Source organism: Cervus canadensis, chromosome 14 (genome assembly GCF_019320065.1).
Source record: "Cervus canadensis isolate Bull #8, Minnesota chromosome 14, ASM1932006v1, whole genome shotgun sequence".
Lineage (NCBI taxonomy): Eukaryota > Metazoa > Chordata > Mammalia > Artiodactyla > Cervidae > Cervus > Cervus canadensis.
Genome location: NC_057399.1, coordinates 63,936,008 through 64,007,038, shown reverse-complemented (window position 1 = coordinate 64,007,038; position 71,031 = coordinate 63,936,008). Strand labels below are relative to the sequence as shown.

The window sequence follows — 71,031 nt, the reverse complement described above, 5'->3', positions numbered from 1 at the left end:
TCTGTTCCTGCCCGTTGCACTGTCAACGAACTCGGGCGAGCCAGAGTCTGTCTCCAGTCTGCAAGGGCCTGGAGGGCAGAGGGCTTCCTAAGAGAGATGTGGCGAGGAAGTGGGTGGATGCCCTAGACCTCTTTGGCCCAACATCCTCAGGGCGCAGGAAGTGCAAGAAGCCCACTGTGCTGCTATGTCGGCTCTGTTCAGTGGCCCCACAGGCCAGAGCCAAAACCCAGCATTGCCCCTGACCTTAGCCAGCCTTGCCCAGAGCTTCCTGGCCTCCACGGTTACTGCCCCATGCAGAGTCAGGCTGCGGGGAGTGTGCCAGAAATGCCCGGGTGCCTCCGCAAGCTCATTCCCCCTAACGCCTTTTCCCTGGGCCTAGGCCTTATTTGAGGCCTACTTGAAGGGGTGGTGCTGGCAGGGACTGTTTCCACACTGCAAGGGCCTGGGGTGCAGAGGGCCTCGTCAGAGGGAAGGAAGGGTAGAACAAAGGGCTGGAAGCCCAAGACCTCTTTGCCCCGCAGCCTCAGGGCAGCAGGGAGAGCAAGAGGCCCACTGTGCCCGTAGGTCGGCTGTGCCCCTTCACACGCAGGCGGTGCTTCTGGGATTGCCGAGGAACTGCCTGACAGACTCTGGCTCACCTAAGCTGTCTCTAGTTGCAGGTAGCAGGAACAGACCTGTGTGCATGTGGTTCTGCCTTGGCCTGGGAGTGTGGAGCCCCTCGCTGGCCCCCAGGCTCAGGGGCAAGGGCCCGGAGAGAGGACCACCCCGAAGCGCTTTTCTCCCGGGCTTGGGAGCATTGTTTGCGGCTTGCGGGAACAGCGGGCGAGAGTCCTTGCAAAGCGGCCTTTGGAAGCAGCTGAGGAAGTCTTCCAGCGGGAGAGGGCTGGTTCTGCTCAGAAGCCCCACAGGCAAGAGGCAGAGCCCAGCATGGCCCCTGCCCTTGGCCAGACTTGCCCAGACCTTCCCTTGTTTGTTTCACTGTCGTCTAATTCATCGCCTTTCCTCTCTGGCTAACAGGCCTCCAGCCATCACTCTTTCTTTACTGGTACCCAGTGCCTGCCTGGCACTGGCTCTAGAAAATAAAGAGATACATAGCTTGTTCAAATCCGCTCTTTAACAAAAGTAAATAAACACACCCAAAGGAGCTCTCATACTAAGAAGTGTTTGTACAAGATAACTCAAAGATCTTCTTTAGAATCTCATTAGACAATTCCAAAGCAAGATACTGAATGACACAAACATCACTTTATTCTTCAAAATTGAGAAGAAAAAAAAAAAACTGAGCACAGACTTCCCAGTTAATGGGAATGAATTCACTCCCTATTGAAAGGAAACAGATACAGAAAGGTAATTTTTTTTTGTATTGTAAAAGAAATAAATGTTCACTGTAAAAACTCTTGGAATAGTTTTTATTTTTTAATAAAGAATAAATAACAAAGATTCTTATACATAAATCTTTGAACAAATGTTTTATTTCCCAAGGACAATTTTCTGGAAATAAAATTTCTGAGAAAAAGGGCATATGTCATGAGATTTTTCAATATATTGCCTCATTGCCCTCCAGGAAGGGAACCTTCCTGGATGATATTATTATCATTCGAATAATGGCAATCTAAGTTACCTTTTCTCAGTACCTCTTCTCAGTTTGGACATAATTTTCTAAAATTTTTTCTCATCATAAGTGTTAAATAGAGTTTCAGGTTTTTTTTAATGTCAATGTTTTAATTTGAATTTCTTTCTTAGGTTTAATATCATTTCATGTAATTTTTTTTTTTTGCATTTAAGTCTTCAAAATTTTGTTTTCTGCCCTTCATTTATTTATTGGAATGTTTGTGCTTTTATCATTTTAACAGGTAAAGCTATTACATTTCATACATTTCATAGTGAAGTTATCAATTCTTTGTCATCTGTACTGGAAATATTTTCCCCATTTAATTCTTGTTTTTGGTGCTTTGTGAAGTCAAGAAGTATTACATTTTTATGTAGTCAGTTCATTTTAAGCTTTCTTTACTAATGAGATATGCTTTTCCCACCCTGACCTGAAAACTGATAAATACTTAAATATATTTTTCTAGTTGGTTTTTTTTTTATAGTTTAGATTAAGTGTAACTCTTTATTCCATTTGGAATTTATTTTGATCTATGGGGTAAGGTAGAACTCAAACTATTTTTCTGCAAATAGTTATTAACACATTACCAGCCAGAATTTTAAAATATAATTTCTTTTATTTATCCCCTTTTCCTACTGGATTTTTGTATTTTACAGTGTTTATGCTTTGGGCCTGCATAAAGTACCTCAAATTCGTTTTGAATGTAGGTAGGGAATAAATAAAATATAATTAATAAACTTTCCCCTGGAAAATTAGTTGTATTACTTTCTTGTGAATCAATCTAAAATCTCATATTGTGTCCACATTTTTCTTTGTTTTAGCAAGATTAACCCTTTACCAAGGTCACACCTATGGAAGAAATAATCAAATTAAAGAGGATTAAAATTGGATGACATTTTTCTCTTGGCTTTGTCTTCCATTTAGCCATAGAGAAGATTATCAGTAATAAAATTATCTCACCTCCACTTTTCTCAACCATGGCCAATTTTCTTGATATCTGATTCTTTGAAATCCCAACCAGAGGATTATAAGAGAGCAGGGTAAAAATCACTTCTCCTGCATCAGGTTCACTTACCATCCTAAGTATGCTCCAGGAACTTCAAGTGCTAGCTGTCTGACTCTTGAACATCTCAAACCCCCCAAACCAATCAAGCTTTACAAAATCAGCTATGTTTAATTAACAGAAAGCATCTAGGAAGGAACTTACATGCAGAGTACATCATGAGAAATGCCAGGCTGGGTGAAGCACAAGTTGCAATCAATATATTTGGAGAAATATCAAGAACCTCAGATATGCAGATGACACCACCTTTATGGCAGAAAGTGAAGAACAACTGAAGAGCCTCTTGATGAAACTGAAAGAGGAGAGTGAAAAAGTTGGCTTAAAACTGATTCAGAAAACTAAGATCATGGCATCCAGTCCCATCACTTCACGGCAAATAGATGGGGAAACAATGGAAACAGCGACAGACTTTAATTTAGGGGGCTCCAAAATTACTGCAGATGGTGACTGTGGCCATGACATTAAAAGATGTTTGCTCCTTGGAAGAAAAGCTATGACCAACCTAGACAGCATATTAAAAAGCAGAAACATCACTTTTCCAACAAAGGTCCATCTAGTTAAAGCCATGGTTTTTCCAGTCGTCATGTATAGATGTGTGAGTTGGATCATAAAGAAGGCTGAGTGCTGAAGAATTGATGCTTTTGAGCTGTGGTCCTGGAGAAGACTCTTGAGAGTCCCTTGGACTGCAAGGAAATCCAACCATTCCATCCTAAAGGAAATCAGTCCTAAATATTCATTGGAAGGACGGATGCTGAAGCTGAAACTCCTATACTTTGGCCACCTGATGCAAAGAACTGACTCACTGGAAAAGACCCTGATGCTGGGAAAGATTGAAGGTGGAAGGAGAAGGGGACAACAGAGGATGAGATGGTTGGATGGCATCACTGACTCGATGGACATGAATTTGAGTAAGCTCCGGGAGTTGCTGATGGACAGGAAAGCCTGGTGTGCTGCAGTCCATGGGGTGGCAAAGAGTTGGACACGACTGAAAGACTGAACTGAACTGACAAAAAGAATAAGTGAAAACTAATAATGTGCCAAGAAGTATAAAGGAGGAAAATCTATCATTAAAAAATCCCATCATCAAGACTTTTACCTTTAATATTTTACCATTTCCTCTTCCAGTGTTTCTGCCACGATTTATTTACATATTTATTTATAGCCCATTCAACTTGGTATTCAGTTTAATCTAAAATTATAACCACATTCCCATTTTATTAATAATTTCTTGGAAAAAATTGCTTAATGACTTCACAATAATCCATTATAAATATATAATATCTGTCTTACAGTTTTGAATTTTCTTAAACTGTGGTAAAATACATATCACATAAACTTTACCATCCTAACCAATTTTAAGTATACTATGCAAGACTGTAAGTATTTTCACATTGTTGTACAGACACTAGGCTTCCCTGGTGGCTCAGATGGTAAAGAATCTGCTTGCAATGCAGGACACCCAGGTTTGATCCCTGGGTGGGGAGGATCCCCTGGAGTAGGAAATGGCAACGCACTCTTGTATTCTTGCCTGGAGAAGCCCATGGACAGAGGAGCCTGGCAGGCTACAGTCCATGAGATTGCAAAGAGTCAGCACGACTGAGCAACTAACACACACACACATACACAGGCATTAATTTTTGTGGGCACCTGTGCTATCTCTTCATTTTCTCTACCTTTAAAATTTACATACAGTAAAATTTGGTGGGGGGGGGGATGCTCAATTCCATGATATTTAACAAACCCATACAGTTGTGTAAGCACTACCACAATTAACATGTGAAACAGATCCATCATCCCATAAATGCCCTCAGGTTGCCCCTTGTAGCCAACTTCTCTCCACCCTCAGACCTTGGCAACTACTGACTTGTTTTCTGCGCCCATTAATATTGCCTTGTCCTGTAAATGGAATCATACAGTTCATAGTTGCCAGGCCAGCCGGAAGATTTCAGCGAGCAACACGACGCGTTCCTTTAGGCTAAGAAATAAAGACACAGAACAGATGGGGTCGAGAGGATCGCTGCAGTCAATGATGATTCTTTATTTCTCAGGGTTACATATATACTAAACCAAGAAGAGAGGCATCCCAAAGAAAATTCTTCCCCATGTACATCATCTTTAAGATAACAATCACCAGAGCTCTCTCATGGCGCCAAGGGATAAGAAAAGGCATCCTACTTATCTTAAGGGCAGTCGTGCAAAGCGATCTATCTGCGTCTTGTGTGCACTCAAGGCTTACTAATGTTCTGTTAGGAGTTAACTTGGATCGTAAATTCCAGAGAGGTGGCGGGACAGAGAGCTATGTCTGCAAACAGACCCTTGATAATCAATCAAGGCAGCTCCCAGAGTCAGCTCTTTCAAGCCGCTCCCCGCAGCTCCCCCTCTTTTATTTAGTAAAATGGCACGCCTGATTCTTTTGGCATAAGTAATTACTGTGTAGGACAGCCTTGATGTCCCACAGCTCTTTGACAAATTTCTTTATGATACAAGGAGCAATGCACACAAAAAGCGCTAATACCAGAAGCATGGCCACGACCCCTGAAAAAAGATGCCAAAGTGAGGTTATCGAGGGAAAATTGGAAAACAAACTGTTAACAAACTCTTCAGCATTTTCTGCCAAATCCATACTAGCCCGAGGAGCATTTTCTATATCAAGAATTTCCTGATGAAGTTGTATTAGATCTAAGGAAATGTTTTCATTATGCCAAATACCATCTAAATGTGATTTCACTCTGTCCCAAGGAGTTTCAGTACCATTATAAATTTTTGCTGTAACACAAATCCAACGATAGTTAGCATGACATCTAATTTTTGTTCTTAGCTTTAACCCTTGCACTTCTTCTCCCAAAAAGCTTACTGCATCATAAAGCGCATTTAATCTATCCTCTAATTTTCTATCTATATCTTCTTGAATCCCTAAAGCTTTGGAAGTATTTTTTGCCAAATCGTCTACAATGCTAGCAGTATGCACAGATTGAGCTAAAGATACAGAAGCAGTAACAGCAGAAGCAATTAAAGTTATAAGCGTTACTACTCCTAGAATTATTAATCCTATCCCCCTTCGTGGCCTAGCAAGAGCCATGCGCACTCTTTGCCATAGTTCAAGCCCAGACTCTTCATACCAGGGCTCAGTAAGATTTACAGGCAACATAACAAAGGGTGGTTGTTTAACTATTAAGACTCCAGAATTATTTCTTATTCCTCGAATGCAATTGGTTAGGGTACAATTAAAACAATGAATATAATATTGACTATTATTCTTAGTAAGATTTACAGAACCAGCAATAATCATAAATGGATAAGGTACACAAGCCCGAGGATATCTCCAGGTTGCATTCCCAAAAAATCCACCTTTAACCTTTTCTCCAGTCTACATGAAGGATCGGCTTGTTTCAAAAGTGGCCAGCAACTTCCAGACCTCAGTTTGATAAACAAGGGTGCTGCCAAGATTCCAAATTCTCGCTGCAAACTGTCTGTTACTTTCCTTTCCGGGGTTTCTCTCTGAGTCTGGCGACCAGTCCCACAGTGAATGCGTGCTGTTAGGAATAGAATACACCATAGCAGTCTCATTCCAGCAGTTTCCATGGCACCGCTATATGTTTCCCTTTATGCCCCAGGCCACAGAATGGGATATCCTGGGGTCCCATTCCGTTGCGTCGCTGTGCATGCCCTGTGAGCTTGGTCACACCAGGAGTATCCACACTCCAGCCAGTGCTGTAATCAGAATACCCAACATCTGTAACAGTGAGACAACCTGAAACATTATGATTTCGGAAAAAGCACATTGGTAATTGTGAAGAAAACCCTGTATAAGAAATACTGGCATAAGGAAGCTGTGGTACATATACACCATGGAATATTACTCAGCCGTTAAAAAGAATTCATTTGAATCAGTCCTAATGAGATGGATGAAACTGGAGCCCATTATACAGAGTGAAGTAAGCCAGAAAGATAAAGAACATTACAGCATACTAACACATATATATGGAATTTAGAAAGATGGTAACGATAACCCTATATGCAAAACAGAAAAAGAGACACAGAAATACAGAACAGACTTTTGAACTCTGTGGGAGAAGGTGAGGGTGGGATATTTCAAAAGAACAGCAGGTATACTATCTATGGTGAAACAGATCACCAGCCCAGGTGGGATGCATGAGACAAGTGCTCGGGCCTCGTGCACTGGGAAGACCCAGAGGAATCGGGTGTAGAGGGAGGTGGGAGAGGGGATCGGGATGGGGAATATGTGTAAATCTATGGCTGATTCATATCAATGTATGACAAAACCCACTGAAATGTTGTGAAGTAATTAGCCTCCAACTAATAAAAAAAAAAAAAACAACTAAATTTAAAATGAGATTTGCCCTAAAAAAAAAAAAGAAGAAGAAGAAGAAAAAAGAAATACTGGCATTCTGCGGAAAAATATGCTTATCAGAAAACCCCCCCAAAAATATTGTGTCATTCACATACACAGGAACGGAACTCATTTCCCATCCAACAGGCTGTAAAAGAGGGGGATCAGGAACATACGCCCAGAAGATACTGGCTTCCATGGAACTTATCTGGTTTAAAAGGAGTAGTAATGAAATTAATATACTAGTAGGAGAGGCAGGGGAAGGGTTCGAAGCATTCTCACATGCCATCTGTAATAGTGCCTGTATCTGCTGAGTTGTCGGCAGCAGGACCGTCTCCTGGATTGTGAGCTGTCTCATTCGCTCCACCAGTGATCTCCTCCGCCGTGCGTACCAACGTTTCTGGGAGCCAGCGCGGCGCTTCGGCATTCTGCAGGAAAACACAAACGTGACCTCTCCACCATATTAGAACTGGATCCGGCCCATGCCATCTGCCTTCCAGCGGGTCTTTCCACCTGACTAATGGCCGTGCCTTTTTATTATCATAGTGCCAAAAACGTTGAGCTGCTGATTTTCCATTTTTATTGAGGCTCAGAAAATTTAAAACAAACAAAGCATGACTAAGAAGATTGTTAGGCGTAATAGCATACAAACTCCCCCTTTTTAATTTTTTCAATTGGTGCTGAAGGGTTTGATGTGCCCGCTCAACAATTCCTTGGCCCTGTGGATTATATGGGATTCCAGCCTTGTGTACAATGCGCAGCTGGGCACAAAAGGTTTGAAAATTGCGGCCAACATATCCAGGGCCATTGTCTGTTTTGATGCATTTAGGTAGGCCCATAGCAGAAAAACTCCGTAAGCAATGCTGAATACAATGTTTACTAGCCTCTCCAGATTGAAGTGTGGCCATGATAAAACCAGAGAAGGTGTCAATAGTAACATGCACATATTTCAATTTTCCAAAATCAGAAATATGTGTAACATCCATTTGCCACAAATCATTGGGGAGTAAACTCCATATGTTGGGAGCACAAAAAATTGTGGACAAGTAGGACAAGCTTTTACAATTTGATGAGCAGCTTCCCGAGAAATTCCAAATTGTAACCGTAAAGAATTGCTATTCTGATGGTGTATTGCATGAGAGGCCTGTGCTGCAGAGATAGGGGTTAAGGAAGAATAACATACCATATGGGTGGCTTCATCAGCCAGAGCATTCCCGGCCACTAAAGGCCCAGGAAGGGCAGTGTGAGCACGTATGTGCCCAAAAAAGCAAGGATGAGTTCAGGCTTGAATGAGATTCTGAATTTTCAAAAACAAGGTTTGAATAGAGGCCTTTGCAGCTCCAATAAGGGGCACTGTTTCAATGACTGAGAGAGCTCTGACAACATAATGACTGTCAGAGTATAAATTAAAACTTTGAGGAACACGTTGCAGAGCCTGGAGTACTGCAAAAAGCTCTACTTCCTGAGCTGATGAATATGAGGTTTGACAATAGTAAGATTCATTTTCGATTACCAAACTGGCTATGCCATTGGAAGATCCATCAGTAAAGACAGTTGTCCCCTTTTTCAAAGGGCATTGCTGCACGACTTTTGGAAAAATAAACTGATGCAGCTGTGCAAATTGTAACAATTTATTAGCAGGATAATGTTGTTTAATCTCCCCTGCATACTGTGCAAGCGCAATTGCCCAATCATCAGAAAATTGAGAGAGCCATAGTTGTTGTTCAGTTGAAAAAGGATTACAAATAAAGTGGGGATCTCTTCCCAAATAGGTCACAGATTCCTGTCTTCCTTTTGCTATTACTTTGGCTACAAGAACACGGTAAGGACTTAACACCCGTAGGAGAGAGACTGATAAATAAATCCACCTTAGAGGATTATCTTGAAACAGGACACCGGTAGGTGAATGTTCTGAGGCAAGGATATAAAGTCCCCAGGGCCTTTCATAGTCACAGTAACTGGAGTGCTGCTGTGATAAAGCAGTTTCCACTTTCTGAAGAGCTTGCTCTCCAGCTTCTGTGAGGCTGTGTGGGGAGGTAGGATTCTTATCCCCCTTTAAGATATCAAAAAGAGGCTTCAATTCGTATGTAGCAAGATGTAGATAGGGTCTAATCCAATTAATGTCCCCGAGCAACTTTTGAAAATCATTAAGTGTTTTCAGATTATCCCTTCGTAATGCAATGGGCTGAACTCCAAATGTTTCCCTTTCTAAAGGAAAGCCAAGATAGGAATAAGGAGGAAAGGTTTGCACCTTTTCTTTGGATATTATTAGCCCTACTGCTTTTAAGGCAGGTTCCATGAAGGCATAAGCTGGTAACAAATACTCTTTATCAATATGCGCTAGCAGTATATCATCCATGTAATGCAGAATATAAGCATCGGAGTATTTTGCCCGAGTTTCCTGCAATGCTGCTGCAACAAACTTCTGGCACCCGGTGGGGCTATTGGCCATACCCTGTGGCAAAACCTTCCAATGATACCTACGCATTGGTTGGGAAAAATTAACAGAAGGAACACTAAAAGCAAATCGAGGGCAATCTTGAGGTGCTAAAGGAGTAGTATAAAAGCAGTCTTTTAAATCTAGAATTATTTTGTGGGCATCCCTTGGAATAGCCATGGGAGAAGGCAATCCTGGTTGTAAAGTTCCCATGACTTGCATAGTTTCATTAACCTTTCACAGATCCTGTAAAAGCCTCCATTTCCCAGATTTTTTCTTAATAACAAAAATGGGCGAATTCCAAGGTGAATTAGACTGTTCAATATTTCCCAATTCTAACTGTTCCTGCACCAGTTGTTGGGCAGCGTCAATTTTCTCTTTGGAAAGGGGCCACTGATCAACCCACACAGGCTCCTCAGACTTCCAAGTAATAGGATCTGCGTGAATTACAGGAGGATCAGAGGTTCCGTCTAAAAATACCCAAGTCCACTTCTTTTTGGTAACCTTTTTGTCTGAACAGGCACAACAGTTCCCTGATTATTTTCTTCCAAGTCCCGAGGTGGGAAGAAGCCCTTGATCTAAAAGCTGATTGCTAACCTGATCACTGGGGCTGTATAGGTATACTCCCATATGAGTCATAACATCTTGTCCCCACAAATTTACAGGGAGGTTTGGGAGGATATAAGGCCTAATGTCCCCTTCATGACCCTCATGGTCAGTTCAATGTAACAGCTCTGTACTTTGTTCAGGGTTATTAGTTTGACCAATTCCTTGCAATGATGATATAGCTATCTGTTTAGGCCATTCTCGGGGCCAGTGTCTCTCGGCAATAACAGAAACATCAGCTCCTGTCTCCAGAATGCCTGTAAACAACTTTCCATTTATTCTTAATGTGAACTCAGGACGATTATTAGTTATTGCCTGGACCCAGTAGGCGTCAGAGAATCCGAAGGCACCTTCCCCTCTCCTGGAAGCCAGTGCTTTTCCAGTCTGCACCGCAGGGACCAATATCAATTGAGCTATACGCTGTCCGCTAGCTATGGTGGTAATGCATCGCGGGGAATGGGCCATAATTTTGATTTCTCCTGTATAATCAGCATCAATTACTCTAGGAGCTATGAGCAGTCCTTTTATGGTGGAGCTACTATGTCCGAGCAAAAGTCCCACGGTTCCATCAGGCAAAGGGCTGTATACCCCAGTGGGCAGAGCCTGCATTCCCATTTCGGGAGTCAGTACTGTGTAGGAGGAGGAACAGAGGTCCAAGCCTGTGCTCCCTGAGGTGGCTCTGAAAAAGTCTGTGACTCGCCTTCTACCATCTGATTTCCCTGCATTGCCCCGTAACATTGTTTCGGGGCCAGGGGCTGGCCCCTCACCCAGTTTCCCGACTGCGAGGGAAGTGGGTTGCCCTGGACAATTTTGGATTTACAATCTTTTGCCCAATGTCTTCCTTTTTTACACCTAGGGCATAAATTAGGAGTTTTAATATTCCCCGAATTGGCTTGTTGGGGTCAAAAGGCGGCACGATGTCCGGGCTGGCCACAAACAAAACAGCCAGCATTTCCTCTACTAGGTAATCCTCGTTTATTTTTCATTTGCTGTTGATATAATACTTCTTTTATACTTTTACCTCGTAAAGCTGCAGCCAGGGTAATACCCTGCATATAGGAAGGTCCGATATCAGCACATATACGAATGTAATCTGATAGAACCCCCTTTTTTCTGTACGGTCTAAGCGCAGCCTGACAGGCAGAATTTGCATTTTCATAGGCTAATTGTTTAGTAAGCACCATTCCAGCCTGCTCATCAGCTATAATCTTACCTACTGCTTCAAGAAGACGAGCCACAAAATCTTGATATGGTTCATCAGGCCCCTGATGAATTTTTGAAAGATCCTCAGTCTTATTACTAGAGCAAGGGAGCTTTTTCCAAGCCTGCTGGGCAGCATTAGAAATTTGAGCATATGCTCCAGGCAAATAGTTCAATTGAACATTGGTATTCTGGTAGGCCCCTTCCCCTACCAACATTTCATATGTAGTATTGATCCCTTGTCGCTGGTTTAGTTCAGCTATATGGCCACATTGTTCTGTAAATTCTGATTTCCATAATAAATAGTCCCCTCCTGATAAGCAAGCTCTTGCAATTTGTTTCCAATCACTAGGTGGCAAATTTTGACCTCCTAGACTCTCTATCATGGTCTGGGTAAAAGGACCGTAGGTCCATATTGGGCACAGGCAATTTTAAATTCCTTTTGTTTTTTGAAAGGTAGGGAATACCGGGAAAGCAGCGGAGAATCCCTGAACAGTTTCTCCAGCTCTTTGGGCCTGTTGCATAGCCTTTTGCAAGGGGGACAAACTGTGTGATTCACGAGTTATATTCAACGAATTTTCAGGTTTGGAAATAGGTGGAGGATCTAATCCAGCAATGATTGAGGGTGCATAAGCAGGAGGCACAGTAGGGATTGCACCAGCGCCTTCATCCCTACCTTCCCTTTTTATTTCTTCCTTTATTGTTATTAATAATTTCTGCATGAGTGCCTCCAGACCCTTTGTCGGAGGGGCAGCTGCTGCCTGCACATTCGAATCGTCAGTTACAAGTAATTCCCAATGATCATCCTTATGGTAAGCAGCTGCCTGTTCCTCTAAACTTTCCTCATCCTCTGGAGTCAGCGTTCCCTCATTTTCCTTCAAAGGTTTTGCAGATTCTAATTCAAAGGCTGTGGGTCCTTTCCCTTTAGGAGTAGCATAAACTTTAGGAGTAGCATAAATTGGTTCTTCGGGTGGGAGCATGTGTTTTAATTTACTCCCTTCCTCATGTTCAAAATCAAGGCAGTCTCTTATTAAAGACCATAATGAAAATGTTTCCACAGGAACCTTATTAGGTCCGTGGAGAGTATAATATGTTTGAATCTGTTTCCCTATCTTTTTCCATATCTCTAAACTCATAGTCCCTTCCTGCGGAAACCAGGGACATACTTCCTCAACAAAACTAAGAAAAGTCTGCAATTTCATTTTAGTAACCTGCATTCCCTGATCCTTCAACATTATCTGTAACACATGCACAAACAACTGACGACTATGATCTTGTCCCATGGTTTATACTCTCGACAATACTCCTTCCTGCCCCTCAATATACAAGTACACACACTCTTACTTACCTTAATAGTTTCAACGGGCAGCGGCCGCAAGGAACTTTCGTTGAGCTCCACGCTGTTGGGCGCCACTTGCCAGGCCAGCCGGAAGATTTCAGCGAGCAACATGACGCGTTCCTTTAGGCTAAGAAATAAAGACAGAACAGATGGGGTCGAGAGGATCGCTGCAGTCAACGATGATTCTTTATTTCTCAGGGTTACATATATACTAAACCAAGAAGAGAGGCATCCCAAAGAAAATTCTTCCCCATGTACATCATCTTTAAGATAACAATCACCAGAGCTCTCTCATGGCGCCAAGGGATAAGAAAAGGCATCCTACTTATCTTCAGGGCAGTCGTGCAAAGCTATCTATCTGCGTCTTGTGTGCACTCAAGGCTTACTAATGTTCTGTCAGGAGTTAACTTGAATCGTAAATTCCAGAGAGGTGGCGGGACAGAGAGCTATGTCTGCAAACAGACCCTTGATAATCAATCAAGGCAGCTCCCAGAGTCAGCTCTTTCAAGCCGCTCCCCGCCACATAGTCTTTTGAGACTGACCCCTGTCACTTAAAATAATACATGTGAAATCCATTCATGTTGATGTGTGTACCCGTAGTTCATTCCTTAATTGCTGAACAGTATTCCACTGTGTGTATCACACAGTTTATTTACCTATTCACCAGCTAGATGTTTGGGTTGTCTCCAGCTTTTAGCAATTATAGACACAAATGCCATGAACATTCACATATGGGTTTTGTGTGAACACAACTTTTTATTTCTCTTGGGTAAATACTCAGAACAGGGATTGCTGAGTCTCCTTATTTTACATAACTTTTTGCTAAACATCTTCATGCTTTCATTTCTGTTTAGGATACATATCTAGAAATGAATAACAAATACCAGTCCGCAAGACTCCTGAGTCCATTGAATTCTTCAGGCAAGAATACCGGAGTGGGCTGTCATTTCCTTTTCCAGGAGATCTTCCCGACCCAGGGATTGAACCCGGGTCTCCCATATTGCAGGCAGACTCTTTATCACCTGAGCCACCAGGGAACAGAAATAGAAATAGAGTGCATAATAAGTGGACTGCACTTGAAACACCCCCTAACCTTCCCCCACCCCTGTTTGTCAAAAACTTGTCTTCCAAAAAAATTCCCAAGGTCAAGGAAGAAACTACAAGTGTACTCATCTGTCCCAGGTTGCTGGCTTAGGGAGATGCTGAAGCAGGGGTGTCCCAAGAGGTAGACCCTCCCTTGTGTGGGGTCTTCAACAGGCCTCCGAAAGCCTTGGTGATGATGAGAGAGATTTGTTTCATTTTTTTAAAAAATATCCTTGTGGGATAAACTTAAAACTTAGCAATTCTGTTACAGTCTTCCTAAGAAAAAGTTTTCTTTCTTTACTGATCCGTGAAGTACCAACTGTGATGATCACTGTTCTAATATACCTAATAGTGTTGCTGACACTATGGATATAATTGTGTGACATTGAACTTATTCAAAAAAAGGATGAAGCATCCGCCCTGTGCCCACCACTTTCCAAGGGTTGGGGAGTACAATGAAAATACTGCATAAGATGCACAGCTGGTAGGCACATTCTTTAAAAAAGCCTTTTACACTTCCACCAATAGTTTATTCTCAACGTCAACATTTGCCAATTAATGACCATGCTGGGTAGAAAGCTCATTAAAAACCCAGGAGCCAGGGTTCCTGGAAGGATATCCCATCTCCCTTGGACAGTCCTCCACCCTCTCTGTCTCTCAGTTTCCTCATCTGCAAAATCATGGACAACTAACTATAATTCATCCCTGGAACCCAAGTCTATTGAGAGATGGGAAATATTACTCCAAGGCCTGGATGAAAGACCAGATTTAAAGAAAAATATGCCATTGCTGCTTTTCAGTCAAACAGACAAATACAATGAAGAAAGGAGTCCCTGGCCCTAAGGGATTTGCCTAGGGGTCTAGTCTGGGAAATTCTTACACATCAGGAGATGGCTCTGAGCTGGATTTTCACAAACAAGAACATCCATGCAAAGGACAAGCCTGCAGAGCTCTGTGCCCATCGGTCACAAGAGACTGCCTCCCGACGGCCAGCAGCATTTACAAGTGACCTCCTAAGACCTTCACCAAACTACAGGGGCACCTCTGGCTTTTCTGTTTCCCTCACTTTTCAGACTCTTTCCTAAAAAAAAAAAAAAAAGAAAAGCAAATTTCTTCATACAATGCCACAGTGGAAGGAAAATAGACCTTCAATTTTTAGACCTCAGGTTGCAAAAAAACTTGGAGCTTTTTTTTTTAACTAAAGCACCACATAATTAAAAAATTTTACACGTTCTAATTATTCAGTTCCAAAACACCATACTTATTGCACAGGGTCCCTAAGGAAAGGCCCCCTTTCAGCAGGACAGCCACAGATTCCACCACGAAAGGGCAGCAAGGTGCCCTCCTCTTTTCTTTTCTGCCTGGGTGGCCACCAGGTTTTTAAATCCATGCACCCTACTAAGTTTCTAGGGTGCATTTTGGGGACCCTTCCCTTTCCCATCCCAGCAGGTGATTAAGGGCCCACTGGACTGCAAACTGCCGGTAGCAGGGCTGGGCCGGCCAGGCAGCCAGAGTAAGGTTTGTGGAGTGCCCAGCAGGTGAAAGAAATCACCAGGCAGGATAAATCCCTTGGAGTTCCTGGGGACTTCGCGGCAGGCACTAGGCTGCTTGGAAAAATCACAAGGGTCTGAGCTTTATGCGAAGGGGTAAAGTGGTAAAGGCCTTGACCCCAATGGCAAGGCCTTTCTGCGACCTCCAGGTAAGGAGGCTCCGAGACTATGCCAACAGAGAGGGCAGAATACTTCGTTCCATGCTCCACCCTACGCCACCGAGTCACAATTCCCTTACCTGTGGTCCGTACCCCTGCGCTTGGCTCACTGGATGCTGATCGAAGGGGATCCAGGAGCCCATGAAATGGGCATTCCCAGTTGCAATGGTCCCTGAGACCTGGGACCCACTGCTTAGGAGCTCAGAGGAGGCAGGCTTCACCCCCGACATTGGCCAGGTGTGCTCCGCCAATACGCCCACTTTCAGGAGAGGTCCACGGGCCTCCCTACTGCCGCCAGGTGAAATCCATCCAGAAGCAAATTCACCCCAACAAGACAATTCAAGCTTTCTCTCACCTGTGAAGTAAAGTCACTCAGTCCTGTCCGACTCTTTGAGACCCCCATGGACTGTAGCCCACAAAGTTCCTCTGTCCATGGCATTTCACAGGCAAAAATACTGGAGTGGATTGCCAAGTCCTACTCCAGGGGATGTTCCCAAGCCAGGGATTGAACCTGGGTCTGCCGCACTGCAGGCAGACGCTTTCCCATCTGAGCCACCAGGGAAGCCCCTCGCTAGGTACCTGGAAAGGGGGAGGCGGGCGAGGCGCAAGGCACGCCCTGCGGGCCACCGCCCGGCTTTCGACCACCACCACCGCCGCCGCGTCCCCGCCCGCGGGCCTCGACCCTGCCGGGCCCGTGACGCACGGGGGCTCCCAGATGGGCAAGCAGTGGAAACAGTGGCAGACTTTATTTTGGGGGGCTCGGAAATCACTGCAGATGGTGACTGCAGGCATGAAATTAAAAGATGCTTGCTACTGCTGCTGCTAAGTCACTTCAGTCATGTCTGACTCTGTGCGACCCCACAGGTGGCAGCCCACCTGGCCCCCCCATCCCTGGGATTCGCCAGGCAAGAACACTGGAGTGGGTTGCCATTTCCTTCTCCACTGCAGGAAGGTGAAAAGTGAAAGTGAAGTTGGTCAGTCGTGTCCGACTCTTAGCGACCCCATGGACTGCAACCTACCAGGCTAGTCTCTCCATGGGATTTTCCAGGCAAGAGTACTGGAGTGGGTTGGCATTGCCCTCTCCGAAAAGATGCTTTACGGCTTCTGCCTTAGCCAGACTACTTTGGGTTAGAGGGCGTTTTTGAGGAGATCGAGTGGGGAGCAAATCAGAAGGCTGTTGTAGGTGTCCTGGTATACGATCTCAGGACCGGAACAAGGATGGCCGTGGGGATGGAGAGAAGGAGCTGCAACGGAGAAAGATTTTAGTGGATATGACTTCACAGCTCAGTAGTTCATTACAGACAGGGGAAATATGAGCAAGAGGCAAAGAATGACGGCAGGCTTCTAGTCTAAGGAACTGACAGCAAAGCCTGGAACCATACTTGCGTGGTTCAGATTCAATCAATGAGTAACTTGTGCTCAAGCAACTTTCTCCAAGGGGAGTAATTCCACCATTAAACTGTAGAAATACTGTTCCTGGGCCCTCATACGTGCAAGTCCCCGAGCACTTGGCATTCCATGAGAATGACGATCGCTCTTTATCTGGTCATCCAGGAAGGCTGTGGGTTTAGGAACGAGGATGGGCTTGTTTTAAATAAAGGGTGTTGAGAGCCTTGCAGGATCTTGGGCAATCAAATAGCTTCCTGAGCACTGACATTTATTTCTTAATTTTTTTTTTTTTTTTTCATCCAAATCTTGCAGTCCAAAGCAAACAAACAAACAAACAAAACATGTGAAAACATCACAGAAAAATAATATCTGAAAATATCTGATCGCCTTGTGATTCGTAGGGGATAAGCCTAAACTGCCCTTGAAATTGAGGGACTAGTGAATATTGGCCCTCAGATCTCATCATAATCAACGATGAGCAACTTTTGAAGAATTGCCAGAAGTATTTTCAAGTTTGCTGACTTCTCCTGAAGTCAAGATTGCTAGCTGTGATGATTTAAAAATCACTAATTGATAAACACCAATACAATTAGTTAACATCCACATAGCCAATGTCTACAGAGCCAGGCATAACAGAGTCTACATTAATCAGATGGGATTCCTATTTTGCAGTGCATTTGATGAGACAAGTTACACAAGATAGGAGATAATATAAATGAAAAGAGAAGCTATATGAGCAGTGCTTTGGGGAATAAACACTGATATGTAAATCGTCACTTCTGTGAAGGATTATCTCATAGACCCAGCCTATGATTTCCTAATCTGTTCATAGACGTCAGTGTTTAAGTAAGGGACTTTACTCCAGATGGAGCAAAGGGTGAATTTTCCAGATCCGTCAAATTGAATCCTTCAAGAAACAAATAATTTTTTTAGTCAACTGCTCTTAGAGATCTCTGAAAATTGAATTCTACATTACAAAAACTTCCAACATTTCTGCCTGGAGAAATCAGAGTAGATGGAGCTGTGGTAGCCATCAGGAATATTCATAAGTATCCAGCCCATGGAGGACTGCACTTCCCCACTCCCTTGGAAAGGAAGTGTGATCACTGACTATCTTTGGCCGGCGCAATATGCATCTAAGTGTCTCTGTCACTTCTGTTAGACGCTTCAAGGGTCAGCGTGTAAGCCACACATTCCCCTCCTGGCTACTGTACTTATTATGCAAAATGTCTGTGCAAATAAAGCCTCCCTCAGACTGGGTCTCTGAGACAGGGAAGGGCAGAGACCCCGGCTGACCCACACTGACCAAGTAGCAGGAGCTAAAAGTTATCTTTAATTGCTTTAAGCTCAGAGTGTTGGGGGTGGGGGTGGGGGGTGGGGGGGTGGATTCATTCCTGAAGGGATACCTAGCCGGTAGTACATTGGAATTCTACCTAAGCATTAACGGACAGAGCAAGGTCATTAACATCATGGCGTTGTTTGAAAGTGGACACTTCACATTAAAATCTAGATTTCTGGCGCCTGTTGGCAAAGACCCTGACACGTTTATACATGGTTGATCCCTTGAGCACATCAGCAAGCAGGTATATATTCTCCAGCTCATGACAGCCCTCGTGACTCACTATGACCATACCTGAGCAGTCTTCCTCCCTGAGGGGGGGTGTGTAGATATTTGACTTTCATCCGCTATCCTAAACGGTCTAAGCATCATCCACGTACTGTGCTGACTGTGGTCCACTAGATTGCAGCTCATTTCCAGTTACAAACTTCAGTGACACTTGTGGCTACACAAAAAAGTACAAATATCCTCAATACAGCACAACGAAATCTCTTAAGAAAAGAGATTTTGGAATTCAGCTTCCTAGGTTCAAACACCGGCTCTACCATTTTCTATCTGTATCTGGATGGCCTTGCCAGAAGAGCACTCAGCTTTCAGCAAGGTACCACCTGCCCAAAAAATCCACTTGTCCAGCAGACTAACAAAAACATGTTAGGAAGCACACATTCTTCCTTTTATTTATTTATTTTTTTGTTTGTTTTTACCTTTTGGATCCTAGTTCCCCAACCAAGGACGAAACCTGCGCCCCGCCCTCTGCATTGGAAGCATGGAGTCTTAACCCCTGAACTGCCGGCGAAGTCCGAGGAAGCACACACATTCTAGAGGGGCCAATTCAGCATTGAAAACAACCTTTATCCCGTGCACCTGCTCAGTCGCTCAGCCGTGTCCAACTCTTTGTGACCCCCATGGACTGTAGCCCACAAAGTTCCTCTGTCCATGGCCTTTCACAGGCAAAAATACTGGAGTGGATTGCCAAGTCCTACTCCAGGGGATGTTCCCAAGCCAGGGATCGAACCTGGGTCTCCCGCACTGCAGGCAGACGCTTTCCCATCTGGGCCACCAGGGAAGCCCCTCGCTAGGTACCTGGAAAGGGGGAGGCGGGCCACCGCCCGGCTTTCGACCACCACCGCCCGGCTTTCGACCACCACCGCCGCCGCCGCCGCCGCGTCCCCGCCCGCGGGCCTCGACCCTGCCGGGCCCGTGACGCACGGGGGCTCCCAGTGCGCCGGTCGACCGCCGCCCGGAGGTCCCCGCCGACGCCAAAAGACCACCCCCACATCCCCCCGAAGCGGGCAGAGCCCTCCCCCACCCCCTCCTACACCGGTACGGCCCCCCCCCCCCGCCCCGGACCCCGTCCTCTGCCCTCAACCACCGGGGCCCCCTACCCGCGCCCGCGGCCCAGGCACCCTCCTCCCTCCACCACCAAGGGCAGAGAGGATGGGAAGCGTGGCGCCAAGCGGGCAGGGACACGACAGAGGTGAGAGGGCGAGACACAAGACAGCCGCGCGAGGCGTGGGGAGGGGTGGCCGGGAGCAAGCCCCGAGGCTCGGAGGGCGTGAGGAGGCGTCTGGCGACCGCGCGGCAGGCGCAGAGCAGCGGACGACGGCCGGCTGAGGCAAACAGGTCCAGGGCCAGCGGCGGGACGCGTCGGGCAGGCAAGCGGCCCAGCGACGGGGAGCCGCCAGCCGTCACGCCGCACAGCCCGCAAGACGCGACCGGAGGATCCGCGCTGTGCGGTCTGCGGCTGGGGGGGAGGCAGCCATGGCCGGCGCCGCGGGCGAGGCGCCCGCGGTGGGGTGGGGGCGCGCTGAGCACCTCCCACCACCACCCCCCACCCCACCCCACCCCTCGGACCCAACCTCGAGGGAACTTGGCGGGGAGGTCGGGCGGAAGAGGGACACCGGAGACGCCGCCACCGGGCGCGGGGCAAGGGTGGCGGGGGCGCCCGGCCGAGGATGGAGGCGCGGGCGGGAAGGCGGAGGAGAGCCGTCTCTCCCAGCCGACCCGCACTCTGCACGCCGCCCCCCCCCCACAGTCTCCCGCGGGGCCCCTCCTCCCAGGCGGCTTTCCCTCCCTTACCTTCCAAATCGGGCCAGGTTAATGATCCTTCCCCAGGTTCAACTATGGAAAACTTGTCAGCTGATCTGTCTATAATTCAGGGATAAAACTACGACTACAGAAAGGAAAGATGACCTGACCTAGGATGGCCAAGATGTTCTACAGAACCAGAGAAAAGTGGTTAAAATAAAAACCAAAAACAAAAAACCAAAAACAAAACTTTTTTTCTTGGAAACTGTAAAGCTGGTTCTTTTGCATATGAATTAAAAACAGAGCTTGTTACAAAGGCCTGCCTAGGGCAGAGCTTGAAGTTAACCATTTCCTGAGAAAACAATGCCCACTTTGCCTGAGACCTCAGCCTTGGGCAAATGAGAACTTCAGCACCCCCCTCCCCCCAAAAAAGGGGGAGTCAAAGAGATATTTTCAATCTTAGGCGGAAAACTAGAAGACCTCTGTGTGGATTTCTGTATGTCTCAGTGTGAGTCTTCTATTTTTTGATAATATTGCTGAAGCTGTGCGTGAGTTCCTATTTAAATAATCTAAAGAAAAGGAAGCCCTCAAGAAATGCAAAGAAATACTCTAATATTTCTAAATACAAGAAAAAAAAAAAAAGCTCTAAATACAAGAAAAAAAATGGACCTAAATGAATTTTGGATTCATGTGAATTGGGAACTAGTCAATAGTAAATATCTAGTATTTTATTTTTTTCACTACTCTAATATAGACATGTTTAAGAGTCATTAACATTAAGCATAAACTTTTCACAGTGCCTAGGTTTACTATAACTTAAATATTGCTATATTGTTATCTCTCTCACAGACTGGTCAACAAAGAAAGTACCTCTAAAAACAAAACAAAAACACTCCTAAAAAATGGAAATGCGATATGAGCTTTTAGGTAAGTTATTAAAAATAATTATACTTTAAAATATCTGTCTATAGTAGTCTCGATTGAAGGCAGAGGAGAAGGGGACAACAGAGGATAAGATGGTTGGATGGCATCGCTGACTCGATGGACATGAGGTTGATCAAGCCCCGGGAGTTGGTGATGGACAGGGAAGCCTGGCAGCCTGCAGTCCATGGGGTCGCAAAGAGTCAGACGCAACTGAACTGAACTGAACTACAATAGTTTCTCCAGATCTTGGCTACCTGAATGTCTATGGTTGTGCTAGACTAAGTGATGACAGTGTATTGAATAGCTAGGTCATTTCATAAATTAAGGTTCTGAAACATTCACCACTTGACAGGGCCTTCGTCTTACACAGAAACTAAAGAGATTTTGGCTATCCATGAATAGTGTCTGGTGCCATGCTGAGATGTGCAGTGTAAGAAAGCTTTTTTTTTTTTAGATAGTATCACTGATACGTATGTTCACCAGTCTGTAAAATGCCAATATAAAAGTCAGTTCTCGGTTGCTTAAGGAAAAATGTATGACTTGTAATTAAAGAAGGTCCGAGGAATGAAATCGCATTTGATGAAGAAAAAAGAAGTAGTTCTGACTTACAGGTGGCAGTTTCAGGATGGGGGAAGCAAAGGAATGGGTACAGAATGGGATAAGGAGGTTTTATGGAAAGTGGACCCCCAGAAAAGAGTTTTGTGCCTAGTACAAGGTTTCTTGAGATGTTGAACTGCCTTTGCTAGTTGATTTTAAGTTTCTTTACACCTCTTAAATGATCCGTCCTAGGTTTACCTTTGAAATCTTTTGTTACCTTTGGCTAAGTGGATAAGTATTCTTTCACAGCCTACCTGACTGTCATGAACCCTTTTGATATTTGTGAACAAACCTTCCTAAATAACTGACTTCTAGCTAACTTTGGGATGCTTCAGAGGTCCCCTGAGGCCTCCCAAAGAGAGATATTTATTAAACAACCTGAGTTCATTTGGCATGTTAAACTACATGGGAAGTGTTGTTCAGAAGGAGTGATTGAATCTTCTCAAGTTATATTGTATGGTTGATGCTACTAATATAGATATCCTAGAAGGTATGTGACATTCATGAAAATCTGATATGTTCTGATAAAATGCTGTCAGTTATAATTTGAGTTATCATATTAAAGTGTTTCAAATCACAGCAATGACCAGATTTACTTTGTCAATTTCAACTTAATCAGATTTTCAACATGCCTTCTGTGGTTTCACACTGATGCCTTTGCAAAAATACTGCTACTTCAAGATATACGGAAAAGACTTTTCTAAGCTTACCCATAAACAATTTTTTTGTTTGTTTGTTATCTGCTAAGCTGGTACCAGATTGGAATTTAGTCTCCTCTCTAGGTTAAGAGAACACACTTTTCTTAGAATGCGGCTTTCAATCACAGATTATCAATTTCTTTACCTTTCAGTGATTTATCTTTGTTTTTATAATTTTTTTTTTTTTTTTACACTTCGGTAAAGTAAATAACCATTGTTTACGATTATGGTACATGTAGGATGGAGCAAGCTTTCCCCACTCCTACAAATTCTCTTAACCCCTCATATTCTTCTGATGGGACCAAGGTCTCACTTCCCTCCAGAGGGACAATCCAAGCTTTTTTATCAGCTGATCTGCCCCCGATATCAGAGTCAATTTGAGCACTGTTTGGTCTATAATTTAGGCATGAAACTATGACTACCTAAAGGAAAGATGACTTTTTGATGCAGGATGGCCATGATAGTCCTTGGACTTCAGAGAAAATTGGTTAAAATGAAACTTTTCTTCCCCCCCCCCCCCTTGGAAACTGCAAAGCTGGTTCTTTTAGCATATGCAATTGAAAACATCTAGGTTGTTAGGTCAGTTTTCATTCCAGTCCCAAAGAAAGGCAATGACAAAGAATGTTCAAACTGCTGCACAGTTGCACTCATCTCACACACTAGTAAAGTAATGCTCAAAATTCTCCAAGCCAGGCTTCAACAATACATGTGCTGTGAGCTTCCAGATGTTCCAGCTGGATTTAGAAAAGGCAGGGGAACCAGAGATCAAATTGCCAACATCCACTGGATCAAGGAAAAAGCAAGAGGGTACCAGAGAAACACCTATTTCTGCTTTATTGACTGTGCCAAAGCCTTTGACGGTAGGTATCACAATAAACCGGGGAAAATTCTGAAAGAGATGGCAATACCAGCCCACCTGACCTGCCTCTTGAGAAACCTGTAGGCAGCTCAGGAAGAAACAGAACTGGACCTGGATGGATTTCCTTGCAGTCCAAGGGACTCTCAAGAGTCTTCTCCAGCACCACAGCTCAAAAGCATCAATTCTTCAGCACTCAGCCTTCTTTATGGTCCAACTCACACATTGTACATGACTACTGGAAAAACCATGGCTTTAACTAGATGGACCTTTGTTGGAAAAGTGATGTCTCTGCTTTTTAATATGCTGTCTAGGTTGGTCATAGCTTTTCTTCCAAGGAGCAAACATCTTTTAATGTCATGGCCACAATCACCATCTGCAGTGATTTGGGAGCCCCCTAAATTAAAGTCTGTCACTGTTTCCATTGTTTCCCCATCTGCCATGAAGTGATGGAACTGGATGCCATGATCTTAGTTTTCTGAATAAGTTTTAAGCCAACTTTTTCACTCTCCTCTTTCAGTTTCATCAAGAGGCTCTTCAGCTGTTCTTCACTTTCTGCTATAAGGGTGGTGTCATCTGCATATCTGAGGTTATTGATATTTCTCCCAAATATCTTGATTGCAACTTGTGCTTCACCCAGCCTGGCATTTCTCATGATGTACTCTGCATATAAGTTTCCTTCCTAGATGCTTTCTGTTAATTAAACATAGCTGATTTTGTAAAGCTTGATTGGTTTGGGGGGTTTGAGATGTTCAAGAGTCAGACAGCTAGCACTTGATGTTCCTGGAGCATACTTAGGATGGTAAGTGAACCTGATGCAGGAGAAGTGATTTTTACCCTGCTCTCTTATAATCCTCTGGTTGGGATTTCAAAGAATCAGATATCAAGAAAATTGGCCATGGTTGAGAAAAGTGGAGGTGAGATAATTTTATTACTGATAATCTTCTCTATGGCTAAATGGAAGACAAAGCCAAGAGAAAAATGTCATCCAATTTTAATCCTCTTTAATTTGATTATTTCTTCCATAGGTGTGACCTTGGTAAAGGGTTAATCTTGCTAAAACAAAGAAAAATGTGGACACAATATGAGATTTTAGATTGATTCACAAGAAAGTAATACAACTAATTTTCCAGGGGAAAGTTTATTAATTATATTTTATTTATTCCCTACCTACATTCAAAACGAATTTGAGGTACTTTATGCAGGCCCAAAGCATAAACACTGTAAAATACAAAAATCCAGTAGGAAAAGGGGATAAATAAAAGAAATTATATTTTAAAATTCTGGCTGGTAATGTGTTAATAACTATTTGCAGAAAAATAGTTTGAGTTCTACCTTACCCCATAGATCAAAATAAATTCCAAATGGAATAAAGAGTTACACTTAATCTAAACTATAAAAAAAAAAACCAACTAGAAAAATATATTTAAGTATTTATCAGTTTTCAGGTCAGGGTGGGAAAAGCATATCTCATTAGTAAAGAAAGCTTAAAAGGAACTGACTACATAAAAATGTAATACTTCTTGACTTCACAAAGCACCAAAAACAAGAATTAAATGGGGAAAATATTTCCAGTACAGATGACAAAGAATTGATAACTTCACTATGAAATGTATGAAATGTAATAGCATTACCTGTTAAAATGATAAAAGCACAAACATTCCAATAAATAAATGAAGGGCAGAAAACAAAATTTTGAAGACTTAATGCAAAAAAAAAAAATTACATGAAATGATATTAAACCTAAGAAAGAAATTCAAATTAAAACATTGACATTAAAAAAAACCTGAAACTCTATTTAACACTTATGATGAGAAAAAATTTTAGAAAATTATATGCATACTGAGAAAAGGTAACTTAGGTTGCCATTATTCGAATGATAATAATATCATCCAGGAAGGTTGCCCTTCCTGGAGGGCAATGAGGCAATATATTGAAAAATCTCATGACATATGCCCTTTTTCTCAGAAATTTTATTTCCAGAAAATTGTCCTTGGGAAATAAAACATTTGTTCAAAGATTTATGTATAAGAATCTTTGTTATTTATTCTTTATTAAAAAATAGAAACTATTCCCAGAGTTTTTAGAGTGAACATTTATTTCTTTTACAATACAAAAAAAAATTACCTTTCTGTATCTGTTTCCTTTCAATAGGGAGTGAATTCATTCCCATTAACTGGGAAGTCTGTGCTCAGTTTTATTTTTTTTTCTTCTCAATTTTGAAGAATAAAGTGATGTTTGTGTCATTCAGTATCTTGCTTTGGAATTGTCTGATGAGATTCTAAAGAAGATCTTTGAGTTATCAAGTCTTGTACAAACACTTCTTAGTATGAGAGCTCCTTTGGGTGTGTTTATTTACTTTTGTTAAAGAGCGGATTTGAACAAGCTATGTATCTCTTTATTTTCTAGAGCCAGTGCCAGGCAGGCACTGGGTACCAGTAAAGAAAGAGTGATGGCTGGAGGCCAGTTAGCCAGAGAGGAAAGGCGATGAATTAGACGACAGTGAAACAAACAAGGGAAGGTCTGGGCAAGGCTGGCCAAGGGCAGGGGCCATCCTGGGCTCTGCCTCTTGCCTGTGGGGCTTCTGAGCAGAACCGGCCCTCTCCCGCTGGAAGACTTCCTCAGCTGCTTCCAAAGGCCGCTTTGCAAGGACTCTCGCCCGCTGTTCCCGCAAGCCGCGCACAATGCTCCCAAGCCCGGGAGAAAAGTGCTTCGGGGTTGTCCTCTCTCCGGGCCCTTGCCCCTGAGCCTGGGGGCCAGCGAGGGGCTCCACACTCCCAGGCCAAGGCAGAACCACATGCACACAGGTCTGTTCCTGCTACCTGCAACTAGAGACAGCTTAGGTGAGCCAGAGTCTGTCAGGCAGTTCCTCGGCAATCCCAGAAGCACCGCCTGCGTGTGAAGGGGCACAGCCGACCTACGGGCACAGTGGGCCTCTTGCTCTCCCTGCTGCCCTGAGGCTGCGGGGCAAAGAGGTCTTGGGCTTCCAGCCCTTTGTTCTACCCTTCCTTCCCTCTGACGAGGCCCTCTGCACCCCAGGCCCTTGCAGTGTGGAAACAGTCCCTGCCAGCACCACCCCTTCAAGTAGGCCTCAAATGAGGCCTAGGCCCAGGGAAAAGGCGTTGGGGGAATGAGCTTGCGGAGGCACCCGGGCATTTCTGGAACACTCCCCGCAGCCTGACTCTGCATGGGGCAGTAACCGTGGAGGCCAGGAAGCTCTGGGCAAGGCTGGCTAAGGTCAGGGGCAATGCTGGGTTTTGGCTCTGGCCTGTGGGGCCACTGAACAGAGTCGACATAGCAGCACAGTGGGCCTCTTGCACTTCCTGCGCCCTGAGGATGTTGGGCCAAAGAGGTCTAGGGCATCCAATCACTTCCTCGCCACGTCTCTCTTAGGAAGCCCTCTTCCCTCCAGCCCTTGCAGACTGGAGACAGACTCTGGCTCGCCCGAGTTCGAGACAGTGCAGCGGGCAGGAACAGACATGTGTATGTGGTTCTGCCTAGGCCTGGGAGTGTGGATCCCCTTGCTGGCCCCCAGGATCAGGGGCAAGGATCAGGAGAGAGGACCACCCCGAAGCGCTTCTCTCCCTGGCTTGGGAGCATTGTTTGCGGCTTGCGGGAACAAAGGGCGAGAGTGCTTGCAAAGCGGCCTTTGGAGGCAGCCGGGGAGGTCTTCCAGTGGGAGAGGGCCATTTGTGTTCAGAGGCCACACAGGCCAGGGGCAGGGGATCCTGCCCCTGGCCAGCCTTGCCCAGACCTTCCTGGCCTCCGGGGGTACTGCCCAACCCAGGGTGAGGGTAATCGGAGTGGGTCCAGACATGCCCGTGCGCCACCACAGGCTCATACACGCTGGCGCCTTTCCCTGGGCCTAGGCCTCGATTGAGGCCTCCTGGGAGGGGAGGTTTCTGGCAGGGGCTGTCTCCAAATTGCAAGGTGCTGGAGCTCAGAGGGCCTCGTCAGAGGGAAGGGGGGAGCAAGGGGCCGGATGCCCAAGACCTCTTTGGCCCAGCACCTTCAGGGCAGCAGTGAGAGCAAGAGGCCCACTGTGCCCATAGGTCGGCTCTGCCCCTTCTCACACAGGCGGCTAGCCCAGCAGCTGCCTGACAGACTCTGGTACTCTGAGCTCTCTACCGGTGCAGGGGGCAGGAACCGACGTGTGCAAGTGGTTCTGCCTTGGCCTGGGAGTGTGGAGCCCCTCGCTGGCCCCCAGGCTCAAGCGCAAGGGCCCGGAGAGAGGACCACCCCGAAGCACTTTTCTCCCAGGCTTGGGAGCATTCTGCGCGGCTTGCGGGAAGAGCCCGCGAAAGTGCTTGCAAACCGGCCTTTGGAGGCAGCCGGGGAGCTCTTCCAGTGGGAGAGGGCCATTTGTGCTCAGAGGCCCCTCAGGACAGGAGCAGGGGTCCTGCTTCTGGCCAGCCTTGACCAGACTTTCCTGGCCTCCGGGGGCACGGTCCCACCAAGGGGCAGACTGCTCGGAGTGGGTCCAGACATGCCCGGGCGCCTCCCCAGGATCAACCCTGCTGGCCCTTCCCCCTCAGCCTGGGGGCCAGCCTGGGGGTCCACACTCCCAGGCCAAGGCAGAACCACATCCACACGTGTGTTCCTGCCACTGTACCGTCCGAGAGCTAGGAGGAGCCAGAGTCTGTCAGGCAGATGCTGTGCTGGCCGCCTGTGTGGGAATAGTCAGAGCAGACCTAGGTGCGCACTGGGCTCCTGCACTCCCTGCTTCCCTGAAGCAGCTGGGTCAAAGAGGTCTTGGGCATCCAGCCCCTTGTTCGCCCCTTACCTCTGACGAGGCCCTTTGACCTCCAGCATCTTGCAGTGTGGAGACAGCCCCTGCCAGCAACCTCCTCTCCAAGGAGGCCTCAACTGAGGCCTAGGCCCAGGGGAAAAGCACCCGGGGGATGAGCCTGGGCAGGCGACCGGGCATGTCTGGACCCAGGCCCGCAGCCTGCCCCTTGGTGGGGCAGTACCCCCGGAGGCCAGGAAGGTCTGGGCAAGGCTGGCCAGGGGCAGGGCCCCAGCTGGGTCCTGCCCTTGGCCTGTGGGGCCTCTGAGCACAACCGGCCCTCTCCCGCTGGATGACCTCCCCGGCTGTCTCCAAAGGCTGCTTTACAAGCACTCTCGCCCGCTGTTCCCGCCAGCCGCGCACAATGCTCCCAAGACCGGGAGAAAAGCGCTTCGGGGTGGTGCTCTCTCCCGGCCCTTGCCCCGGAGCCTGGGGACCAGGCAGGGGGTCCACACTCCCAGGCCAAGGCAGAACCACATGCACACGTCTGTTCCTGCCCACTGCACCGGTAGAGAGCTCGGGGGAGCCAGAGTCTGTCAGGCAGCTGCTGGGCTGGCCGCCTGTGTGGGAAGGGGCAGAGCCGACCTAGGGGCACAGTGGGCCTCTTGCTCTCCCTGCTGCCCTGAGGGGGAGAAAAGCGCTTCGGGGTGGTGCTCTCTCCCGGCCCTTGCCCCTGAGCCTGGGGGCCAGGCAGGGGGTCCACACCCGCAGGCCAAGGCAGAACCACATGCACACGTCTGTTCCTGCCCCCTGCACCGGCAGAGAGCTCGGGGGAGCCAGAGTCTGTCAGGCAGCTGCTGGGTTGGCCGCCGGTGTGGGAAGGGGCAGAGCCGACCTAGGGGCCCAATGGGCCTCTTACTCTCCCTGCTTACCTGAGGCTGCTGGGCGAAAGAGTTCTTCGTCATCCAGCCCCTTACTCCCCCTTTCCCTCTGACTAGGCCCTCTGAGCTTCAGTACCTTGCATTGTGGAGACAGCCCCTGCCAGAAACCTCCCCTCCCAGGAGGCCTAAATCAAGGCCTAGGCCCAGGGGAAAGGCGCCAGCTGGGACGAGCCTGGGGAGGAGCCCCGGCATGTGTGGACCCACTCCCCGCAGTCTGCCCCTTGGTGTTGCAGTACCCCCGGAGGCCTGGAAAGTGTGGGCAAGGCTGTCCAGGGGCAGGATCCCCTGCCCCTGGCCTGTGGGGCCTCTGAGCACAAATGGCCCTCTCCCACTGGAAGACCTCCCCGGCTGCCTCCAAAGACCGCTTTGCAAGCACTCTCGCCCGTTGTTCCCGCAAGCTGCAAACAATGCTCCCAAGCCCGGGAGAAAAGTGCTTCGGGGTGGTCCTCTCTCTGGGCCCTTGCCCCTGAGCCTGGGGGCCAGCCAGGGGATCCACACTCCCAGGCCTAGGCAGAACCACATACACATGTCTGTTCCTGCCCGCTGCACTGTCAACGAACTCGGGCGAGCCAGAGTCTGTCTCCAGTCTGCAAGGGCCTGGAGGGCAGAGGGCTTCCTAAGAGAGATGTGGCGAGGAAGTGGGTGGATGCCCTAGACCTCTTTGGCCCAACATCCTCAGGGCGCAGGAAGTGCAAGAGGCCCACTGTGCTGCTATGTCGGCTCTGTTCAGTGGCCCCACAGGCCAGAGCCAAAACCCAGCATTGCCCCTGACCTTAGCCAGCCTTGCCCAGAGCTTCCTGGCCTCCACGGTTACTGCCCCATGCAGAGTCAGGCTGCGGGGAGTGTGCCAGAAATGCCCGGGTGCCTCCGCAAGCTCATTCCCCCTAACGCCTTTTCCCTGGGCCTAGGCCTCATTTGAGGCCTACTTGAAGGGGTGGTGCTGGCAGGGACTGTTTCCACACTGCAAGGGCCTGGGGTGCAGAGGGCCTCGTCAGAGGGAAGGAAGGGTAGAACAAAGGGCTGGAAGCCCAAGACCTCTTTGCCCCGCAGCCTCAGGGCAGCAGGGAGAGCAAGAGGCCCACTGTGCCCGTAGGTCGGCTGTGCCCCTTCACACGCAGGCGGTGCTTCTGGGATTGCCGAGGAACTGCCTGACAGACTCTGGCTCACCTAAGCTGTCTCTAGTTGCAGGTAGCAGGAACAGACCTGTGTGCATGTGGTTCTGCCTTGGCCTGGGAGTGTGGAGCCCCTCGCTGGCCCCCAGGCTCAGGGGCAAGGGCCCGGAGAGAGGACCACCCCGAAGCGCTTTTCTCCCGGGCTTGGGAGCATTGTTTGCGGCTTGCGGGAACAGCGGGCGAGAGTCCTTGCAAAGCGGCCTTTGGAAGCAGCTGAGGAAGTCTTCCAGCGGGAGAGGGCTGGTTCTGCTCAGAAGCCCCACAGGCAAGAGGCAGAGCCCAGCATGGCCCCTGCCCTTGGCCAGACTTGCCCAGACCTTCCCTTGTTTGTTTCACTGTCGTCTAATTCATCGCCTTTCCTCTCTGGCTAACAGGCCTCCAGCCATCACTCTTTCTTTACTGGTACCCAGTGCCTGCCTGGCACTGGCTCTAGAAAATAAAGAGATACATAGCTTGTTCAAATCCGCTCTTTAACAAAAGTAAATAAACACACCCAAAGGAGCTCTCATACTAAGAAGTGTTTGTACAAGATAACTCAAAGATCTTCTTTAGAATCTCATCAGACAATTCCAAAGCAAGATACTGAATGACACAAACATCACTTTATTCTTCAAAATTGAGAAGAAAAAAAAAAAACTGAGCACAGACTTCCCAGTTAATGGGAATGAATTCACTCCCTATTGAAAGGAAACAGATACAGAAAGGTAATTTTTTTTTGTATTGTAAAAGAAATAAATGTTCACTGTAAAAACTCTGGGAATAGTTTTTTATTTTTTAATAAAGAATAAATAACAAAGATTCTTATACATAAATCTTTGAACAAATGTTTTATTTCCCAAGGACAATTTTCTGGAAATAAAATTTCTGAGAAAAAGGGCACATGTCATGAGATTTTTCAATATATTGCCTCATTGCCCTCCAGGAAGGGAACCTTCCTGGATGATATTATTATCATTCGAATAATGGCAATCTAAGTTACCTTTTCTCAGTACCTCTTCTCAGTTTGGACATAATTTTCTAAAATTTTTTCTCATCATAAGTGTTAAATAGAGTTTCAGGTTTTTTTTAATGTCAATGTTTTAATTTGAATTTCTTTCTTAGGTTTAATATCATTTCATGTAATTTTTTTTTTTTGCATTAAGTCTTCAAAATTTTGTTTTCTGCCCTTCATTTATTTATTGGAATGTTTGTGCTTTTATCATTTTAACAGGTAAAGCTATTACATTTCATACATTTCATAGTGAAGTTATCAATTCTTTGTCATCTGTACTGGAAATATTTTCCCCATTTAATTCTTGTTTTTGGTGCTTTGTGAAGTCAAGAAGTATTACATTTTTATGTAGTCAGTTCATTTTAAGCTTTCTTTACTAATGAGATATGCTTTTCCCACCCTGACCTGAAAACTGATAAATACTTAAATATATTTTTCTAGTTGGTTTTTTTTTTATAGTTTAGATTAAATGTAACTCTTTATTCCATTTGGAATTTATTTTGATCTATGGGGTAAGGTAGAACTCAAACTATTTTTCTGCAAATAGTTATTAACACATTACCAGCCAGAATTTTAAAATATAATTTCTTTTATTTATCCCCTTTTCCTACTGGATTTTTGTATTTTACAGTGTTTATGCTTTGGGCCTGCATAAAGTACCTCAAATTCGTTTTGAATGTAGGTAGGGAATAAATAAAATATAATTAATAAACTTTCCCCTGGAAAATTAGTTGTATTACTTTCTTGTGAATCAATCTAAAATCTCATATTGTGTCCACATTTTTCTTTGTTTTAGCAAGATTAACCCTTTACCAAGGTCACACCTATGGAAGAAATAATCAAATTAAAGAGGATTAAAATTGGATGACATTTTTCTCTTGGCTTTGTCTTCCATTTAGCCATAGAGAAGATTATCAGTAATAAAATTATCTCACCTCCACTTTTCTCAACCATGGCCAATTTTCTTGATATCTGATTCTTTGAAATCCCAACCAGAGGATTATAAGAGAGCAGGGTAAAAATCACTTCTCCTGCATCAGGTTCACTTACCATCCTAAGTATGCTCCAGGAACTTCAAGTGCTAGCTGTCTGACTCTTGAACATCTCAAACCCCCCAAACCAATCAAGCTTTACAAAATCAGCTATGTTTAATTAACAGAAAGCATCTAGGAAGGAACTTACATGCAGAGTACATCATGAGAAATGCCAGGCTGGGTGAAGCACAAGTTGCAATCAATATATTTGGAGAAATATCAAGAACCTCAGATATGCAGATGACACCACCTTTATGGCAGAAAGTGAAGAACAACTGAAGAGCCTCTTGATGAAACTGAAAGAGGAGAGTGAAAAAGTTGGCTTAAAACTGATTCAGAAAACTAAGATCATGGCATCCAGTCCCATCACTTCACGGCAAATAGATGGGGAAACAATGGAAACAGCGACAGACTTTAATTTAGGGGGCTCCAAAATTACTGCAGATGGTGACTGTGGCCATGACATTAAAAGATGTTTGCTCCTTGGAAGAAAAGCTATGACCAACCTAGACAGCATATTAAAAAGCAGAAACATCACTTTTCCAACAAAGGTCCATCTAGTTAAAGCCATGGTTTTTCCAGTCGTCATGTATAGATGTGTGAGTTGGATCATAAAGAAGGCTGAGTGCTGAAGAATTGATGCTTTTGAGCTGTGGTCCTGGAGAAGACTCTTGAGAGTCCCTTGGACTGCAAGGAAATCCAACCATTCCATCCTAAAGGAAATCAGTCCTAAATATTCATTGGAAGGACGGATGCTGAAGCTGAAACTCCTATACTTTGGCCACCTGATGCAAAGAACTGACTCACTGGAAAAGACCCTGATGCTGGGAAAGATTGAAGGTGGAAGGAGAAGGGGACAACAGAGGATGAGATGGTTGGATGGCATCACTGACTCGACGGACATGAATTTGAGTAAGCTCCGGGAGTTGCTGATGGACAGGAAAGCCTGGTGTGCTGCAGTCCATGGGGTGGCAAAGAGTTGGACACGACTGAAAGACTGAACTGAACTGACAAAAAGAATAAGTGAAAACTAATAATGTGCCAAGAAGTATAAAGGAGGAAAATCTATCATTAAAAAATCCCATCATCAAGACTTTTACCTTTAATATTTTACCATTTCCTCTTCCAGTGTTTCTGCCACGATTTATTTACATATTTATTTATAGCCCATTCAACTTGGTATTCAGTTTAATCTAAAATTATAACCACATTCCCATTTTATTAATAATTTCTTGGAAAAAAGTGCTTAATGACTTCACAATAATCCATTATAAATATATAATATCTGTCTTACAGTTTTGAATTTTCTTAAACTGTGGTAAAATACATATCACATAAACTTTACCATCCTAACCAATTTTAAGTATACTATGCAAGACTGTAAGTATTTTCACATTGTTGTACAGACACTAGGCTTCCCTGGTGGCTCAGATGGTAAAGAATCTGCTTGCAATGCAGGACACCCAGGTTTGATCCCTGGGTGGGGAGGATCCCCTGGAGTAGGAAATGGCAACGCACTCTTGTATTCTTGCCTGGAGAAGCCCATGGACAGAGGAGCCTGGCAGGCTACAGTCCATGAGATTGCAAAGAGTCAGCACGACTGAGCAACTAACACACACACACATACACAGGCATTAATTTTTGTGGGCACCTGTGCTATCTCTTCATTTTCTCTACCTTTAAAATTTACATACAGTAAAATTTGGTGGGGGGGGGGGATGCTCAATTCCATGATATTTAACAAACCCATACAGTTGTGTAAGCACTACCACAATTAACATGTGAAACAGATCCATCATCCCATAAATGCCCTCAGGTTGCCCCTTGTAGCCAACTTCTCTCCACCCTCAGACCTTGGCAACTACTGACTTGTTTTCTGCGCCCATTAATATTGCCTTGTCCTGTAAATGGAATCATACAGTTCATAGTTGCCAGGCCAGCCGGAAGATTTCAGCGAGCAACACGACGCGTTCCTTTAGGCTAAGAAATAAAGACACAGAACAGATGGGGTCGAGAGGATCGCTGCAGTCAATGATGATTCTTTATTTCTCAGGGTTACATATATACTAAACCAAGAAGAGAGGCATCCCAAAGAAAATTCTTCCCCATGTACATCATCTTTAAGATAACAATCACCAGAGCTCTCTCATGGCGCCAAGGGATAAGAAAAGGCATCCTACTTATCTTAAGGGCAGTCGTGCAAAGCGATCTATCTGCGTCTTGTGTGCACTCAAGGCTTACTAATGTTCTGTTAGGAGTTAACTTGGATCGTAAATTCCAGAGAGGTGGCGGGACAGAGAGCTATGTCTGCAAACAGACCCTTGATAATCAATCAAGGCAGCTCCCAGAGTCAGCTCTTTCAAGCCGCTCCCCGCAGCTCCCCCTCTTTTATTTAGTAAAATGGCACGCCTGATTCTTTTGGCATAAGTAATTACTGTGTAGGACAGCCTTGATGTCCCACAGCTCTTTGACAAATTTCTTTATGATACAAGGAGCAATGCACACAAAAAGCGCTAATACCAGAAGCATGGCCACGACCCCTGAAAAAAGATGCCAAAGTGAGGTTATCGAGGGAAAATTGGAAAACAAACTGTTAACAAACTCTTCAGCATTTTCTGCCAAATCCATACTAGCCCGAGGAGCATTTTCTATATCAAGAATTTCCTGATGAAGTTGTATTAGATCTAAGGAAATGTTTTCATTATGCCAAATACCATCTAAATGTGATTTCACTCTGTCCCAAGGAGTTTCAGTACCATTATAAATTTTTGCTGTAACACAAATCCAACGATAGTTAGCATGACATCTAATTTTTGTTCTTAGCTTTAACCCTTGCACTTCTTCTCCCAAAAAGCTTACTGCATCATAAAGCGCATTTAATCTATCCTCTAATTTTCTATCTATATCTTCTTGAATCCCTAAAGCTTTGGAAGTATTTTTTGCCAAATCGTCTACAATGCTAGCAGTATGCACAGATTGAGCTAAAGATACAGAAGCAGTAACAGCAGAAGCAATTAAAGTTATAAGCGTTACTACTCCTAGAATTATTAATCCTATCCCCCTTCGTGGCCTAGCAAGAGCCATGCGCACTCTTTGCCATAGTTCAAGCCCAGACTCTTCATACCAGGGCTCAGTAAGATTTACAGGCAACATAACAAAGGGTGGTTGTTTAACTATTAAGACTCCAGAATTATTTCTTATTCCTCGAATGCAATTGGTTAGGGTACAATTAAAACAATGAATATAATATTGACTATTATTCTTAGTAAGATTTACAGAACCAGCAATAATCATAAATGGATAAGGTACACAAGCCCGAGGATATCTCCAGGTTGCATTCCCAAAAAATCCACCTTTAACCTTTTCTCCAGTCTACATGAAGGATCGGCTTGTTTCAAAAGTGGCCAGCAACTTCCAGACCTCAGTTTGATAAACAAGGGTGCCGCCAAGATTCCAAATTCTCGCTGCAAACTGTCTGTTACTTTCCTTTCCGGGGTTTCTCTCTGAGTCTGGCGACCAGTCCCACAGTGAATGCGTGCTGTTAGGAATAGAATACACCATAGCAGTCTCATTCCAGCAGTTTCCATGGCACCGCTATATGTTTCCCTTTATGCCCCAGGCCACAGAATGGGATATCCTGGGGTCCCATTCCGTTGCGTCGCTGTGCATGCCCTGTGAGCTTGGTCACACCAGGAGTATCCACACTCCAGCCAGTGCTGTAATCAGAATACCCAACATCTGTAACAGTGAGACAACCTGAAACATTATGATTTCGGAAAAAGCACATTGGTAATTGTGAAGAAAACCCTGTATAAGAAATACTGGCATAAGGAAGCTGTGGTACATATACACCATGGAATATTACTCAGCCGTTAAAAAGAATTCATTTGAATCAGTCCTAATGAGATGGATGAAACTGGAGCCCCTTATACAGAGTGAAGTAAGCCAGAAAGATAAAGAACATTACAGCATACTAACACATATATATGGAATTTAGAAAGATGGTAACGATAACCCTATATGCAAAACAGAAAAAGAGACACAGAAATACAGAACAGACTTTTGAACTCTGTGGGAGAAGGTGAGGGTGGGATATTTCAAAAGAACAGCAGGTATACTATCTATGGTGAAACAGATCACCAGCCCAGGTGGGATGCATGAGACAAGTGCTCGGGCCTCGTGCACTGGGAAGACCCAGAGGAATCGGGTGTAGAGGGAGGTGGGAGAGGGGATCGGGATGGGGAATATGTGTAAATCTATGGCTGATTCATATCAATGTATGACAAAACCCACTGAAATGTTGTGAAGTAATTAGCCTCCAACTAATAAAAAAAAAAAAAAACAACTAAATTTAAAATGAGATTTGCCCTAAAAAAAAAAAGAAGAAGAAGAAAAAAGAAATACTGGCATTCTGCGGAAAAATATGCTTATCAGAAAACCCCCCCAAAAATATTGTGTCATTCACATACACAGGAACGGAACTCATTTCCCATCCAACAGGCTGTAAAAGAGGGGGATCAGGAACATACGCCCAGAAGATACTGGCTTCCATGGAACTTATCTGGTTTAAAAGGAGTAGTAATGAAATTAATATACTAGTAGGAGAGGCAGGGGAAGGGTTCGAAGCATTCTCACATGCCATCTGTAATAGTGCCTGTATCTGCTGAGTTGTCGGCAGCAGGACCGTCTCCTGGATTGTGAGCTGTCTCATTCGCTCCACCAGTGATCTCCTCCGCCGTGCGTACCAACGTTTCTGGGAGCCAGCGCGGCGCTTCGGCATTCTGCAGGAAAACACAAACGTGACCTCTCCACCATATTAGAACTGGATCCGGCCCATGCCATCTGCCTTCCAGCGGGTCTTTCCACCTGACTAATGGCCGTGCCTTTTTATTATCATAGTGCCAAAAACGTTGAGCTGCTGATTTTCCATTTTTATTGAGGCTCAGAAAATTTAAAACAAACAAAGCATGACTAAGAAGATTGTTAGGCGTAATAGCATACAAACTCCCCCTTTTTAATTTTTTCAATTGGTGCTGAAGGGTTTGATGTGCCCGCTCAACAATTCCTTGGCCCTGTGGATTATATGGGATTCCAGTCTTGTGTACAATGCGCAGCTGGGCACAAAAGGTTTGAAAATTGCGGCCAACATATCCAGGGCCATTGTCTGTTTTGATGCATTTAGGTAGGCCCATAGCAGAAAAACTCCGTAAGCAATGCTGAATACAATGTTTACTAGCCTCTCCAGATTGAAGTGTGGCCATGATAAAACCAGAGAAGGTGTCAATAGTAACATGCACATATTTCAATTTTCCAAAATCAGAAATATGTGTAACATCCATTTGCCACAAATCATTGGGGAGTAAACTCCATATGTTGGGAGCACAAAAAATTGTGGACAAGTAGGACAAGCTTTTACAATTTGACGAGCAGCTTCCCGAGAAATTCCAAATTGTAACCGTAAAGAATTGCTATTCTGATGGTGTATTGCATGAGAGGCCTGTGCTGCAGAGATAGGGGTTAAGGAAGAATAACATACCATATGGGTGGCTTCATCAGCCAGAGCATTCCCGGCCACTAAAGGCCCAGGAAGGGCAGTGTGAGCACGTATGTGCCCAAAAAAGCAAGGATGAGTTCAGGCTTGAATGAGATTCTGAATTTTCAAAAACAAGGTTTGAATAGAGGCCTTTGCAGCTCCAATAAGGGGCACTGTTTCAATGACTGAGAGAGCTCTGACAACATAATGACTGTCAGAGTATAAATTAAAACTTTGAGGAACACGTTGCAGAGCCTGGAGTACTGCAAAAAGCTCTACTTCCTGAGCTGATGAATATGAGGTTTGACAATAGTAAGATTCATTTTCGATTACCAAACTGGCTATGCCATTGGAAGATCCATCAGTAAAGACAGTTGTCCCCTTTTTCAAAGGGCATTGCTGCACGACTTTTGGAAAAATAAACTGATGCAGCTGTGCAAATTGTAACAATTTATTAGCAGGATAATGTTGTTTAATCTCCCCTGCATACTGTGCAAGCGCAATTGCCCAATCATCAGAAAATTGAGAGAGCCATAGTTGTTGTTCAGTTGAAAAAGGATTACAAATAAAGTGGGGATCTCTTCCCAAATAGGTCACAGATTCCTGTCTTCCTTTTGCTATTACTTTGGCTACAAGAACACGGTAAGGACTTAACACCCGTAGGAGAGAGACTGATAAATAAATCCACCTTAGAGGATTATCTTGAAACAGGACACCGGTAGGTGAATGTTCTGAGGCAAGGATATAAAGTCCCCAGGGCCTTTCATAGTCACAGTAACTGGAGTGCTGCTGTGATAAAGCAGTTTCCACTTTCTGAAGAGCTTGCTCTCCAGCTTCTGTGAGGCTGTGTGGGGAGGTAGGATTCTTATCCCCCTTTAAGATATCAAAAAGAGGCTTCAATTCGTATGTAGCAAGATGTAGATAGGGTCTAATCCAATTAATGTCCCCGAGCAACTTTTGAAAATCATTAAGTGTTTTCAGATTATCCCTTCGTAATGCAATGGGCTGAACTCCAAATGTTTCCCTTTCTAAAGGAAAGCCAAGATAGGAATAAGGAGGAAAGGTTTGCACCTTTTCTTTGGATATTATTAGCCCTACTGCTTTTAAGGCAGGTTCCATGAAGGCATAAGCTGGTAACAAATACTCTTTATCAATATGCGCTAGCAGTATATCATCCATGTAATGCAGAATATAAGCATCGGAGTATTTTGCCCGAGTTTCCTGCAATGCTGCTGCAACAAACTTCTGGCACCCGGTGGGGCTATTGGCCATACCCTGTGGCAAAACCTTCCAATGATACCTACGCATTGGTTGGGAAAAATTAACAGAAGGAACACTAAAAGCAAATCGAGGGCAATCTTGAGGTGCTAAAGGAGTAGTATAAAAGCAGTCTTTTAAATCTAGAATTATTTTGTGGGCATCCCTTGGAATAGCCATGGGAGAAGGCAATCCTGGTTGTAAAGTTCCCATGACTTGCATAGTTTCATTAACCTTTCACAGATCCTGTAAAAGCCTCCATTTCCCAGATTTTTTCTTAATAACAAAAATGGGCGAATTCCAAGGTGAATTAGACTGTTCAATATTTCCCAATTCTAACTGTTCCTGCACCAGTTGTTGGGCAGCGTCAATTTTCTCTTTGGAAAGGGGCCACTGATCAACCCACACAGGCTCCTCAGACTTCCAAGTAATAGGATCTGCGTGAATTACAGGAGGATCAGAGGTTCCGTCTAAAAATACCCAAGTCCACTTCTTTTTGGTAACCTTTTTGTCTGAACAGGCACAACAGTTCCCTGATTATTTTCTTCCAAGTCCCGAGGTGGGAAGAAGCCCTTGATCTAAAAGCTGATTGCTAACCTGATCACTGGGGCTGTATAGGTATACTCCCATATGAGTCATAACATCTTGTCCCCACAAATTTACAGGGAGGTTTGGGAGGATATAAGGCCTAATGTCCCCTTCATGACCCTCATGGTCAGTTCAATGTAACAGCTCTGTACTTTGTTCAGGGTTATTAGTTTGACCAATTCCTTGCAATGATGATATAGCTATCTGTTTAGGCCATTCTCGGGGCCAGTGTCTCTCGGCAATAACAGAAACATCAGCTCCTGTCTCCAGAATGCCTGTAAACAACTTTCCATTTATTCTTAATGTGAACTCAGGACGATTATTAGTTATTGCCTGGACCCAGTAGGCGTCAGAGAATCCGAAGGCACCTTCCCCTCTCCTGGAAGCCAGTGCTTTTCCAGTCTGCACCGCAGGGACCAATATCAATTGAGCTATACGCTGTCCGCTAGCTATGGTGGTAATGCATCGCGGGGAATGGGCCATAATTTTGATTTCTCCTGTATAATCAGCATCAATTACTCTAGGAGCTATGAGCAGTCCTTTTATGGTGGAGCTACTATGTCCGAGCAAAAGTCCCACGGTTCCATCAGGCAAAGGGCTGTATACCCCAGTGGGCAGAGCCTGCATTCCCATTTCGGGAGTCAGTACTGTGTAGGAGGAGGAACAGAGGTCCAAGCCTGTGCTCCCTGAGGTGGCTCTGAAAAAGTCTGTGACTCGCCTTCTACCATCTGATTTCCCTGCATTGCCCCGTAACATTGTTTCGGGGCCAGGGGCTGGCCCCTCACCCAGTTTCCCGACTGCGAGGGAAGTGGGTTGCCCTGGACAATTTTGGATTTACAATCTTTTGCCCAATGTCTTCCTTTTTTACACCTAGGGCATAAATTAGGAGTTTTAATATTCCCCGAATTGGCTTGTTGGGGTCAAAAGGCGGCACGATGTCTGGGCTGGCCACAAACAAAACAGCCAGCATTTCCTCTACTAGGTAATCCTCGTTTATTTTTCATTTGCTGTTGATATAATACTTCTTTTATACTTTTACCTCGTAAAGCTGCAGCCAGGGTAATACCCTGCATATAGGAAGGTCCGATATCAGCACATATACGAATGTAATCTGATAGAACCCCCTTTTTTCTGTACGGTCTAAGCGCAGCCTGACAGGCAGAATTTGCATTTTCATAGGCTAATTGTTTAGTAAGCACCATTCCAGCCTGCTCATCAGCTATAATCTTACCTACTGCTTCAAGAAGACGAGCCACAAAATCTTGATATGGTTCATCAGGCCCCTGATGAATTTTTGAAAGATCCTCAGTCTTATTACTAGAGCAAGGGAGCTTTTTCCAAGCCTGCTGGGCAGCATTAGAAATTTGAGCATATGCTCCAGGCAAATAGTTCAATTGAACATTGGTATTCTGGTAGGCCCCTTCCCCTACCAACATTTCATATGTAGTATTGATCCCTTGTCGCTGGTTTAGTTCAGCTATATGGCCACATTGTTCTGTAAATTCTGATTTCCATAATAAATAGTCCCCTCCTGATAAGCAAGCTCTTGCAATTTGTTTCCAATCACTAGGTGGCAAATTTTGACCTCCTAGACTCTCTATCATGGTCTGGGTAAAAGGACCGTAGGTCCATATTGGGCACAGGCAATTTTAAATTCCTTTTGTTTTTTGAAAGGTAGGGAATACCGGGAAAGCAGCGGAGAATCCCTGAACAGTTTCTCCAGCTCTTTGGGCCTGTTGCATAGCCTTTTGCAAGGGGGACAAACTGTGTGATTCACGAGTTATATTCAACGAATTTTCAGGTTTGGAAATAGGTGGAGGATCTAATCCAGCAATGATTGAGGGTGCATAAGCAGGAGGCACAGTAGGGATTGCACCAGCGCCTTCATCCCTACCTTCCCTTTTTATTTCTTCCTTTATTGTTATTAATAATTTCTGCATGAGTGCCTCCAGACCCTTTGTCGGAGGGGCAGCTGCTGCCTGCACATTCGAATCGTCAGTTACAAGTAATTCCCAATGATCATCCTTATGGTAAGCAGCTGCCTGTTCCTCTAAACTTTCCTCATCCTCTGGAGTCAGCGTTCCCTCATTTTCCTTCAAAGGTTTTGCAGATTCTAATTCAAAGGTTGTGGGTCCTTTCCCTTTAGGAGTAGCATAAACTTTAGGAGTAGCATAAATTGGTTCTTCGGGTGGGAGCATGTGTTTTAATTTACTCCCTTCCTCATGTTCAAAATCAAGGCAGTCTCTTATTAAAGACCATAATGAAAATGTTTCCACAGGAACCTTATTAGGTCCGTGGAGAGTATAATATGTTTGAATCTGTTTCCCTATCTTTTTCCATATCTCTAAACTCATAGTCCCTTCCTGCGGAAACCAGGGACATACTTCCTCAACAAAACTAAGAAAAGTCTGCAATTTCATTTTAGTAACCTGCATTCCCTGATCCTTCAACATTATCTGTAACATATGCACAAACAACTGACGACTATGATCTTGTCCCATGGTTTATACTCTCGACAATACTCCTTCCTGCCCCTCAATATACAAGTACACACACTCTTACTTACCTTAATAGTTTCAACGGGCAGCGGCCGCAAGGAACTTTCGTTGAGCTCCACGCTGTTGGGCGCCACTTGCCAGGCCAGCCGGAAGATTTCAGCGAGCAACATGACGCGTTCCTTTAGGCTAAGAAATAAAGACAGAACAGATGGGGTCGAGAGGATCGCTGCAGTCAACGATGATTCTTTATTTCTCAGGGTTACATATATACTAAACCAAGAAGAGAGGCATCCCAAAGAAAATTCTTCCCCATGTACATCATCTTTAAGATAACAATCACCAGAGCTCTCTCATGGCGCCAAGGGATAAGAAAAGGCATCCTACTTATCTTCAGGGCAGTCGTGCAAAGCTATCTATCTGCGTCTTGTGTGCACTCAAGGCTTACTAATGTTCTGTCAGGAGTTAACTTGAATCGTAAATTCCAGAGAGGTGGCGGGACAGAGAGCTATGTCTGCAAACAGACCCTTGATAATCAATCAAGGCAGCTCCCAGAGTCAGCTCTTTCAAGCCGCTCCCCGCACATAGTCTTTTGAGACTGACCCCTGTCACTTAAAATAATACATGTGAAATCCATTCATGTTGATGTGTGTACCCGTAGTTCATTCCTTAATTGCTGAACAGTATTCCACTGTGTGTATCACACAGTTTATTTACCTATTCACCAGCTAGATGTTTGGGTTGTCTCCAGCTTTTAGCAATTATAGACACAAATGCCATGAACATTCACATATGGGTTTTGTGTGAACACAACTTTTTATTTCTCTTGGGTAAATACTCAGAACAGGGATTGCTGAGTCTCCTTATTTTACATAACTTTTTGCTAAACATCTTCATGCTTTCATTTCTGTTTAGGATACATATCTAGAAATGAATAACAAATACCAGTCCGCAAGACTCCTGAGTCCATTGAATTCTTCAGGCAAGAATACCGGAGTGGGCTGTCATTTCCTTTTCCAGGAGATCTTCCCGACCCAGGGATTGAACCCGGGTCTCCCATATTGCAGGCAGACTCTTTATCACCTGAGCCACCAGGGAACAGAAATAGAAATAGAGTGCATAATAAGTGGACTGCACTTGAAACACCCCCTAACCTTCCCCCACCCCTGTTTGTCAAAAACTTGTCTTCCAAAAAAATTCCCAAGGTCAAGGAAGAAACTACAAGTGTACTCATCTGTCCCAGGTTGCTGGCTTAGGGAGATGCTGAAGCAGGGGTGTCCCAAGAGGTAGACCCTCCCTTGTGTGGGGTCTTCAACAGGCCTCCGAAAGCCTTGGTGATGATGAGAGAGATTTGTTTCATTTTTTTAAAAAATATCCTTGTGGGATAAACTTAAAACTTAGCAATTCTGTTACAGTCTTCCTAAGAAAAAGTTTTCTTTCTTTACTGATCCGTGAAGTACCAACTGTGATGATCACTGTTCTAATATACCTAATAGTGTTGCTGACACTATGGATATAATTGTGTGACATTGAACTTATTCAAAAAAAGGATGAAGCATCCGCCCTGTGCCCACCACTTTCCAAGGGTTGGGGAGTACAATGAAAATACTGCATAAGATGCACAGCTGGTAGGCACATTCTTTAAAAAAGCCTTTTACACTTCCACCAATAGTTTATTCTCAACGTCAACATTTGCCAATTAATGACCATGCTGGGTAGAAAGCTCATTAAAAACCCAGGAGCCAGGGTTCCTGGAAGGATATCCCATCTCCCTTGGACAGTCCTCCACCCTCTCTGTCTCTCAGTTTCCTCATCTGCAAAATCATGGACAACTAACTATAATTCATCCCTGGAACCCAAGTCTATTGAGAGATGGGAAATATTACTCCAAGGCCTGGATGAAAGACCAGATTTAAAGAAAAATATGCCATTGCTGCTTTTCAGTCAAACAGACAAATACAATGAAGAAAGGAGTCCCTGGCCCTAAGGGATTTGCCTAGGGGTCTAGTCTGGGAAATTCTTACACATCAGGAGATGGCTCTGAGCTGGATTTTCACAAACAAGAACATCCATGCAAAGGACAAGCCTGCAGAGCTCTGTGCCCATCGGTCACAAGAGACTGCCTCCCGACGGCCAGCAGCATTTACAAGTGACCTCCTAAGACCTTCACCAAACTACAGGGGCACCTCTGGCTTTTCTGTTTCCCTCACTTTTCAGACTCTTTCCTTAAAAAAAAAAAAAAAGAAAAGCAAATTTCTTCATACAATGCCACAGTGGAAGGAAAATAGACCTTCAATTTTTAGACCTCAGGTTGCAAAAAAACTTGGAGCTTTTTTTTTTAACTAAAGCACCACATAATTAAAAAATTTTACACGTTCTAATTATTCAGTTCCAAAACACCATACTTATTGCACAGGGTCCCTAAGGAAAGGCCCCCTTTCAGCAGGACAGCCACAGATTCCACCACGAAAGGGCAGCAAGGTGCCCTCCTCTTTTCTTTTCTGCCTGGGTGGCCACCAGGTTTTTAAATCCATGCACCCTACTAAGTTTCTAGGGTGCATTTTGGGGACCCTTCCCTTTCCCATCCCAGCAGGTGATTAAGGGCCCACTGGACTGCAAACTGCCGGTAGCAGGGCTGGGCCGGCCAGGCAGCCAGAGTAAGGTTTGTGGAGTGCCCAGCAGGTGAAAGAAATCACCAGGCAGGATAAATCCCTTGGAGTTCCTGGGGACTTCGCGGCAGGCACTAGGCTGCTTGGAAAAATCACAAGGGTCTGAGCTTTATGCGAAGGGGTAAAGTGGTAAAGGCCTTGACCCCAATGGCAAGGCCTTTCTGCGACCTCCAGGTAAGGAGGCTCCGAGACTATGCCAACAGAGAGGGCAGAATACTTCGTTCCATGCTCCACCCTACGCCACCGAGTCACAATTCCCTTACCTGTGGTCCGTACCCCTGCGCTTGGCTCACTGGATGCTGATCGAAGGGGATCCAGGAGCCCATGAAATGGGCATTCCCAGTTGCAATGGTCCCTGAGACCTGGGACCCACTGCTTAGGAGCTCAGAGGAGGCAGGCTTCACCCCCGACATTGGCCAGGTGTGCTCCGCCAATACGCCCACTTTCAGGAGAGGTCCACGGGCCTCCCTACTGCCGCCAGGTGAAATCCATCCAGAAGCAAATTCACCCCAACAAGACAATTCAAGCTTTCTCTCACCTGTGAAGTAAAGTCACTCAGTCCTGTCCGACTCTTTGAGACCCCCATGGACTGTAGCCCACAAAGTTCCTCTGTCCATGGCATTTCACAGGCAAAAATACTGGAGTGGATTGCCAAGTCCTACTCCAGGGGATGTTCCCAAGCCAGGGATTGAACCTGGGTCTGCCGCACTGCAGGCAGACGCTTTCCCATCTGAGCCACCAGGGAAGCCCCTCGCTAGGTACCTGGAAAGGGGGAGGCGGGCGAGGCGCAAGGCACGCCCTGCGGGCCACCGCCCGGCTTTCGACCACCACCACCGCCGCCGCGTCCCCGCCCGCGGGCCTCGACCCTGCCGGGCCCGTGACGCACGGGGGCTCCCAGATGGGCAAGCAGTGGAAACAGTGGCAGACTTTATTTTGGGGGGCTCGGAAATCACTGCAGATGGTGACTGCAGGCATGAAATTAAAAGATGCTTGCTACTGCTGCTGCTAAGTCACTTCAGTCATGTCTGACTCTGTGCGACCCCACAGGTGGCAGCCCACCTGGCTCCCCCATCCCTGGGATTCGCCAGGCAAGAACACTGGAGTGGGTTGCCATTTCCTTCTCCACTGCAGGAAGGTGAAAAGTGAAAGTGAAGTTGGTCAGTCGTGTCCGACTCTTAGCGACCCCATGGACTGCAACCTACCAGGCTAGTCTCTCCATGGGATTTTCCAGGCAAGGGTACTGGAGTGGGTTGGCATTGCCCTCTCCGAAAAGATGCTTTACGGCTTGTGCCTTAGCCAGACTACTTTGGGTTAGAGGGCGTTTTTGAGGAGATCGAGTGGGGAGCAAATCAGAAGGCTGTTGTAGGTGTCCTGGTATACGATCTCAGGACCTGAACAAGGATGGCAGTGGGGATGGAGAGAAGGAGCTGCAACGGAGAAAGATTTTAGTGGATATGACTTCACAGCTCAGTAGTTAATTACAGACAGGGGAAATATGAGCAAGAGGCAAAGAATGACGGCAGGCTTCTAGTCTAAGGAACTGACAGCAAAGCCTGGAACCATACTTGCGTGGTTGAGATTCAATCAATGAGTAACTTGTGCTCAAGCAACTTTCTCCAAGGGGAGTAATTCCACCATTAAACTGTAGAAATACTGTTCCTGGGCCCTCATACGTGCAAGTCCCCGAGCACTTGGCATTTCATGAGAATGACGATCGCTCTTTATCTGGTCATCCAGGAAGGCTGTGGGTTTAGGAACGAGGATGGGCTTGTTTTAAATAAAGGGTGTTGAGAGCCTTGCAGGATCTTGGGCAATCAAATAGCTTCCTGAGCACTGACATTTATTTCTTAATTTTTAAATTTACAATTCATCCAAATCTTGCAGTCCAAAGCAAACAAACAAAACATGTGAAAACATCACAGAAAAATAATATCTGAAAATATCTGATCGCCTTGTGATTCGTAGGGGATAAGCCTAAACTGCCCTTGAAATTGAGGGCCTAGTGAATATTGGCCCTCAGATCTCATCATAATCAACGATGAGCAACTTTTGAAGAATTGCCAGAAGTATTTTCAAGTTCGCTGACTTCTCCTGAAGTCAAGATTGCTAGCTGTGATGATTTAAAAATCACTAATTGATAAACACCAATACAATTAGTTAACATCCACATAGCCAATGTCTACGGAGCCAGGCATAACAGAGTCTACATTAATCAGATGGGATTCCTATTTTGCAGTGCAGTTGATGAGACAAGTTACACAAGATAGGAGATAATATAAATGAAAAGTGAAGCTATATGAGCAGTGCTTTGGGGAATAAACACTGATATGTAAATCGTCACTTCTGTGAAGGATTATCTCATAGACCCAGCCTATGATTTCCTAATCTGTTCATAGACGTCAGTGTTTAAGTAAGGGACTTTACTCCAGATGGAGCAAAGTGTGAATTTTCCAGATCCGTCAAATTGAATCCTTCAAGAAACAAATAATTTTTTGAGTCAACTGCTCTTAGAGATCTCTGAAAATTGAATTCTACATTACAAAAACTTCCAACATTTCTGCCTGGAGAAATCAGAGTAGATGGAGCTGTGGTAGCCCATCAGGAATATTCATAAGTATCCAGCCCATGGAGGACTGCACTTCCCCACTCCCTTGGAAAGGAAGTGTGATCACTGACTATCTTTGGCCGGCGAAATATGCATCTAAGTGTCTCTGTCACTTCTGTTAGACGCTTCAAGGGTCAGCGTGTAAGCCACACATTCCCCTCCTGGCTACTGTACTTATTATGCAAAATGTCTGTGCAAATAAAGCCTCCCTCAGACTGGGTCTCTGAGACAGGAAAGGGCAGAGACCCCGGCTGACCCACACTGACCAAGTAGCAGGAGCTAAAAGTTATCTTTAATTGCTTTAAGCTCAGAGTGTTGGGGGTGGGGGTGGGGGGTGGGGGGGTGGATTCATTCCTGAAGGGATACCTAGCCGGTATTACATTGGAATTCTATCTAAGCATTAACGGACAGAGCAAGGTCATTAACATCATGGCGTTGTTTGAAAGTGGACACTTCACATTAAAATCTAGATTTCTGGCGCCTGTTGGCAAAAACCCTGACATGTTTGTACATGGTGGATCCCTTGAGCACATCAACAAGCAGGTATATATTCTCCAGCTCATGACAGCCCTCGTGACTCACTGTGACCATACCTGAGCAGTCTTCCTCCCTGAGGGGGGGTGTGTAGATATTTGACTTTCATCCGCTATCCTAAACGGTCTAAGCATCATCCACGTACTGTGCTGACTGTGGTCCACTAGATTGCATCTCATTTCCAGTTACAAACTTCAGTGACACTTGTGGCTACACAAAAAAGTACAAATATCCTCAATACAGCACAACGAAATCTCTTAAGAAAAGAGATTTTGGAATTCAGCTTCCTAGGTTCAAACACCGGCTCTACCATTTTCTATCTGTATCTGGATGGCCTTGCCAGAAGAGCACTCAGCTTTCAGCAAGGTACCACCTGCCCCAAAAATCCACTTGTCCAGCAGACTAACAAAAACATGTTAGGAAGCACACATTCTTCCTTTTATTTATTTATTTTTTTGTTTGTTTTTACCTTTTGGATCCTAGTTCCCCAACCAAGGACGAAACCTGCGCCCCGCCCTCTGCATTGGAAGCATGGAGTCTTAACCCCTGAACTGCCGGCGAAGTCCGAGGAAGCACACACATTCTAGAGGGGCTAATTCAGCATTGAAAACAACCTTTATCCCGTGCACCTGCTCAGTCGCTCAGCCGTGTCCAACTCTTTGTGACCCCCATGGACTGTAGCCCACAAAGTTCCTCTGTCCATGGCATTTCACAGGCAAAAATACTGGAGTGGATTGCCAAGTCCTACTCCAGGGGATGTTCCCAAGCCAGGGATCGAACCTGGGTCTCCCGCACTGCAGGCAGACGCTTTCCCATCTGAGCCACCAGGGAAGCCCCTCGCTAGGTACCTGGAAAGGGGGAGGCGGGCCACCGCCCGGCTTTCGACCACCACCGCCCGGCTTTCGACCACCACCGCCGCCGCCGCCGCCGCGTCCCCGCCCGCGGGCCTCGACCCTGCCGGGCCCGTGACGCACGGGGGCTCCCAGTGCGCCGGTCGACCGCCGCCCGGAGGTCCCCGCCGACGCCAAAAGACCACCCCCACATCCCCCCGAAGCGGGCAGAGCCCTCCCCCACCACCTCCTACACCGGTACGGCCGCCCCCCCCCCGCCCCGGACCCCGTCCTCTGCCCTCAACCACCGGGGCCCCCTACCCGCGCCCGCGGCCCAGGCACCCTCCTCCCTCCACCACCAAGGGCAGAGAGGACGGGAAGCGTGGCGCCAAGCGGGCAGGGACACGACAGAGGTGAGAGGGCGAGACACAAGACAGCCGCGCGAGGCGTGGGGAGGGGTGGCCGGGAGCAAGCCCCGAGGCTCGGAGGGCGTGAGGAGGCGTCTGGCGACCGCGCGGCAGGCCCAGAGCAGCGGACGACGGCCGGCTGAGGCAAACAGGTCCAGGGCCAGCGGCGGGACGCGTCGGGCAGGCAAGCGGCCCAGCGACGGGGAGCCGCCAGCCGTCACGCCGCACAGCCCGCAAGACGCGACCGGAGGATCCGCGCTGTGCGGTCTGCGGCTGGGGGGAAGGCAGCCATGGCCGGCGCCGCGGGCGAGGCGCCCGCGGTGGGGTGGGGGCGCGCTGAGCACCTCCCACCACCACCCCCCACCCCACCCCACCCCTCGGACCCAACCTCGAGGGAACTTGGCGGGGAGGTCGGGCGGAAGAGGGACACCGGAGACGCCGCCACCGGGCGCGGGGCAAGGGTGGCGGGGGCGCCCGGCCGAGGATGGAGGGGCGGGCGGGAAGGCGGAGGAGAGCCGTCTCTCCCAGCCGACCCGCACTCTGCACGCCGCCCCCCCCCCCCACAGTCTCCCGCGGGGCCCCTCCTCCCAGGCGGCTTTCCCTCCCTTACCTTCCAAATCGGGCCAGGTTAATGATCCTTCCCCAGGTTCAACTATGGAAAACTTGCCAGCTGATCTGTCTATAATTCAGGGATAAAACTACGACTACAGAAAGGAAAGATGACCTGACCTAGGATGGCCAAGATGTTCTACAGAACCAGAGAAAACTGGTTAAAATAAAAACCAAAAACAAAAAACCAAAAACAAAACTTTTTTTCTTGGAAACTGTAAAGCTGGTTCTTTTGCATATGAATTAAAAACAGAGCTTGTTACAAAGGCCTGCCTAGGGCAGAGCTTGAAGTTAACCATTTCCTGAGAAAACAATGCCCACTTTGCCTGAGACCTCAGCCTTGGGCAAATGAGAACTTCAACACCCCCCTCCCCCCAAAAAAGGGGGAGTCAAAGAGATATTTTCAATCTTAGGCGGAAAACTAGAAGACCTCTGTGTGGATTTCTGTATGTCTCAGTGTGAGTCTTCTATTTTTTGATAATATTGCTGAAGCTGTGCGTGAGTTCCTATTTAAATAATCTAAAGAAAAGGAAGCCCTCAAGAAATGCAAAGAAATACTCTAATATTTCTAAATACAAGGAAAAAAAAAAAAAGCTCTAAATACAAGAAAAAAAATGGACCTAAATGAATTTTGGATTCATGTGAATTGGGAACTAGTCAATAGTAAATATCTAGTATTTTATTGTTTTCACTACTCTAATATAGACATGTTTAAGAGTCATTAACATTAAGCATAAACTTTTCACAGTGCCTAGGTTTACTATAACTTAAATATTGCTATATTGTTATCTCTCTCACAGACTGGTCAACAAAGAAAGTACCTCTAAAAACAAACCAAAAACACTCCTAAAAAATGGAAATGCGATATGAGCTTTTAGGTAAGTTATTAAAAATAATTATACTTTAAAATATCTGTCTATAGTAGTCTCGATTGAAGGCAGAGGAGAAGGGGACAACAGAGGATAAGATGGTTGGATGGCATCGCTGACCCGATGGACATGAGGTTGAGCAAGCCCCGGGAGTTGGTGATGGACAGGGAAGCCTGGCAGCCTGCAGTCCATGGGGTCGCAAAGAGTCAGACGCAACTGAACTGAACTGAACTTACAATAGTTTCTCCAGATCTTGGCTACCTGAATGTCTATGGTTGTGCTAGACTAAGTGATGACAGTGTATTGAATAGCTAGGTCATTTCATAAATTAAGGTTCTGAAACATTCACCACTTGACAGGGCCTTCGTCTTACACAGAAACTAAAGAGATTTTGACTATCCATGAATAGTGTCTGGTGCCATGCTGAGATGTGCAGTGTAAGAAAGCTTTTTTTTTTTTTTTTAGATAGTATCGCTGATACGTATGTTCACCAGTCTGTAAAATGCCAATATAAAAGTCAGTTCTCGGTTGCTTAAGGAAAAATGTATGACTTGTAATTAAAGAAGGTCCGAGGAATGAAATCGCATTTGATGAAGGAAAAAGAAGTAGTTCTGACTTACAGGTGGCAGTTTCAGGATGGGGGAAGCAAAGGAATGGGTACAGAATGGGATAAGGAGGTTTTATGGAAAGTGGACCCCCAGAAAAGAGTTTTGTGCCTAGTACAAGGTTTCTTGAGATGTTGAACTGCCTTTGCTAGTGGATTTTAAGTTTCTTTACACCTCTTAAATGATCCGTCCTAGGTTTACCTTTGAAATCTTTTGTTACCTTTGGCTAAGTGGATAAGTATTCTTTCACAGCCTACCTGACTGTCATGAACCCTTTTGATATTTGTGAACAAACCTTCCTAAATAACTGACTTCTAGCTAACTTTGGGATGCTTCAGAGGGCCCCTGAGGCCTCCCAAAGAGAGATATTTATTAAACAACCTGAGTTCATTTGGCATGTTAAACTACATGGGAAGTGTTGTTCAGAAGGAGTGATTGAATCTTCTCAAGTTATATTGTATGGTTGATGCTACTAATATAGATATCCTAGAAGTTATGTGACATTCATGAAAATCTGATATGTTCTGATAAAATGCTGTCAGTTATAATTTGAGTTATCATATTAAAGTGTTTCAAATCACAGCAATGACCAGATTTACTTTGTCAATTTCAACTTAATCAGATTTTCAACATGCCTTCTGTGGTTTCACACTGATGCCTTTGCAGAAATACTGCTACTTCAAGATATACGGAAAAGACTTTTCTAAGCTTACCCATAAACAATTTTTTTGTTTGTTTGTTATCTGCTAAGCTGGTACCAGATTGGAATTTAGTCTCCTCTCTAGGTTAAGAGAACACACTTTTCTTAGAATGCGGCTTTCAATCACAGATTATCAATTTCTTTACCTTTCAGTGATTTATCTTTGTTTTTATAATTTTTTTTTTTTTTTTTTACACTTCGGTAAAGTAAATAACCATTGTTTACGATTATGGTACATGTAGGATGGAGCAAGCTTTCCCCACTCCTACAAATTCTCTTAACCCCTCATATTCTTCTGATGGGACCAAGGTCTCACTTCCCTCCAGAGGGACAATCCAAGCTTTTTTATCAGCTGATCTGCCCCTGATATCAGAGTCAATTTGAGCACTGTTTGGTCTATAATTTAGGCATGAAACTATGACTACCTAAAGGAAAGATGACTTTTTGATGCAGGATGGCCATGATAGTCCTTGGACTTCAGAGAAAATTGGTTAAAATGAAACTTTTCTTCCCCCCCCCCCCTTGGAAACTGCAAAGCTGGTTCTTTTAGCATATGCAATTGAAAACATCTAGGTTGTTAGGTCAGTTTTCATTCCAGTCCCAAAGAAAGGCAATGACAAAGAATGTTCAAACTGCTGCACAGTTGCACTCATCTCACACACTAGTAAAGTAATGCTCAAAATTCTCCAAGCCAGGCTTCAACAATACATGTGCTGTGAGCTTCCAGATGTTCAAGCTGGATTTAGAAAAGGCAGGGGAACCAGAGATCAAATTGCCAACATCCACTGGATCAAGGAAAAAGCAAGAGGGTACCAGAGAAACACCTATTTCTGCTTTATTGACTGTGCCAAAGCCTTTGACGGTAGGTATCACAATAAACCGGGGAAAATTCTGAAAGAGATGGCAATACCAGCCCACCTGACCTGCCTCTTGAGAAACCTGTATGCAGCTCAGGAAGAAACAGAACTGGACCTGGAACAACAGACTGGTTCCAAACAGGAAAAGGAGTATGTCAAGGCTGCATATTGTCACCTTGCTTATTTAACTTATATGCAGAGTACATCGTGAGAAATGCCGGGCTGGATGAAGCACAAGCTGGAATCGAAACTGCCAGGAGAAATATCCATAACGTCAGATAGGCAGATGACACCACCCTTATGGCAGAAAGGGAAGAAGAACTATAGAGCCTCTTGACGAGAGGGAAAGCGGAGAGTGTAAAAGCTACCTTAAAGCTCAACATTCAGAAAACGAAGATCATTGTATCTGGCCTCATCACTTCATGGCAAATAGATGGGCAAGCAGTGGAAACAGTGGCAGACTTTATTTTGGGGGGCTCGGAAATCACTGCAGATGGTGACTGCAGGCATGAAATTAAAAGATGCTTGCTACTGCTGCTGCTAAGTCACTTCAGTCATGTCTGACTCTGTGCGACCCCACAGGTGGCAGCCCACCTGGCTCCCCCATCCCTGGGATTCGCCAGGCAAGAACACTGGAGTGGGTTGCCATTTCCTTCTCCACTGCAGGAAGGTGAAAAGTGAAAGTGAAGTTGGTCAGTCGTGTCCGACTCTTAGCGACCCCATGGACTGCAACCTACCAGGCTAGTCTCTCCATGGGATTTTCCAGGCAAGGGTACTGGAGTGGGTTGGCATTGCCCTCTCCGAAAAAGATGCTTTACGGCTTGTGCCTTAGCCAGACTACTTTGGGTTAGAGGGCGTTTTTGAGGAGATCGAGTGGGGAGCAAATCAGAAGGCTGTTGTAGGTGTCCTGGTATACGATCTCAGGACCTGAACAAGGATGGCAGTGGGGATGGAGAGAAGGAGCTGCAACGGAGAAAGATTTTAGTGGATATGACTTCACAGCTCAGTAGTTAATTACAGACAGGGGAAATATGAGCAAGAGGCAAAGAATGACGGCAGGCTTCTAGTCTAAGGAACTGACAGCAAAGCCTGGAACCATACTTGCGTGGTTGAGATTCAATCAATGAGTAACTTGTGCTCAAGCAACTTTCTCCAAGGGGAGTAATTCCACCATTAAACTGTAGAAATACTGTTCCTGGGCCCTCATACGTGCAAGTCCCCGAGCACTTGGCATTTCATGAGAATGACGATCGCTCTTTATCTGGTCATCCAGGAAGGCTGTGGGTTTAGGAACGAGGATGGGCTTGTTTTAAATAAAGGGTGTTGAGAGCCTTGCAGGATCTTGGGCAATCAAATAGCTTCCTGAGCACTGACATTTATTTCTTAATTTTTAAATTTACAATTCATCCAAATCTTGCAGTCCAAAGCAAACAAACAAAACATGTGAAAACATCACAGAAAAATAATATCTGAAAATATCTGATCGCCTTGTGATTCGTAGGGGATAAGCCTAAACTGCCCTTGAAATTGAGGGCCTAGTGAATATTGGCCCTCAGATCTCATCATAATCAACGATGAGCAACTTTTGAAGAATTGCCAGAAGTATTTTCAAGTTCGCTGACTTCTCCTGAAGTCAAGATTGCTAGCTGTGATGATTTAAAAATCACTAATTGATAAACACCAATACAATTAGTTAACATCCACATAGCCAATGTCTACGGAGCCAGGCATAACAGAGTCTACATTAATCAGATGGGATTCCTATTTTGCAGTGCAGTTGATGAGACAAGTTACACAAGATAGGAGATAATATAAATGAAAAGTGAAGCTATATGAGCAGTGCTTTGGGGAATAAACACTGATATGTAAATCGTCACTTCTGTGAAGGATTATCTCATAGACCCAGCCTATGATTTCCTAATCTGTTCATAGACGTCAGTGTTTAAGTAAGGGACTTTACTCCAGATGGAGCAAAGTGTGAATTTTCCAGATCCGTCAAATTGAATCCTTCAAGAAACAAATAATTTTTTGAGTCAACTGCTCTTAGAGATCTCTGAAAATTGAATTCTACATTACAAAAACTTCCAACATTTCTGCCTGGAGAAATCAGAGTAGATGGAGCTGTGGTAGCCCATCAGGAATATTCATAAGTATCCAGCCCATGGAGGACTGCACTTCCCCACTCCCTTGGAAAGGAAGTGTGATCACTGACTATCTTTGGCCGGCGAAATATGCATCTAAGTGTCTCTGTCACTTCTGTTAGACGCTTCAAGGGTCAGCGTGTAAGCCACACATTCCCCTCCTGGCTACTGTACTTATTATGCAAAATGTCTGTGCAAATAAAGCCTCCCTCAGACTGGGTCTCTGAGACAGGAAAGGGCAGAGACCCCGGCTGACCCACACTGACCAAGTAGCAGGAGCTAAAAGTTATCTTTAATTGCTTTAAGCTCAGAGTGTTGGGGGTGGGGGTGGGGGGTGGGGGGGTGGATTCATTCCTGAAGGGATACCTAGCCGGTATTACATTGGAATTCTATCTAAGCATTAACGGACAGAGCAAGGTCATTAACATCATGGCGTTGTTTGAAAGTGGACACTTCACATTAAAATCTAGATTTCTGGCGCCTGTTGGCAAAAACCCTGACATGTTTGTACATGGTGGATCCCTTGAGCACATCAACAAGCAGGTATATATTCTCCAGCTCATGACAGCCCTCGTGACTCACTGTGACCATACCTGAGCAGTCTTCCTCCCTGAGGGGGGGTGTGTAGATATTTGACTTTCATCCGCTATCCTAAACGGTCTAAGCATCATCCACGTACTGTGCTGACTGTGGTCCACTAGATTGCATCTCATTTCCAGTTACAAACTTCAGTGACACTTGTGGCTACACAAAAAAGTACAAATATCCTCAATACAGCACAACGAAATCTCTTAAGAAAAGAGATTTTGGAATTCAGCTTCCTAGGTTCAAACACCGGCTCTACCATTTTCTATCTGTATCTGGATGGCCTTGCCAGAAGAGCACTCAGCTTTCAGCAAGGTACCACCTGCCCCAAAAATCCACTTGTCCAGCAGACTAACAAAAACATGTTAGGAAGCACACATTCTTCCTTTTATTTATTTATTTTTTTGTTTGTTTTTACCTTTTGGATCCTAGTTCCCCAACCAAGGACGAAACCTGCGCCCCGCCCTCTGCATTGGAAGCATGGAGTCTTAACCCCTGAACTGCCGGCGAAGTCCGAGGAAGCACACACATTCTAGAGGGGCTAATTCAGCATTGAAAACAACCTTTATCCCGTGCACCTGCTCAGTCGCTCAGCCGTGTCCAACTCTTTGTGACCCCCATGGACTGTAGCCCACAAAGTTCCTCTGTCCATGGCATTTCACAGGCAAAAATACTGGAGTGGATTGCCAAGTCCTACTCCAGGGGATGTTCCCAAGCCAGGGATCGAACCTGGGTCTCCCGCACTGCAGGCAGACGCTTTCCCATCTGAGCCACCAGGGAAGCCCCTCGCTAGGTACCTGGAAAGGGGGAGGCGGGCCACCGCCCGGCTTTCGACCACCACCGCCCGGCTTTCGACCACCACCGCCGCCGCCGCCGCCGCGTCCCCGCCCGCGGGCCTCGACCCTGCCGGGCCCGTGACGCACGGGGGCTCCCAGTGCGCCGGTCGACCGCCGCCCGGAGGTCCCCGCCGACGCCAAAAGACCACCCCCACATCCCCCCGAAGCGGGCAGAGCCCTCCCCCACCACCTCCTACACCGGTACGGCCGCCCCCCCCCCGCCCCGGACCCCGTCCTCTGCCCTCAACCACCGGGGCCCCCTACCCGCGCCCGCGGCCCAGGCACCCTCCTCCCTCCACCACCAAGGGCAGAGAGGACGGGAAGCGTGGCGCCAAGCGGGCAGGGACACGACAGAGGTGAGAGGGCGAGACACAAGACAGCCGCGCGAGGCGTGGGGAGGGGTGGCCGGGAGCAAGCCCCGAGGCTCGGAGGGCGTGAGGAGGCGTCTGGCGACCGCGCGGCAGGCCCAGAGCAGCGGACGACGGCCGGCTGAGGCAAACAGGTCCAGGGCCAGCGGCGGGACGCGTCGGGCAGGCAAGCGGCCCAGCGACGGGGAGCCGCCAGCCGTCACGCCGCACAGCCCGCAAGACGCGACCGGAGGATCCGCGCTGTGCGGTCTGCGGCTGGGGGGAAGGCAGCCATGGCCGGCGCCGCGGGCGAGGCGCCCGCGGTGGGGTGGGGGCGCGCTGAGCACCTCCCACCACCACCCCCCACCCCACCCCACCCCTCGGACCCAACCTCGAGGGAACTTGGCGGGGAGGTCGGGCGGAAGAGGGACACCGGAGACGCCGCCACCGGGCGCGGGGCAAGGGTGGCGGGGGCGCCCGGCCGAGGATGGAGGGGCGGGCGGGAAGGCGGAGGAGAGCCGTCTCTCCCAGCCGACCCGCACTCTGCACGCCGCCCCCCCCCCACAGTCTCCCGCGGGGCCCCTCCTCCCAGGCGGCTTTCCCTCCCTTACCTTCCAAATCGGGCCAGGTTAATGATCCTTCCCCAGGTTCAACTATGGAAAACTTGTCAGCTGATCTGTCTATAATTCAGGGATAAAACTACGACTACAGAAAGGAAAGATGACCTGACCTAGGATGGCCAAGATGTTCTACAGAACCAGAGAAAACTGGTTAAAATAAAAACCAAAAACAAAAAACCAAAAACAAAACTTTTTTTCTTGGAAACTGTAAAGCTGGTTCTTTTGCATATGAATTAAAAACAGAGCTTGTTACAAAGGCCTGCCTAGGGCAGAGCTTGAAGTTAACCATTTCCTGAGAAAACAATGCCCACTTTGCCTGAGACCTCAGCCTTGGGCAAATGAGAACTTCAACACCCCCCTCCCCCCAAAAAAGGGGGAGTCAAAGAGATATTTTCAATCTTAGGCGGAAAACTAGAAGACCTCTGTGTGGATTTCTGTATGTCTCAGTGTGAGTCTTCTATTTTTTGATAATATTGCTGAAGCTGTGCGTGAGTTCCTATTTAAATAATCTAAAGAAAAGGAAGCCCTCAAGAAATGCAAAGAAATACTCTAATATTTCTAAATACAAGGAAAAAAAAAAAAGCTCTAAATACAAGAAAAAAAATGGACCTAAATGAATTTTGGATTCATGTGAATTGGGAACTAGTCAATAGTAAATATCTAGTATTTTATTGTTTTCACTACTCTAATATAGACATGTTTAAGAGTCATTAACATTAAGCATAAACTTTTCACAGTGCCTAGGTTTACTATAACTTAAATATTGCTATATTGTTATCTCTCTCACAGACTGGTCAACAAAGAAAGTACCTCTAAAAACAAACCAAAAACACTCCTAAAAAATGGAAATGCGATATGAGCTTTTAGGTAAGTTATTAAAAATAATTATACTTTAAAATATCTGTCTATAGTAGTCTCGATTGAAGGCAGAGGAGAAGGGGACAACAGAGGATAAGATGGTTGGATGGCATCGCTGACCCGATGGACATGAGGTTGAGCAAGCCCCGGGAGTTGGTGATGGACAGGGAAGCCTGGCAGCCTGCAGTCCATGGGGTCGCAAAGAGTCAGACGCAACTGAACTGAACTGAACTTACAATAGTTTCTCCAGATCTTGGCTACCTGAATGTCTATGGTTGTGCTAGACTAAGTGATGACAGTGTATTGAATAGCTAGGTCATTTCATAAATTAAGGTTCTGAAACATTCACCACTTGACAGGGCCTTCGTCTTACACAGAAACTAAAGAGATTTTGACTATCCATGAATAGTGTCTGGTGCCATGCTGAGATGTGCAGTGTAAGAAAGCTTTTTTTTTTTTTTTTTAGATAGTATCGCTGATACGTATGTTCACCAGTCTGTAAAATGCCAATATAAAAGTCAGTTCTCGGTTGCTTAAGGAAAAATGTATGACTTGTAATTAAAGAAGGTCCGAGGAATGAAATCGCATTTGATGAAGGAAAAAGAAGTAGTTCTGACTTACAGGTGGCAGTTTCAGGATGGGGGAAGCAAAGGAATGGGTACAGAATGGGATAAGGAGGTTTTATGGAAAGTGGACCCCCAGAAAAGAGTTTTGTGCCTAGTACAAGGTTTCTTGAGATGTTGAACTGCCTTTGCTAGTGGATTTTAAGTTTCTTTACACCTCTTAAATGATCCGTCCTAGGTTTACCTTTGAAATCTTTTGTTACCTTTGGCTAAGTGGATAAGTATTCTTTCACAGCCTACCTGACTGTCATGAACCCTTTTGATATTTGTGAACAAACCTTCCTAAATAACTGACTTCTAGCTAACTTTGGGATGCTTCAGAGGGCCCCTGAGGCCTCCCAAAGAGAGATATTTATTAAACAACCTGAGTTCATTTGGCATGTTAAACTACATGGGAAGTGTTGTTCAGAAGGAGTGATTGAATCTTCTCAAGTTATATTGTATGGTTGATGCTACTAATATAGATATCCTAGAAGTTATGTGACATTCATGAAAATCTGATATGTTCTGATAAAATGCTGTCAGTTATAATTTGAGTTATCATATTAAAGTGTTTCAAATCACAGCAATGACCAGATTTACTTTGTCAATTTCAACTTAATCAGATTTTCAACATGCCTTCTGTGGTTTCACACTGATGCCTTTGCAGAAATACTGCTACTTCAAGATATACGGAAAAGACTTTTCTAAGCTTACCCATAAACAATTTTTTTGTTTGTTTGTTATCTGCTAAGCTGGTACCAGATTGGAATTTAGTCTCCTCTCTAGGTTAAGAGAACACACTTTTCTTAGAATGCGGCTTTCAATCACAGATTATCAATTTCTTTACCTTTCAGTGATTTATCTTTGTTTTTATAATTTTTTTTTTTTTTTTTTTTTACACTTCGGTAAAGTAAATAACCATTGTTTACGATTATGGTACATGTAGGATGGAGCAAGCTTTCCCCACTCCTACAAATTCTCTTAACCCCTCATATTCTTCTGATGGGACCAAGGTCTCACTTCCCTCCAGAGGGACAATCCAAGCTTTTTTATCAGCTGATCTGCCCCTGATATCAGAGTCAATTTGAGCACTGTTTGGTCTATAATTTAGGCATGAAACTATGACTACCTAAAGGAAAGATGACTTTTTGATGCAGGATGGCCATGATAGTCCTTGGACTTCAGAGAAAATTGGTTAAAATGAAACTTTTCTTCCCCCCCCCCCCTTGGAAACTGCAAAGCTGGTTCTTTTAGCATATGCAATTGAAAACATCTAGGTTGTTAGGTCAGTTTTCATTCCAGTCCCAAAGAAAGGCAATGACAAAGAATGTTCAAACTGCTGCACAGTTGCACTCATCTCACACACTAGTAAAGTAATGCTCAAAATTCTCCAAGCCAGGCTTCAACAATACATGTGCTGTGAGCTTCCAGATGTTCAAGCTGGATTTAGAAAAGGCAGGGGAACCAGAGATCAAATTGCCAACATCCACTGGATCAAGGAAAAAGCAAGAGGGTACCAGAGAAACACCTATTTCTGCTTTATTGACTGTGCCAAAGCCTTTGACGGTAGGTATCACAATAAACCGGGGAAAATTCTGAAAGAGATGGCAATACCAGCCCACCTGACCTGCCTCTTGAGAAACCTGTATGCAGCTCAGGAAGAAACAGAACTGGACCTGGAACAACAGACTGGTTCCAAACAGGAAAAGGAGTATGTCAAGGCTGCATATTGTCACCTTGCTTATTTAACTTATATGCAGAGTACATCGTGAGAAATGCCGGGCTGGATGAAGCACAAGCTGGAATCGAAACTGCCAGGAGAAATATCCATAACGTCAGATAGGCAGATGACACCACCCTTATGGCAGAAAGGGAAGAAGAACTATAGAGCCTCTTGACGAGAGGGAAAGCGGAGAGTGTAAAAGCTACCTTAAAGCTCAACATTCAGAAAACGAAGATCATTGTATCTGGCCTCATCACTTCATGGCAAATAGATGGGCAAGCAGTGGAAACAGTGGCAGACTTTATTTTGGGGGGCTCGGAAATCACTGCAGATGGTGACTGCAGGCATGAAATTAAAAGATGCTTGCTACTGCTGCTGCTAAGTCACTTCAGTCATGTCTGACTCTGTGCGACCCCACAGGTGGCAGCCCACCTGGCTCCCCCATCCCTGGGATTCGCCAGGCAAGAACACTGGAGTGGGTTGCCATTTCCTTCTCCACTGCAGGAAGGTGAAAAGTGAAAGTGAAGTTGGTCAGTCGTGTCCGACTCTTAGCGACCCCATGGACTGCAACCTACCAGGCTAGTCTCTCCATGGGATTTTCCAGGCAAGGGTACTGGAGTGGGTTGGCATTGCCCTCTCCGAAAAGATGCTTTACGGCTTGTGCCTTAGCCAGACTACTTTGGGTTAGAGGGCGTTTTTGAGGAGATCGAGTGGGGAGCAAATCAGAAGGCTGTTGTAGGTGTCCTGGTATACGATCTCAGGACCTGAACAAGGATGGCAGTGGGGATGGAGAGAAGGAGCTGCAACGGAGAAAGATTTTAGTGGATATGACTTCACAGCTCAGTAGTTAATTACAGACAGGGGAAATATGAGCAAGAGGCAAAGAATGACGGCAGGCTTCTAGTCTAAGGAACTGACAGCAAAGCCTGGAACCATACTTGCGTGGTTGAGATTCAATCAATGAGTAACTTGTGCTCAAGCAACTTTCTCCAAGGGGAGTAATTCCACCATTAAACTGTAGAAATACTGTTCCTGGGCCCTCATACGTGCAAGTCCCCGAGCACTTGGCATTTCATGAGAATGACGATCGCTCTTTATCTGGTCATCCAGGAAGGCTGTGGGTTTAGGAACGAGGATGGGCTTGTTTTAAATAAAGGGTGTTGAGAGCCTTGCAGGATCTTGGGCAATCAAATAGCTTCCTGAGCACTGACATTTATTTCTTAATTTTTAAATTTACAATTCATCCAAATCTTGCAGTCCAAAGCAAACAAACAAAAAAACATGTGAAAACATCACAGAAAAATAATATCTGAAAATATCTGATCGCCTTGTGATTCGTAGGGGATAAGCCTAAACTGCCCTTGAAATTGAGGGCCTAGTGAATATTGGCCCTCAGATCTCATCATAATCAACGATGAGCAACTTTTGAAGAATTGCCAGAAGTATTTTCAAGTTCGCTGACTTCTCCTGAAGTCAAGATTGCTAGCTGTGATGATTTAAAAATCACTAATTGATAAACACCAATACAATTAGTTAACATCCACATAGCCAATGTCTACGGAGCCAGGCATAACAGAGTCTACATTAATCAGATGGGATTCCTATTTTGCAGTGCAGTTGATGAGACAAGTTACACAAGATAGGAGATAATATAAATGAAAAGTGAAGCTATATGAGCAGTGCTTTGGGGAATAAACACTGATATGTAAATCGTCACTTCTGTGAAGGATTATCTCATAGACCCAGCCTATGATTTCCTAATCTGTTCATAGACGTCAGTGTTTAAGTAAGGGACTTTACTCCAGATGGAGCAAAGTGTGAATTTTCCAGATCCGTCAAATTGAATCCTTCAAGAAACAAATAATTTTTTGAGTCAACTGCTCTTAGAGATCTCTGAAAATTGAATTCTACATTACAAAAACTTCCAACATTTCTGCCTGGAGAAATCAGAGTAGATGGAGCTGTGGTAGCCATCAGGAATATTCATAAGTATCCAGCCCATGGAGGACTGCACTTCCCCACTCCCTTGGAAAGGAAGTGTGATCACTGACTATCTTTGGCCGGCGAAATATGCATCTAAGTGTCTCTGTCACTTCTGTTAGACGCTTCAAGGGTCAGCGTGTAAGCCACACATTCCCCTCCTGGCTACTGTACTTATTATGCAAAATGTCTGTGCAAATAAAGCCTCCCTCAGACTGGGTCTCTGAGACAGGAAAGGGCAGAGACCCCGGCTGACCCACACTGACCAAGTAGCAGGAGCTAAAAGTTATCTTTAATTGCTTTAAGCTCAGAGTGTTGGGGGTGGGGGTGGGGGGTGGGGGGGTGGATTCATTCCTGAAGGGATACCTAGCCGGTATTACATTGGAATTCTATCTAAGCATTAACGGACAGAGCAAGGTCATTAACATCATGGCGTTGTTTGAAAGTGGACACTTCACATTAAAATCTAGATTTCTGGCGCCTGTTGGCAAAAACCCTGACATGTTTGTACATGGTGGATCCCTTGAGCACATCAACAAGCAGGTATATATTCTCCAGCTCATGACAGCCCTCGTGACTCACTGTGACCATACCTGAGCAGTCTTCCTCCCTGAGGGGGGGTGTGTAGATATTTGACTTTCATCCGCTATCCTAAACGGTCTAAGCATCATCCACGTACTGTGCTGACTGTGGTCCACTAGATTGCATCTCATTTCCAGTTACAAACTTCAGTGACACTTGTGGCTACACAAAAAAGTACAAATATCCTCAATACAGCACAACGAAATCTCTTAAGAAAAGAGATTTTGGAATTCAGCTTCCTAGGTTCAAACACCGGCTCTACCATTTTCTATCTGTATCTGGATGGCCTTGCCAGAAGAGCACTCAGCTTTCAGCAAGGTACCACCTGCCCCAAAAATCCACTTGTCCAGCAGACTAACAAAAACATGTTAGGAAGCACACATTCTTCCTTTTATTTATTTATTTTTTTGTTTGTTTTTACCTTTTGGATCCTAGTTCCCCAACCAAGGACGAAACCTGCGCCCCGCCCTCTGCATTGGAAGCATGGAGTCTTAACCCCTGAACTGCCGGCGAAGTCCGAGGAAGCACACACATTCTAGAGGGGCTAATTCAGCATTGAAAACAACCTTTATCCCGTGCACCTGCTCAGTCGCTCAGCCGTGTCCAACTCTTTGTGACCCCCATGGACTGTAGCCCACAAAGTTCCTCTGTCCATGGCATTTCACAGGCAAAAATACTGGAGTGGATTGCCAAGTCCTACTCCAGGGGATGTTCCCAAGCCAGGGATCGAACCTGGGTCTCCCGCACTGCAGGCAGACGCTTTCCCATCTGAGCCACCAGGGAAGCCCCTCGCTAGGTACCTGGAAAGGGGGAGGCGGGCCACCGCCCGGCTTTCGACCACCACCGCCCGGCTTTCGACCACCACCGCCGCCGCCGCCGCCGCGTCCCCGCCCGCGGGCCTCGACCCTGCCGGGCCCGTGACGCACGGGGGCTCCCAGTGCGCCGGTCGACCGCCGCCCGGAGGTCCCCGCCGACGCCAAAAGACCACCCCCACATCCCCCCGAAGCGGGCAGAGCCCTCCCCCACCACCTCCTACACCGGTACGGCCGCCCCCCCCCCGCCCCGGACCCCGTCCTCTGCCCTCAACCACCGGGGCCCCCTACCCGCGCCCGCGGCCCAGGCACCCTCCTCCCTCCACCACCAAGGGCAGAGAGGACGGGAAGCGTGGCGCCAAGCGGGCAGGGACACGACAGAGGTGAGAGGGCGAGACACAAGACAGCCGCGCGAGGCGTGGGGAGGGGTGGCCGGGAGCAAGCCCCGAGGCTCGGAGGGCGTGAGGAGGCGTCTGGCGACCGCGCGGCAGGCCCAGAGCAGCGGACGACGGCCGGCTGAGGCAAACAGGTCCAGGGCCAGCGGCGGGACGCGTCGGGCAGGCAAGCGGCCCAGCGACGGGGAGCCGCCAGCCGTCACGCCGCACAGCCCGCAAGACGCGACCGGAGGATCCGCGCTGTGCGGTCTGCGGCTGGGGGGAAGGCAGCCATGGCCGGCGCCGCGGGCGAGGCGCCCGCGGTGGGGTGGGGGCGCGCTGAGCACCTCCCACCACCACCCCCCACCCCACCCCACCCCTCGGACCCAACCTCGAGGGAACTTGGCGGGGAGGTCGGGCGGAAGAGGGACACCGGAGACGCCGCCACCGGGCGCGGGGCAAGGGTGGCGGGGGCGCCCGGCCGAGGATGGAGGGGCGGGCGGGAAGGCGGAGGAGAGCCGTCTCTCCCAGCCGACCCGCACTCTGCACGCCGCCCCCCCCCCACAGTCTCCCGCGGGGCCCCTCCTCCCAGGCGGCTTTCCCTCCCTTACCTTCCAAATCGGGCCAGGTTAATGATCCTTCCCCAGGTTCAACTATGGAAAACTTGCCAGCTGATCTGTCTATAATTCAGGGATAAAACTACGACTACAGAAAGGAAAGATGACCTGACCTAGGATGGCCAAGATGTTCTACAGAACCAGAGAAAACTGGTTAAAATAAAAACCAAAAACAAAAAACCAAAAACAAAACTTTTTTTCTTGGAAACTGTAAAGCTGGTTCTTTTGCATATGAATTAAAAACAGAGCTTGTTACAAAGGCCTGCCTAGGGCAGAGCTTGAAGTTAACCATTTCCTGAGAAAACAATGCCCACTTTGCCTGAGACCTCAGCCTTGGGCAAATGAGAACTTCAACACCCCCCTCCCCCCAAAAAAGGGGGAGTCAAAGAGATATTTTCAATCTTAGGCGGAAAACTAGAAGACCTCTGTGTGGATTTCTGTATGTCTCAGTGTGAGTCTTCTATTTTTTGATAATATTGCTGAAGCTGTGCGTGAGTTCCTATTTAAATAATCTAAAGAAAAGGAAGCCCTCAAGAAATGCAAAGAAATACTCTAATATTTCTAAATACAAGGAAAAAAAAAAAAAGCTCTAAATACAAGAAAAAAAATGGACCTAAATGAATTTTGGATTCATGTGAATTGGGAACTAGTCAATAGTAAATATCTAGTATTTTATTGTTTTCACTACTCTAATATAGACATGTTTAAGAGTCATTAACATTAAGCATAAACTTTTCACAGTGCCTAGGTTTACTATAACTTAAATATTGCTATATTGTTATCTCTCTCACAGACTGGTCAACAAAGAAAGTACCTCTAAAAACAAACCAAAAACACTCCTAAAAAATGGAAATGCGATATGAGCTTTTAGGTAAGTTATTAAAAATAATTATACTTTAAAATATCTGTCTATAGTAGTCTCGATTGAAGGCAGAGGAGAAGGGGACAACAGAGGATAAGATGGTTGGATGGCATCGCTGACCCGATGGACATGAGGTTGAGCAAGCCCCGGGAGTTGGTGATGGACAGGGAAGCCTGGCAGCCTGCAGTCCATGGGGTCGCAAAGAGTCAGACGCAACTGAACTGAACTGAACTTACAATAGTTTCTCCAGATCTTGGCTACCTGAATGTCTATGGTTGTGCTAGACTAAGTGATGACAGTGTATTGAATAGCTAGGTCATTTCATAAATTAAGGTTCTGAAACATTCACCACTTGACAGGGCCTTCGTCTTACACAGAAACTAAAGAGATTTTGACTATCCATGAATAGTGTCTGGTGCCATGCTGAGATGTGCAGTGTAAGAAAGCTTTTTTTTTTTTTTTTTAGATAGTATCGCTGATACGTATGTTCACCAGTCTGTAAAATGCCAATATAAAAGTCAGTTCTCGGTTGCTTAAGGAAAAATGTATGACTTGTAATTAAAGAAGGTCCGAGGAATGAAATCGCATTTGATGAAGGAAAAAGAAGTAGTTCTGACTTACAGGTGGCAGTTTCAGGATGGGGGAAGCAAAGGAATGGGTACAGAATGGGATAAGGAGGTTTTATGGAAAGTGGACCCCCAGAAAAGAGTTTTGTGCCTAGTACAAGGTTTCTTGAGATGTTGAACTGCCTTTGCTAGTGGATTTTAAGTTTCTTTACACCTCTTAAATGATCCGTCCTAGGTTTACCTTTGAAATCTTTTGTTACCTTTGGCTAAGTGGATAAGTATTCTTTCACAGCCTACCTGACTGTCATGAACCCTTTTGATATTTGTGAACAAACCTTCCTAAATAACTGACTTCTAGCTAACTTTGGGATGCTTCAGAGGGCCCCTGAGGCCTCCCAAAGAGAGATATTTATTAAACAACCTGAGTTCATTTGGCATGTTAAACTACATGGGAAGTGTTGTTCAGAAGGAGTGATTGAATCTTCTCAAGTTATATTGTATGGTTGATGCTACTAATATAGATATCCTAGAAGTTATGTGACATTCATGAAAATCTGATATGTTCTGATAAAATGCTGTCAGTTATAATTTGAGTTATCATATTAAAGTGTTTCAAATCACAGCAATGACCAGATTTACTTTGTCAATTTCAACTTAATCAGATTTTCAACATGCCTTCTGTGGTTTCACACTGATGCCTTTGCAGAAATACTGCTACTTCAAGATATACGGAAAAGACTTTTCTAAGCTTACCCATAAACAATTTTTTTGTTTGTTTGTTATCTGCTAAGCTGGTACCAGATTGGAATTTAGTCTCCTCTCTAGGTTAAGAGAACACACTTTTCTTAGAATGCGGCTTTCAATCACAGATTATCAATTTCTTTACCTTTCAGTGATTTATCTTTGTTTTTATAATTTTTTTTTTTTTTTTTTTACACTTCGGTAAAGTAAATAACCATTGTTTACGATTATGGTACATGTAGGATGGAGCAAGCTTTCCCCACTCCTACAAATTCTCTTAACCCCTCATATTCTTCTGATGGGACCAAGGTCTCACTTCCCTCCAGAGGGACAATCCAAGCTTTTTTATCAGCTGATCTGCCCCTGATATCAGAGTCAATTTGAGCACTGTTTGGTCTATAATTTAGGCATGAAACTATGACTACCTAAAGGAAAGATGACTTTTTGATGCAGGATGGCCATGATAGTCCTTGGACTTCAGAGAAAATTGGTTAAAATGAAACTTTTCTTCCCCCCCCCCCCTTGGAAACTGCAAAGCTGGTTCTTTTAGCATATGCAATTGAAAACATCTAGGTTGTTAGGTCAGTTTTCATTCCAGTCCCAAAGAAAGGCAATGACAAAGAATGTTCAAACTGCTGCACAGTTGCACTCATCTCACACACTAGTAAAGTAATGCTCAAAATTCTCCAAGCCAGGCTTCAACAATACATGTGCTGTGAGCTTCCAGATGTTCAAGCTGGATTTAGAAAAGGCAGGGGAACCAGAGATCAAATTGCCAACATCCACTGGATCAAGGAAAAAGCAAGAGGGTACCAGAGAAACACCTATTTCTGCTTTATTGACTGTGCCAAAGCCTTTGACGGTAGGTATCACAATAAACCGGGGAAAATTCTGAAAGAGATGGCAATACCAGCCCACCTGACCTGCCTCTTGAGAAACCTGTATGCAGCTCAGGAAGAAACAGAACTGGACCTGGAACAACAGACTGGTTCCAAACAGGAAAAGGAGTATGTCAAGGCTGCATATTGTCACCTTGCTTATTTAACTTATATGCAGAGTACATCGTGAGAAATGCCGGGCTGGATGAAGCACAAGCTGGAATCGAAACTGCCAGGAGAAATATCCATAACGTCAGATAGGCAGATGACACCACCCTTATGGCAGAAAGGGAAGAAGAACTATAGAGCCTCTTGACGAGAGGGAAAGCGGAGAGTGTAAAAGCTACCTTAAAGCTCAACATTCAGAAAACGAAGATCATTGTATCTGGCCTCATCACTTCATGGCAAATAGATGGGCAAGCAGTGGAAACAGTGGCAGACTTTATTTTGGGGGGCTCGGAAATCACTGCAGATGGTGACTGCAGGCATGAAATTAAAAGATGCTTGCTACTGCTGCTGCTAAGTCACTTCAGTCATGTCTGACTCTGTGCGACCCCACAGGTGGCAGCCCACCTGGCTCCCCCATCCCTGGGATTCGCCAGGCAAGAACACTGGAGTGGGTTGCCATTTCCTTCTCCACTGCAGGAAGGTGAAAAGTGAAAGTGAAGTTGGTCAGTCGTGTCCGACTCTTAGCGACCCCATGGACTGCAACCTACCAGGCTAGTCTCTCCATGGGATTTTCCAGGCAAGGGTACTGGAGTGGGTTGGCATTGCCCTCTCCGAAAAGATGCTTTACGGCTTGTGCCTTAGCCAGACTACTTTGGGTTAGAGGGCGTTTTTGAGGAGATCGAGTGGGGAGCAAATCAGAAGGCTGTTGTAGGTGTCCTGGTATACGATCTCAGGACCTGAACAAGGATGGCAGTGGGGATGGAGAGAAGGAGCTGCAACGGAGAAAGATTTTAGTGGATATGACTTCACAGCTCAGTAGTTAATTACAGACAGGGGAAATATGAGCAAGAGGCAAAGAATGACGGCAGGCTTCTAGTCTAAGGAACTGACAGCAAAGCCTGGAACCATACTTGCGTGGTTGAGATTCAATCAATGAGTAACTTGTGCTCAAGCAACTTTCTCCAAGGGGAGTAATTCCACCATTAAACTGTAGAAATACTGTTCCTGGGCCCTCATACGTGCAAGTCCCCGAGCACTTGGCATTTCATGAGAATGACGATCGCTCTTTATCTGGTCATCCAGGAAGGCTGTGGGTTTAGGAACGAGGATGGGCTTGTTTTAAATAAAGGGTGTTGAGAGCCTTGCAGGATCTTGGGCAATCAAATAGCTTCCTGAGCACTGACATTTATTTCTTAATTTTTAAATTTACAATTCATCCAAATCTTGCAGTCCAAAGCAAACAAACAAACAAACAAAACATGTGAAAACATCACAGAAAAATAATATCTGAAAATATCTGATCGCCTTGTGATTCGTAGGGGATAAGCCTAAACTGCCCTTGAAATTGAGGGCCTAGTGAATATTGGCCCTCAGATCTCATCATAATCAACGATGAGCAACTTTTGAAGAATTGCCAGAAGTATTTTCAAGTTCGCTGACTTCTCCTGAAGTCAAGATTGCTAGCTGTGATGATTTAAAAATCACTAATTGATAAACACCAATACAATTAGTTAACATCCACATAGCCAATGTCTACGGAGCCAGGCATAACAGAGTCTACATTAATCAGATGGGATTCCTATTTTGCAGTGCAGTTGATGAGACAAGTTACACAAGATAGGAGATAATATAAATGAAAAGTGAAGCTATATGAGCAGTGCTTTGGGGAATAAACACTGATATGTAAATCGTCACTTCTGTGAAGGATTATCTCATAGACCCAGCCTATGATTTCCTAATCTGTTCATAGACGTCAGTGTTTAAGTAAGGGACTTTACTCCAGATGGAGCAAAGTGTGAATTTTCCAGATCCGTCAAATTGAATCCTTCAAGAAACAAATAATTTTTTGAGTCAACTGCTCTTAGAGATCTCTGAAAATTGAATTCTACCTTACAAAAACTTCCAACATTTCTGCCTGGAAAAATCAGAGTAGATGGAGCTGTGGTAGCCATTAGGAATATTCATAAGTATTCAGCCCATGGAGGACTGCACTTCCCCACTCCCTTGGAAATGAAGTGTGATCACTGACTATCTTTGGCCGGCGAAATATGCATCTAAGTGTCTCTGTCACTTCTGTTTGACGCTTCAAGGGTCAGCGTGTAAGTCACACATTCCCCTCCTCGCTACTGTACTGATGATGCAAAATGTGTGTGCAAATAAAGCCTCCCTCAGACTGGGTCTCTGAGACAGGAAAGGGCAGAGACCCCTGCTGACCCACACTGACCAAGTAGCATGAGCTAAAAGTTATCTTTAATTGTTTTAAGCTCAGAGAGTTGGGGGTGGGGGGGTGGGGGTTGAGTATTCCTGAAGGGATACCTAGCCTGTATTACATTGGAATTCTATTTAACCATTAACGGACAGAGCAAGGTCAGTAACATCATGGCGTTGTTTGAAAGTGGACACTTCACATTAAAATCTAGATTTCTGGCGCCTGTTGGCAAAGGCCCTGACACGTTTATACATGGTTGATCCCTTGAGCACATCAACAAGCAGGTATATATTCTCCAGCTCATGACAGCCCTCGTGACTCACTATGACCATACCTGAGCAGTCTTCCTCCCTGAGGGGGGGTGTAGATATTTGACTTTCATCTGCTATCCTAAACGGTCTAAGCATCATCTATGTACTGTGCTGGCTGTTGTCCACTGGAATTGCATCTCATTTCCAGTTAGAAACTTCAGTGATACTTGTAGCAACAGAAAAAAGTACAAATATCCTCAATACAGCACAACAGTTAAGAAAATAGATTTTGGAATTCAGCTTCCTAGGTTCAAATACCGGCTCTACCATTTTCTATCTGTATCATCAGGGCAAATCACTTAGCCTCTTCAAATTCCAGTTTCCTTATGAACAGAGCGAGGATAATGACGATCCCAGCTTCAGAGTGTCTGATGAGCTAACACAGTCAAGGGCTTAGACAGTGCCTGACCCCGAATATGCATCCAGTATGTGTTGGATGATATTCTTTTCACTAGAAACAGAGTGATTTCTTCGTGTATCCAGCCATCAGGGAATTCAATCAAGCTGAAAGATACAGTGGAATTGTTCTGCAGATCTGATTCCAACCAGGACCTGTTTCTGGTAAAA

The 71,031-nt window shown here is 45.6% G+C and overlaps 2 protein-coding genes, 2 long non-coding RNA genes and 3 other non-coding genes across 7 annotated transcripts; 2 read left to right on the top strand and 5 right to left on the bottom strand.

Moving 5' to 3' along the window:
• Positions 1–4,690: 4,690 nt before the first annotated feature.
• On the bottom strand, positions 4,691–6,228 carry LOC122452977 (endogenous retrovirus group K member 7 Env polyprotein-like). The gene is made up of 2 exons (XM_043486770.1): positions 6,133–6,228; positions 4,691–6,039 (listed from the first exon to the last, which is right to left on the bottom strand). The coding sequence occupies exons 1-2, from the start codon at positions 6,226–6,228 to the stop codon at positions 5,056–5,058; spliced, it is 1,080 nt and encodes a 359-aa protein (XP_043342705.1). The 3' UTR covers positions 4,691–5,055.
• Positions 6,229–34,114: 27,886 nt separating this feature from the next.
• Positions 34,115–36,871, bottom strand: LOC122452976 (endogenous retrovirus group K member 7 Env polyprotein-like). Its single transcript, XM_043486769.1, has 3 exons — positions 36,727–36,871; positions 35,684–35,829; positions 34,115–35,463 (listed from the first exon to the last, which is right to left on the bottom strand). Exons 1-3 carry the CDS (start codon positions 36,869–36,871, stop codon positions 34,480–34,482), a joined length of 1,275 nt encoding a protein of 424 aa, XP_043342704.1. The 3' UTR covers positions 34,115–34,479.
• An 11,660-nt stretch (positions 36,872–48,531) lies between these two features.
• TRNAC-GCA lies at positions 48,532–48,603 on the bottom strand. Its single transcript has one exon. It is a non-coding gene; the product is annotated as a tRNA-Cys (tRNA).
• A 1,316-nt stretch (positions 48,604–49,919) lies between these two features.
• On the top strand, positions 49,920–51,714 carry LOC122453377. The gene is made up of 3 exons (XR_006273024.1): positions 49,920–50,076; positions 50,419–50,496; positions 50,953–51,714. It is a non-coding gene; the product is annotated as an uncharacterized LOC122453377 (long non-coding RNA).
• A 4,369-nt stretch (positions 51,715–56,083) lies between these two features.
• On the bottom strand, positions 56,084–56,155 carry TRNAC-GCA. Its single transcript has one exon. It is a non-coding gene; the product is annotated as a tRNA-Cys (tRNA).
• A 1,314-nt stretch (positions 56,156–57,469) lies between these two features.
• LOC122453378 lies at positions 57,470–59,250 on the top strand. The gene is made up of 3 exons (XR_006273025.1): positions 57,470–57,626; positions 57,968–58,045; positions 58,503–59,250. It is a non-coding gene; the product is annotated as an uncharacterized LOC122453378 (long non-coding RNA).
• A 4,387-nt stretch (positions 59,251–63,637) lies between these two features.
• On the bottom strand, positions 63,638–63,709 carry TRNAC-GCA. The gene has a single exon. It is a non-coding gene; the product is annotated as a tRNA-Cys (tRNA).
• Positions 63,710–71,031: the final 7,322 nt, after the last annotated feature.

Coding starts and splice junctions, on each gene's coding strand:
- LOC122452977 (XM_043486770.1), bottom strand. CDS start 6,228: ATGGTGTATTCTATTCCTAACAGCACGCATTCACTGTGGGACTGGTCG. Junction 6,040..6,132: donor AAAGTAACAGACAGTTTGCA/GCGAGAATTTGG, acceptor TCCTTCATGTAG/ACTGGAGAAAAGGTTAAAGG.
- LOC122452976 (XM_043486769.1), bottom strand. CDS start 36,871: ATGCCGAAGCGCCGCGCTGGCTCCCAGAAACGTTGGTACGCACGGCGG. Junction 35,830..36,726: donor GGCACTATTACAGATGGCAT/GTGAGAATGCTT, acceptor TCACTGTTACAG/ATGTTGGGTATTCTGATTAC. Junction 35,464..35,683: donor ATAAAGGGAAACATATAGCG/GTGCCATGGAAA, acceptor TCCTTCATGTAG/ACTGGAGAAAAGGTTAAAGG.